This window comes from Coregonus lavaretus (genome assembly GCF_964263955.1).
Source record: "Coregonus lavaretus genome assembly, chromosome: 5".
Taxonomy (NCBI): Eukaryota; Metazoa; Chordata; class Actinopteri; order Salmoniformes; family Salmonidae; genus Coregonus; species Coregonus lavaretus.
Window position 1 is genome coordinate 20,615,439 of NC_139992.1, and position 72,089 is coordinate 20,687,527.

The window sequence follows — 72,089 nt, forward strand, 5'->3', positions numbered from 1 at the left end:
AGCTGCTTTTACCTGCGTTCGGCCTGAAGATGCTACACATCTCCCTATGTCCAATCAACTAATTTGAGGGAGTGAAACAGCTGATTCCTCTTACGGAACCAATTGAGCTCTGCTATAAAAATCAGAAAATTACAATACCCATACTGGTATCAGAACATACACCTATTGCATTGTTGGGAAGAGATGCATTGTGTAAGTTGAACTGTACATTAAGATGTACACCAGACGGCTGTCTGGTAGAAGTGCCAAAGGAAAAGGTTTACCAATTGTTGATGATGACAGAGATGGATTCGTCTTCAGTATTCTGGATTGGAAATCTCAGTGAAGATTTTTTGAAGCAGGCTAAGATATGGGAGAAATGTATTGTGGCAAATATGCCAGATTACGAGGCTTCCGGAATATCCATTTCATTGTACGCTCAAGTATTTCAAGAATGCTGCCCAATCGAACTCAGGGGAATGGTTGAGTCATCAACCAAAGAAAGTTCAACTCAGCTCATGTTGCATAATTTTAGGACCACAAGGAGCAGCTATGAAGATAAACACAGACGATTATCTGGATAAAGAATTTGAGATTGAGAAGAGTGTGCCACATGTGACCTTGTTGGTTTCTGAAGGCTATGAGCAGAAGCAAATAGGAGAAATGATGACAGAAGCAGAGAAAGCTGTTTTCGTACCGATGAAAGAGAATTTGGCGATTATTATTATTATTATTATTATTTTTCACCTTTATTTAACCAGGTAAGCCAGTTGAGAACAAGTTCTCATTTACAACTGCGACCTGGCCAAGATAAAGCAAAGTAGTGCGATAAAAACAACAACACAGAGTTACATATGGGGTAAAAAAACACATAAAGTCAAAAAAAAATACAACAGAAAATATATATACAGTGTGTGCAAATGTAGCAAGTTATGGAGGTAAGGCAATAAATAGGCTATAGTGCAAAAATAATTACAATTAGTATTAACACTGGAATGCTAGATGTGCAAGAGATGATGTGCAAATAGAGATACTGGGGTGCAAAAGAGCAAAATAAATAACAATATAGGGATGAGGTAGTTGGGTAGGCTAATTTCAGATGGGCTGTGTACAGGTGCAGTGATCGGTAAGGTGCTCTGACAACTGATGCTTAAAGTTAGTGAGGGAGATAAGAGTCTCCAGCTTCAGAGATTTTTGCAATTTGTTCCAGTCATTGGCAGCAGAGAACTGGAAGGAATGGCTGCCAAAGGAGGGGTTGGCTTTGGGGATGACCAGTGAGATATACCTGCTGGAGCGCAGACTACGGGTGGGTGCTGCTATGGTGACCAATGAGCTAAGATAAGGCGGGGATTTGCCTAGCAGTGATTTATAGATGGCCTGGAGCCAGTGGCTTTTGACGACGAACATGTAGTGAGGACCAGCCAACAAGAGCGTACAGGTCACAGTGGTGGGTAGTGTATGGGGCTTTGGAGACAAAACGGATGGCACTGTGATAGACTACATCCAATTTGCTGAGTAGAGTGTTGGAGGCTATTTTGTAAATGACATCGCCGAAGTCAAGGATCGGTAGGATAGTCAGTTTTACGAGGGCATGTTTGGCAGCATGAGTGAAGGAGGCTTTTTTTGTTGCGGAATAGGAAGCCGATTCTAGATTTAACTTTGGATTGGAGATTCTTAATGTGAGTCTGGAAGGAGAGTTTACAGTCTAACCAGACACCTAGGTATTTGTAGTTGTCCACATACTCTAGGTCAGACCCGTCGAGAGTAGTGATTCTAGTCGGGTGTGCGGGTGCCAGCAGCGTTCGATTGAAGAGCATGCATTTAGTTTTACTAGTGTTTAAGAGCAGTTGGAGGCTACTGAAGGAGTGTTGTATGGCATTGAAGCTCGTTTGGAGGTTTGTTAACACAGTGTCCAATGAAGGGCCAGATGTATCCAAAATGGTGTCGTCTGCGTAGAGGTGGATCTGAGAGTCACCAGCAGCAAGAGCGACATCATTGATATACACGGAGAAAAGAGTCGGCCCAAGAATTGAACCCTGTGGCACCCCCATAGAGACTGCCATAGGTCCAGACAACAGGCCCTCCGATTTGACACATTGAACTCTATCTGAGAAGTAGTTGGTGAACCAGGCGAGGCAGTCATTTGAGAAACCAAGGCTATTTAGTCTGCCAATAAGAATGAGTGAAGATCAGCGATTTCTCAGAATAATGATTTCGGCTCAAGGACAAGGAGAGCCACAAGCTCTACGGATGAGACATGAATCTATTTGCAGTGTGAAGATGAATTCAGACCCTATGAAAGAGAAGATGTTGCAACAAGTTCCAGAATGTTTGTGGTCTCAACACAGTACCGATATTGGACTTGTGAAATCAGCCCAATTGAGGTGAAAGTTGAACTTCAACGAGGAGGCAGACCTCCTTGGAAGAATCAGTATCCATTGAAAGATGAAGCAATCCAAGGGATTGAACCATAAATTGAAGGACTTTCGAAAGCAGGTGTTTTGAAGACAATAGAAAAAATCCTCAGAGTAAGAATGTTTGTTGTCTTTGGAGAAACCATGAGGGGTTGATAGTAGCGCCTCTAGACCTATTAGGTCTGATGATTTAGGAAGCTATGGGTTAGCTAATGTTGCAAGGGGGGAGGTTAGGAGAAAGATCATAAAGGAGTATGGTTTTTGGGCACCATATTTGCTTGAACAGGTTGACTATGTCATAGGCAGGTGCACAAGCTGTCTGAAAAATAATGTTTGCAGGGGTGTGACTGTTCTTCCTGGTTACATTCCTACACCAAGAGGTGCATAATATGTCCAACTAAGCTAAAAGATGCTCAGTCGTTTGCCAAGTTTTTGTGTAAAGAAGTCATAAGCAGGTGGGGATTACCCGATCGAATAGCCTCAGATAATGGGAAGGAATTTGTGGATAAATCAGTGAAATTGATGTTGTAAAAATTGGGAATTAAGCAACGTCTAACGGTGTCTTGAAAAATCGCATTGTCAAAATTTGTCAGCATACGGGTCTAAACTGGATAGCGGCGCTTCCTTTAGCATGAATGGTGTGTCGCTCAAGTGAGTTGCGTGATCTACGTATGACACCCCATGAATTGGTAACAGGAAGAAGGATGCCTACGCCTTGTTTGCGAACAAGCGGAAAGGGTCCAAGCTTGGCTCTTTTGGAAGATGAAATGAGAGCGTACGTTACATATATGGCCAATTTTCATAAAAAGTTGTCCACATATGTTTCTGACAGGCAAAGAAAAGAAGAGGTGCAGGAGGAGCTTGATGAGCAAAAAAGGAGTACAGTGCAACCTGGGGACAAGGTGTTCATGAAGGTATTTAGAAGGAAGTGGTATAACGAACGTCGTGAGGGACCATTTGAAGTTGTTCGTAGTACCCGTACAGCTGTCCAGGTTAAAGGGTCTCCAACGTGGTATCATTTGTCACATTGTGTTAAAGTGCCTGGAGAAGAGGTGCCACGCGCAGAGAGACAGGATGTTGAAGGCTCAAGAGAGCAGGATGGAGATAGGGGAGAACAGGAAGAAGGAGAGATGCATGACAATATTCAGAGTGAAAACCCAGAAAGAGAGATTGTCAATGTTGTGGATAACGTTGATGATAATGTTTACACTTCTGATGATGCCAGAGATGACTCTGCAATGGATGGAAAGGAAAGGAGATTTGGGGAAATTGATTTTCAATACGTCCCAGAAACAACAGGGAATATTTCAGTGGAATGTGAAGCAGCGGAGATCACCAAGGGCAACTCTGTTACAGGAGAAGCTGGTGATTCGGTTAGACAAAGTAGGCCCAGACCAGTTAGGAGAAAAGTCAGACCAAAACGTTATGAAAACTAGGGTTGAAGTAACTCTAGGAAAGTCAGCTCAGCTTCTATGTCAGTGTACAAGAGAGGGAACAGTGGTGAAGGGAAATTTAGAGTTAAGTGGAGAGATAATTATGGAGAAGAAGTGTTGTTATCAGGACCAGAAGTAGAAGCTGTGCCCCCTAGTCAAAGGAAGTACATTTTGTACAACGATATGAAGTGGAAGAGGGTTATGAGTGATTGCTCACTTATTTTGCGTAATGTTACATGGAAAGATCAGGGAGAATATATGTGTACTTATTTAGTGCAAGCATTAAAATTTGTTCCGGTTAAGAATTATTGGTTAAAAGGCTATGTAACTCGTAAGGTGACGCTTATGGTGGAAGATTTAAAGTCTGTTGAAGCTTCCACCGTCACCAAAGGAGTTCAGGAGCAGTATATTAGAGTAGCCACTCCAACAGTAAATAATACACAGAGGATATCTGTCACTTTCCCACTGGAAATAATTAAGTGTTAATACATCAACTAAAGCAACTATTTTAATAGTAACTTTGAAAGAGATTAATGTTACGACGGCAATAACAAATTTAGGAAATATGACACAGACACCAACAACAACTTTTCTGAAACTAAAGGATGTAGTAAGAGTGACTCAGGAGTTTATGATACGGATGGAGAGTGCTGTCAATGGTAGTAAGGATAGTGTTGAAATAGGAGAGCAGATGGTAGTAGAGAATGATGTAGATTCATCTGAGATAGTGCAGAATACTATCATGGAGGTACAGGATGAGTTCTTTGATTTTGATGGAAGACAAGAAGATATATCTGATCAATACCGCTCGTTAGGGAAGAGAGAAACTAAATGGAAGGCATATGGATTTGATTCTTCTGTTTTGCAAATTAAAGATGGATGGGCAGGTAGGAATCTTTGGTTCCAGCAGTTAACTCATTCTGTAAGATCAGTGAGGAATCTTGAGGGTCCATGTCTGTTGAGAATTCCAGCACCAGGCACATGGGGTTCAATCTTAGAGACGGTGGCTCAACCTCTATCAAGTATGTGTCAATCTTATGCTTTATCATGGCTGTTTTATCAGCAACAATCATTAACAGATACAATAATGTCATTGTCGAAGCATTTGTTTAGGCCTAGGTTTAAGTGTTCTTGGTTAAATGAATTACCCTATGTGAATTTGTTAGATCGGAAGGAAAATCAGTTAACAGCGCTTCCTGAAGCATTGGAGGTGAAACCAGTGAGGGCTAAAAGCTGTTTTTGTTCAAATAAAACATATGATGGAAAGGGTATGTTTATGGGAATATCAGATTGTGATGATTATATGATGACTTTGGGTAAGCATGAACATAAGGTTAGTAATGAGAACTTTGATGGTGAAAGATCAGCTTTTGCCTGGTAATGTGACTATTGGGAATTTTAGAGATATTTGGTGGGTTTGTGGTGATAAAGCATATATATTCTTACCCTATGTATGGACAGGATGTTGTTACATGTCGACGTTGAAGCTTCCATATAAGGTTTTTACCATTAAAAGAGGGGAAGCACCGGACACAGATAAATCTGATTCTAGGTTTGGAAATAGGGTGAAAAGGGACATGGCGAAATTTCATAGTCTGGAAGCCTACCATTGGAGGATAAGTCTAGGAGAGAAGTGGGGACATGGACTTTTTCCATGGTATGGTGTAACATTTTTGGCAGATCACATTGATAATATTACCTATACTTTGCAGGGTTTTGCAAATGAAACGATAAGAGGGTTTAACCTTCTGTAAATACTCAAAGGAGTGTTAATGGATAGATATCAATTTTGAATATCCGATCATTTTACACATGTTTTGAAAAATTAGTGTGATTTTAGTATTTTGTTATGAATCAAAGAGGGGAAATGGAATGTGATTCATTTTATAAATAATTTTTATTGATGTGTTAATTTGCATGGGTTGTTTTGCAAAAGATACTGTTTGGTCTTTTCTTTTCTTCCAGAAGCATATGGGGGAATATGTAGAAGGGATTCAAATACTCAAACATGGACAATATGAATGGACAATATGAATGGACTGGAGGAAGTGGAACAAGGAAGGTGTGGAAATGTTCAGATTCCATCATCGACGTTTCATTGGAAGTCGACACTGCTGAGGAGATGAAGTGTAGTGGACTACATTCCAGTGTCTGCAATGATATATAGACATATTTGCATGTGTAATACATAATTTGTGTCATATTTTTCTGTATTAATTTTTGAAGAATGATATTTGCTGTTATTGGGTACATGTGGGGATCTCAGATGTTTTTGTTTATTTCGTGGATGCTTAGGGATATTGGGTCTAGGCAGGGACAGAGAGAATCCACAGGAGGGTCCGATGGGTCGACCAGCCTGAATGTGGACATTTTTTATTGTATTTTGTTTGCTGAGGCTTTCATGTGTATTCAAATTGCATCATAGTTTAAAATGCATTGATAAAGATGTATGAATTGATCTGGAGTACTTAGGTGGTTGCCTGGGGCAGAGGGGCCGTGAGAGAATTTTACTGTCTTGATTGATTGATGAATATTTGGAAAGAAAGCTGACAGACAGGTTTTTCGCTCTCACACTCCATAAAGATTTGTTCATATTTCATAGAAATGTATTTACACTCCATAGAAAAATGTGTTTTTGGTTTATTGTTAAAGTTACTCAATAAGAGAAATTGTTATTTGTCATAATCCTATTCTTTTTGTTTTCGAGACTTAATTAGTCTCGAAGGGGGAAAATATGTGGTGTCTAAGCAATTTATGACTTTGCTAATGTTTGCAGATGGTGTTTTAGAGGATGTTGACTCAGCTTAGGGAGGCATCTGGAGAGCATTTCTATAGGGGCACCCTAAAACAGAGGAAGTCTGTTTTATGGCATCCTGGGATTGGTCTGTAGGGCAAACCACCCATATCATGTCACAGATTATAAATACCTTGGTTGGGACAAAGGAGGGGAGGAACAACATATTAGATTTGGGCCGTTGTCCTCCAGATCCCTGCAGAAGTCTGTAAATTGACGCTGAAATCTTTTGATATAATAAACCTTTATAATCAAAGTACAGCGTCAGCGGATTCCTTGTTCTCACAGCATAATTAGCATCATTATTTAGTTACCCCAGCTCCACATACAGCTGTGAATCAGGCTTCTCCACAATTAACTTTATTTTAAAAAAATCCCGCACCAGGCTCACCAGTGTCTCAGAGTTGCTTGCACACCATTTGTGCCAAATTTCAAAGTATTGGAAGGAGACAAAAAGTGTAATTTCTCTCATTGACGCAAGGGCAAGGCCCAGAGTAAATTACACATGAATATTGCATGGCCCACAGTGACTTTCTGTGCCTTCCGTTATTTATTTTTTAACTCTCCTTTGTTCTTGAGAAAACATGCACTTTCTTTTATTAAAATATGATTTAATAATTCAAGGCCCATGTATACAGTGGGGGAAAATGTATTTAGTCAGCCACCAATTGTGCAAGTTCTCCCACTTAAAAAGATGAGAGAGGCCTGTAATTTTCATCATAGGTACACGTCAACTATGACAGACAAATTGAGAATGTTTTTTCTAGAAAATCACATTGTAGGATTTTTTATGAATTTATTTGCAAATTATGGTGGAAAATAAGTATTTGGTCACCTACAAACAAGCAAGATTTCTGGCTCTCACAGACCTGTAACTTCTTCTTTAAGAGGCTCCTCTGTCCTCCACTCGTTACCTGTATTAATGGCACCTGTTTGAACTTGTTATCAGTATAAAAGACACCTGTCCACAACCTCAAACAGTCACACTCCAAACTCCACTATGGCCAAGACCAAAGAGCTGTCAAAGGACACCAGAAACAAAATTGTAGACCTGCACCAGGCTGGGAAGACTGAATCTGCAATAGGTAAGCAGCTTGGTTTGAAGAAATCAACTGTGGGAGCAATTATTAGGAAATGGAAGACATACAAGACCACTGATAATCTCCCTCGATCTGGGGCTCCACGCAAGATCTCACCCCGTGGGGTCAAAATGATCACAAGAACGGTGAGCAAAAATCCCAGAACCACACGGGGGGACCTAGTGAATGACCTGCAGAGAGCTGGGACCAAAGTAACAAAGCCTACCATCAGTAACACACTACGCCGCCAGGGACTCAAATCCTGCAGTGCAAGACGTGTCCCCCTGCTTAAGCCAGTACATGTCCAGGCCCGTCTGAAGTTTGCTAGAGTGCATTTGGATGATCCAGAAGAGGATTGGGAGAATGTCATATGGTCAGATGAAACCAAAATATAACTTTTTGGTAAAAACTCAACTCGTCGTGTTTGGAGGACAAAGAATGCTGAGTTGCATCCAAAGAACACCATACCTACTGTGAAGCATGGGGGTGGAAACATCATGCTTTGGGGCTGTTTTTCTGCAAAGGGACCAGGACGACTGATCCGTGTAAAGGAAAGAATGAATGGGGCCATGTATCGTGAGATTTTGAGTGAAAACCTCCTTCCATCAGCAAGGGCATTGAAGATGAAACGTGGCTGGGTCTTTCAGCATGACAATGATCCCAAACACACCGCCCGGGCAACGAAGGAGTGGCTTCGTAAGAAGCATTTCAAGGTCCTGGAGTGGCCTAGCCAGTCTCCAGATCTCAACCCCATAGAAAATCTTTGGAGGGAGTTGAAAGTCCGTGTTGCCCAGCGACAGCCCCAAAACATCACTGCTCTAGAGGAGATCTGCATGGAGGAATGGGCCAAAATACCAGCAACAGTGTGTGAAAACCTTGTGAAGACTTACAGAAAACGTTTGACCTGTGTCATTGCCAACAAAGGGTATATAACAAAGTATTGAGAAACTTTTGTTATTGACCAAATACTTATTTTCCACCATAATATGCAAATAAATTCATAAAAAATCCTACAATGCGATTTTCTGGATGTTTTTTCCTCATTTTGTCTGTCATAGTTGACGTGTACCTATGATGAAAATTACAGGCCTCTCTCATCTTTTTAAGTGGGAGAACTTGCACAATTGGTGGCTGACTAAATACTTTTTTCCCCCACTGTAATGGTCTCATTTGTCTCATTTAAGATATTTACCAGTATTCTTAAAAAATGCATTTATCAGCATACACTCTTTTAAAAAGTTTATTGAGGGGTTCTTTGTCAGGGGTGAGGGTGATATGTGTAATGTAGTGTATTAGGATTATGTCTTTGTTAATGTTTTTCATGAAGAAATGGAATGTTGTTTATGTTAGGTCAAAAGTAGCCAGTTGTAGGGTGACGCCCCAGGGGAGACAGGTGATTGGACCGCAGAGGGAGCAACCCATATTTTTACATTGTTTATAAGTATATGCTGGAGGCACAGGAAAGCAGAGCAGCCATTACAATTCGAGGACACTGCTCTCCGGGGGATCTTGACTCCTGTAACTCATGCTGAAAGCTTGTGATATGAATAAAACTTATGATCAAAGGTTCAGTATGAGCGGACTCCTTTGTTTATCAGCAATAATTGCCAGCATTTACTCGATACGACAGTAACCATTTCTTTTTTTGCATATCAGGAAGGGTTCTGTACTGCTGTGAATGTTATGAAGAACCATCCTGTTCTTTCCCTCTCCACCATGTTTCCTTTAATGGCATGAAATGCTACACTGTTAAAAATATAATTTATTGTATGGGACACTACAGGCTACTGGTTGCAGTAAAAGAAAGGTAAACAACAACAAGTTACTTACGCTTTACAACTGAATGAAGGTGTTATTGCTGTAAAAGGATGGTAGGCTGGTGATGACTTGAAACTATACCTCACTTGGGATTTGAACTCACAACCTTCTGGTCACTAATGACCTGAATGTCCTGCTATGCCACCAGGTCTGTGGGTATGATAGAGACTGGCCATAGATTTAATAGCAAGAATACACACAGTGCCTTCGGAAAGTATTTAGACCCCTTGACTTTTTCCACATTTTGATACGTTACAGCCTTATTCTAAAATTGTTAAATATTTGTTGATCCTCAGCAATCTACACACAATACCCCATAATGACAAAGCGAAAACAGGTTTTTAGAAATTTTGGTAAATGTATAAAAATAAAAAAACGAAATACCTTAATTACATAAGTATTCAGACCCTTTGCTACGAGATTCGAAATTGAGCTCAGATGAATCATGTCTCCATTGATCATCCTTGAGATGTTTCTACAACTTGATTGGATTCCACCTGTGGTAAATTCATGAGTGGCTTCGGAACAGGTGTCTGAATGTCCTTGAGTGGCCCAGCCAGAGCCCGGACTTGAACCCGATCGAACATCTCTGGAGATACTTGAAAACAGCTGTGCAGCGACGCTCCCCATCCAACCTGACAGAGCTTGAGAGGATCTGCAGAGAAGAATGGGAGAAACTCCCCAAATACAGGTGTGCCAAGCTTGTAGCGTCATACCCAAGAAGACTCGATGCTGTAATCGCTGCCAAAGGTGCTTCAAGAAAGTACTGAGTAAAGGGTCTGAATAATTATGTAAATGTGATATTTCAGTTTTGCAACAATTTCTTTGTCATTATGGGGTATTGTGTGTAGATTGATGAGGGGGAAAAACAATGTAATCAATGTTAGAATAAGGCTGTTATGTAACAAAATGTGGAAAACGTCAAGGAGTCTGAATACATTCTGAAGGCACTGTTTAGCCACACTCAAAATTAGGGTAAGGTTAGGGTACATGGTTGTTCCCTGGGGTACAAAAAGGTGAAAGGTACACATAAGGAACCTTCAGAGGTACACATAGGAACTCACATGGTAGTGGTTGGTTCCTTTTAGGGTACATGTGTGTATTATCTATAAATACAACAAATTATTTGAACAACAGAGCAGAAATTGTGGTTTCACATTAAACCATTTTTTAAATAGTGTGTTTTCAACAGGATTTGACCTCATACCCCTGAACGTTCCACAGTTCTCTACTCTACCTGCTAAGATACTATTCAGAAGAAAAATGTTGTACAAAAACCTACATATATTTGTAAGGACGGTGTCCGGTAGAGGTCAGTGTTTGAAAGCAGCTTTGAATTGAAGAAAGCACCGGAACCACATCAAAATCAGTGGGATCTCGCATTTTGCAATACACGGTTTGAAAAAGCATGTGATAAAACAAAGCTTTGGCCATCATTGATGACATACTTCTGATAAAATGATACATGCATAAGCACACTGCTTCGAAGTTAGCTGCTTAGCGATTTCGACGCATGCCTTGGAATTCCGGTATCAAACACAACATCACTAACGACAGCTGGTTGCCGATTCAGTAACGCAGAAGTCACAGCAAATTCCATGCAACTAACTTCCATTAAGTTACAGTGAAATACACAGTAAGCCCTTACCAGTGCAGCTCATTTACGTCACACACTTCTACAACGATTGTAACACTGACTGTATTAAAATATGTGCTCAACCTTTGACGACATAACCACCAACCACTTCAACTGGTACAACACTTTCACTTATGGTTGGCACATGGTCTAAAGCATTAAACCATGCCTCCATATATACTAATGAGCCCCGCCAGCACATTGCCTTCACCTACATTTCAAAGTGCAGTGATAGTAAGGTAAACAACAAGTCATTTTACAACAATAACACCTACATTTTGCTGTAACTCAGTAGCCGATAACTTAATGTGAAATTATAGGTAATTTTTAACAGTGTGTGCCATAAGCACATCTGAAGTATCCGATAAGTATAACAGTAGAACCTGTCATTGGTTCTGCCTGGAACCAGAGGGTTCTTCATGATAGGTTTCTAAATGGAACTCAAAAGGGTTCCGGTACATACAGCAACAAATCAAAGGGGTTTACATGGTACCCAAAACGGTTCCCCCATAGGGACAAATGACATAATGTCTATTGGTTCTAATCTTTCAAAAATCTTTATCACACCCCAAATCCAGTGGTGTAGCAGGAAATTCAGGTTGCTGGCAACTGAGAGGTTGTGAGTTCAAATCCCAAGTAATTTGAATTTTGCTGGTCTGCAAAACCACTCCCATCATTATCATATTTACCAGCTTGATCTACTGCAGTTTGATTTTTAGAATTGTTTGTTTCAACATCTGTGTTTTTGCATGTGTATTGAATTTTAAAAATCGAAACTAATCCAATCTGTTAGTTGAACGTTTTGCACCCGTTACTGAAATGGTTGTTCCAGATTAGATAGTCTCATTTATTCATCTTTCAAACTTTGGCAGTAATTCTGAATGCATATTGTAGGAATCCACACTGTCTGGATATGTGCTCCCGAGTGGTGCAGCGGTCTAAGGCACTGCATCTCTGTGCCTGAGGCGTCACTACAGACCCCCTGGTTCTCTGAAATGCTGTGTACAAATTTGCTTACATCCCTGTTAGTTAGCATTCCTCTTTTGCCAAAATAATCCATCCACCTGACAGGTGTGGCATATCAAGAAGCTGATTAAACAGCATGATCTTTACACAGGTGCACCTTGTGCTGGGGACAATAAAAGGCCACACTAAAATGTGCAGTTTTGTCACACAACGCCACAGATGTCTCAAGTTTTGAAGGGGTGTGCAATTGGCATGCTGACTGCAGTAATGTCCACCAGAGCTGTTGCCAGAGAATTGAATGTTCACTTCTCTACCATAAGCCGCCTCCAACGTCGTTTTGGAAGTACCATCTCAAGGAAGTTCATCTGCGTGCTCGTCGTCCTCACCATGGTCTTGACCTGACTGCAGTTCAGCGTCTTAACCGACAAATGCTGACCTTCGATGGCCACCGGCGTGCTGGAGAAGTGTGCACTTCACAGATCAATCACGGTTTCAACTTTACCAGGCAGATGGCGTCGTGTGGGCGAACGGTTTGCTGATGTCAACATTGTGAACAGAGTGCCACATGGTGGCGGTGGGGTTATGGTATGGGCAGGCATAAGCTACTGACAACCAACACAATTGCATTTTATCAATGGCAATTTGAATGCACAGAGATACCATGACGAGATACTGAGGCCCATTGTTGCGCCATTCATCCGCCATTATCACCTAGTGTCAGCGTGATAATGCACAGCCCCATGTCTCAAGAATCTGTACACAATTCCTGGAAGCTGAAAATGTCCCAGTTCTTCTGCATACTCACCAGACATTTCACTCATTGAGCATTTTTGGGATGCTCCGGATCGACGTGTACGACGGCGTGTTCCAGTTCCCTCCCGAGTGGCGCAGCGGTCTAAGGCACTGCATCTCAGTGCTTGAGGCGTCACTACAGACCCCCTGGTTCGATTCCAGGCTGTATCACAACCGGCCGTGATTGGGAGTCCCGTCTGGCGGCGCACAATTGGCCCAGCTTCGTCCGGGTTTGGCCGGTGTAGGCCGTCATTGTAAATAAGAATTTGTTCTTAACTGACTTGCCTAGTTAAATAAAGGTAAAATAAATAAATAGGAATAAACATCACTTTGCAAGTCAGCGTGATGTAAGTTGAGGCTGGTTTTGCTTTAGCTTATGCTGGTCACCAGTGTCCAAAACACTGCGAAGGCTGGTCACCAGCAAAAATACAATGAATGTTGGTCTGTCAGCGCAAACACAATGAAGGCTGGTCTGTCAGCGAAAACACAACAAAGGTTGGTCACTAGCATAAACACAAGAAAGGCTGGTTACCAGCAAAAACACAGTGAAGGCTGGTCTGCCATCACAACCAGCTAGACCATACTCGTCTGCCAGCACAACCTGCTAGAACATGCTGGTCAGCCAGCAGAACCAGCTAGACCATGCTGGTCAGACCAGCTTGACCAGCATCCGACTAGCACTGACCAGCATAGACAAGCATGGACCAGCTTAAAATGTATGCTGGTCTATGCTGGTTTTTTTCAGCAGGGTTACACGCACACAAACACACACAGTATCCAGTATCACCCGGTGAGAATCATACTGCACTACACAAAACCATTATTGTTTTACTACCCCTGGTAGTTTGAATAGACTTAGAATATGATGCTGTATGAATTATTCAATTTGATTCAATATAAGTCAATTCAATATGCGTGATTGTATGAGTCAACATAAGTGATTGGATTCAATATGAGTTAATTGAAGACAAGTGTATTCATTATGATTCTTTCTCCCCTCAGATCAACAATGCAGGGTGTATGGTAAACCAGAGTGAGCTGACAGAAAAAGATGTGGAGAAGAACCCAAGGGCAGTAGTCACATCTCATTGAGAACAATGCACAACACTTCCTTGCATAGGTTGATGTGTTTACACACAATGTTCTTCCTCATCATTACTCTTCACTTGGTTAGGTACATTCATCCTAACCACAGCGTTGATACCAGCCCTGAAACAGGCACAAGACCCACGAGTGATGAGTAATGTCATGCCTTATACAAATGACATTGGCCCAATACTGAACATAGCCACATCGATGAAACGCCTTGGAAATTAAAAAAGTTAGAAAAGTTGTTCTTGTATGGCCTTTCCCCCATTAGTTCTGTGTTATTGTGCTTGTATTAACACCTAATTCACCAGCAGAGGAACTAGTGTGTCTGAACAAATGCATCCAAGGAATCTATTACATATTACAAAAAAAACAAGAAAAGGACATGTCCCATCTGTCTATAACAGTCTAACAGCACAGATTGTCAAAGTTCATCTCACTCTGGGGAAGTAGATAAAGGGTCTCATTGCCAAAATCCCGAAGTATCCCTTTAAGTTCAAGGTCAGAATATGCATAGAGAGAAAAGTGCATGAAAAGGGAATTACGTTCCATTTATGCGCTTAACTTGGGTCGGAATTCCCCCCAGGTGAACCATGCCTTTGCGACATCATATTGTGTTGTGTGTTCATATGAGAAGGGTGACATATTGTTGTCTTGTTTATCTGGATTAAGTCTCCAATGATGCTGTACCATTGTCATGACAGCACTCATTCTGCTTTACCATTGGAGCCCTAGATCGAATCGCTCTGGCAACACACCCAGATGACCCAATACTATTATAGGTGTTTAACGAGCCGAACACCACATCCTCACCTCACCTTATTTTAGAGGTGCACATGGTCAACACATAGCCCTCTGTAATAGTTTAGTGTAAATGGTTGACTCAGTCTTTACAGGTTCATCTCACATCTACATTTCAGATGTAATGTATTATTCTGTTTGACTGGCTCTAGTTATTGACACAAAGAGGGAAATAGCCCACAAAAGTGTATGTTCAGAGGAGCTAGTGCCTCTCAAAACAGAAACTGCAGTCCGGCCCTCCGAAAAGACTCTTAACAACTGTACTCAAGAGTTTTATTTCATTTTAGGGAGGAAGGTTGCAAGTTAAAATTCTGTGTCTGAGATAATGAATCTAATGAGAAGTGAGCTGGCAACCGGAGGGTTACTTGTAGCAATGCCATTGCCTTCTGTTGTACCCTTGAGCAGAACACTTAACCCCCCAAAACAACTGCTCCACGGGTGCCCAGCGCAGCAACCCCCTGCTCCAATCACTTCCAGAGGGGTTGGGATAAACGCTTGTCTTTCTCAGGAATTCTGCATTGTTCACATCCACCCACACACCTCTGGTAGGTCTGGTCATCTGATTGGAAGTTACCTTTTAGAGTATGCTATTGGCCAACAACTCAACAAACAGTTCCTGCTCTCCTTAAGTGAGGTACACACTCTCTCTCTCTCTCCCTCTCTCTCCTCCCCATGGATTAGGCCATGGATTCTCTCTCACATATTATGTGTTTCTGTATAACAAATGGCACACCTGAAGTTCCCTTGGGGAAAATGCAGTGCATTCAATTGAATTGTTGCCCCACCAACATTTCTCCTATTTACTGAGTCACCTTATAATAGCAGTGGGACAATAGCAGTGGGATGAGTCATTCAAACAGATTGCTGAAAGTGTTATGAAAGGGCAATTTCTACAGTAGCTATTCCTTCAGGTCCTAGAATAAATACTTTGGTATTTGATGTTCATTTGGATGTAAAACTGAATTTACAGTTTCTGGTCAATATTGTAAGCAGTCACAGGAAGACACATCCACAATAACAGAAAACTCTCTCTCTCTCTTAACCCACATGGATAACCTACCCATAATAACCCTTGCCTTTGTGTGGGCTCAATGGAAATCCACTGACCTTTGTAATGTCTACAACACTGTACAGTACACTAATGGTAGGAAAAGGAAGTGGCATTCTCTCAACCGTAGTGACACACTATTAAAAAACAGATTATATTCGCTGAGGTTTTTATTTACACTTTCCTGAATAAAGCTGAACCTTATGGGCCGGTTTCTCAGCCACAGATTAAGCCTAGGCCCATTGACAAAAAAACATAAGTACAAATGGTGAATTTAAAATCTATTTTTAGAAGTCTCCCGAGTGGCACAGCGATCTAAGGTACTGCATCGCAGTGCTTGAGACGTCACTACGGGTTCGATCCCAGGCTGTGTCATAACTGGCTGTGACCAGGCGTCCAATAGGGTGGCGCACAATTGTCCGGGTTAGGGGAGGATTTGGCTGGCGGGGCTTTCCTTGGCTCATCGCGCTCTAGCAACTCCTTGTGGTGGGCCGGGTGCCTGCAGGCTGACTTCGCTCGTCAGTTGAACAGTGTTTCCTCTGACACATTGGTGCAGCTGGCTTCCTGGTTAGGTGGGCGGGTGTTAAGGAGTGCGGTTTGGCGAGTCATGTTTTGGAGGACGCATGACTCGACCTTCGCCTCTCCCAAGCCCATTAGGAGGTTGCAGCAATGGGACAAGATCACAATTGGGGAGAAAAAGGGTGTAAAAATATATATACAGTACCAGTCAAAAGTTTGGAAACACCTACTCATTCAAGGGTTTTTCTATATTTGTACTATTTTTTACATTGTAGAATAATAGTGAAGACATCAAAACTATGAAATAACACATATGGAATCATGCAGTAAGCAAAAAAGTGTTAAACAAATCAAAATATATTTTATATTTGAGATTCTTCAAAGTAGCCACCCTTTGCCTTGATGACAGCTTTGCACACTCTTGGCATTGTGCAAATGCTAACCTTTGATGACGACTGGTACGCTTGAGAAGTGTGCTTTTCACGGATGAATCCCGGTTACAACTGTACCGGGCAGATGGCAGACAGTGTGTATGTCATTGTGTGGGCAAGTGGTTTGCTGATGTCAACATTGTGAACAGAGTGTCCCATGGCGGGGTTATGGTATGGGCAGGCATAAGCTACGGACAATGAACACAATTGCATTTTATCGATGGCAATTTGAATGCACAGAGATACCATGACGAGATACTGAGGCCCATTGTTGCGCCATTCATCCGCCGTCATCACCTAGTGTCAGCATGATAATGCACAGCCCCATGTCGCAAGAATCTGTACACAATTCCTGGAAGCTGAAAATGTCCCAGTTCTTCCATGGCCTGCATACTCACCAGACATGTCACCCATTCAGCATGTTTGGAATGCTCTGGATCGACCTGTACGACAGTATGAAATCTCAAACCTTTAATGGTTGAGTGTTTAGCCATGTCCTTTTGATCTGTTTCACCCTGTAGTCACTGCCAGTTTAGAAGCCTTTGTTAAGGCCTCTACAAGTGCAAGTGATATAAAACACCAAATATTCATTGGTATGATGTAATATAAAATTACATATTCACTGTTAGCAATTGCTGTATTATTACTACCATACAATCTAACAATAAAGTACTGTTTTGCTGTATATTTACTGCAGCATCCTGTAATCTCAGCCAGTTTGGAAGCCTTTGTTTAGGCCTCTAGAAGTGCAAGTGATATAAAACATAAAATATTAATAAATATGCTGTAATATACAAAAACCTAGCAGCCAATATGCTTGCACTAATCCCATGCAATTACAGTAAAATTCCAACATGATTACAGTAGCATTTCCTTTCTTACAGTATAGTACACTAATTTTACAGTATTGTACTGTGTCATTGCTCCGCATTTTCTTGTAAATTACAGGAAGCTAGTGGCAAGTTACTGTGAAAATTACAGTTACGCGCTTTGCACTATCCAGAGATGGGCAAAGATTCATCCAAAAGTTATGTTGTTACAAATTGAGGATATTTTGAAGATCAATGTATCCTTAACTACAACAACATTCCCAGTAATGAGCTCCGCCCTCAAACTATTTGTATTTTGATCAAATGTGGCCTTGTTTGGGGGCAGAGGTAATTAAAATAATACCAAGCAGTGTACTTTGCAAGTGGAAATTTTACATTTACATTTGTCATTCAGCAGATGCTCTTATCCAGAGCAACTTACAGTCAGTGTATTAAAACAAAGGTAAACAAGATTATAAACTGGGTGGTTCGAGCCCTGAATGCTGATTGGGTGACAGCCGTGGTATATCAGACCGTATACCACAGGTATGACAAAACATTTATTTTTACTGCTCTAATTACGTTGATAACTGTTTATAATAGCAATAAGGCACCTCAGAGGTTTGTCGTATATGGCCAATATACCCTGGCTAAGGGCTGTATCCAGACACTCCGCGTTGCGTCGTGCTTAAGGACAGCCCTTAGCCGTGGAATATATTGGCCATATATCACACCTCCTCATGCATTATTGCTTAAATGTACCACAGTCATAGCAAGTAAAGAGATTATGTATTCTAATTAAACTGTTACAAAATAGGTAAGAAAGAAAATAAGAAATAGAATAAGTGTGATGAGGTGGTGTTGAAGGAGTCAGGCGCAGGAGGGTAAATCACAGAATAACAGGCTTTAATCCACAAAATACAGGTTTACGCAGAACTGCGTCAAACACACTCCAGGGCACAAAACCGGTGCACTGGAAAATACAAGGCACACCGGAAAATACTCCCGTCGAACAAAATACACGAGCTCCACCGAGCTTCACTAACCTTCACAATAAACAATCACCCACAAGGACAAGGGGGCAGAGGGAACACTTCTTCTTAGAGAAGAAGACACAGGGGCACAGGGGCGGAGCTTGGGTGGCGTACCCGAGCGTTGGGACAGGACAGCTCCTATCCCAACCTCGGACGCATCCACCTCCACTATGAACGGTAGTGATGAATCGGGGTGGGCCAGTACTGGGGCTGAGGTGAACAGACCCCGCAGTTTGCTGAAAGCCAGGTCAGCCTCAGCAGACCAGCGGAGCCGGGACGGCCCACCCTTCAACAGGGAGGTAATGGGAGCTGCGACCTTGCCAAAGCCCCGGATAAACCTCAGATAGTAGTTGGCAAAGCCAAGGAAGCGCTGCACCTCCTTAACCGTGGTTGGAGTCGGCCAATTACGCACGGCTGAAATACGATCTCCCTCCATCTCCACACCTGAGGTGGAAATGCGGTATCCAAGGAAGGAGACGGACTGCTGGAAAAACATACACTTCTCTGCCTTGGCATAAAGGTCATTTTCCAACAGTCGGGCCAGCACCTTGCGAACCAGGGACACATGCTCGGCGCGCGTAGTGGAATACACCAGGATGTCATCGATGTAGACCACTACACCGATGGGGGAGAGGATAACTAAATCTTATCGTCTCCCTGTTCAGTGGTCAATAATCAATGCACGGGCGCAGACCTCCGTCCTTCTTCTTCACAAAGAAGAAACTCGAGGAGGCGGGTGAAATGGAGGGATGTATATACCCCTGGCGCAGGGACTCGGTGACATAGGTTTCCATCGTTTGCCACCATTTCAGCCTGTGACAGAGAGTATATATGACTCCTGGGAGGTACAGCGTCTACCCGGAGGTTTATCGCGCAATCCCCCACCCGATGAGGTGGTAATTTAGTCAAATGCGTTTTAGAGAACGCTTCCGCCAGATCGAGGTATTCAGGGGGAATGCGCACGGTGGAGGTTCTCTCTGGACTTTCCACCGTGGTTGCACCAACGGAAACATCTAGACACCTACCCTGACACTCTCGCGACCACCCCGTGAGAGCCCTCTGCGGCTATGAGAAGATGGGGTTGTGGAGTGCTAGCCAAGGGATACTTAATACCACAGGGAAAGCAGGAGATTCAATAATCGAAAAAATAACCTGCTCAAAATGAGTCTCCTGGGTGATCATGGTGACTGGTATTGTGACTTCCGTAATAAAACCCGGACCCTATTGGTTGACTATCGAGTGCTCTGATGGGGAGTGGAATGGATAGGGGAACCAATGTTATGCCTTGACGGCGTGCGAATGCCCTATCCATAAAGTTCCCAGCTGCACCTGAATCGACTAGCGCCTTACACTGAGGAACTACCATGAGATCGGGAAAGTGGATAGGTAGGGTACAGTGCACAGCAGAGGGCTCTGAACAAATGTGGGTGTTCGATACCTGGGGTGATGTGTGAGTGCCCTGCCTGCCGCCTCCCGGCCCAAAAGAACGTTGACTACGACGTGTAGTGTATTGTCCCTTCGTGCCACCAGAGTGGCACTGTCACTGTCCTCCTCCGCTCTCTCGGCCGGCGGCTCCACCCAGCTCCATCGGCTCGGGATCCGAGTCGTCCGGGGTGGAAACGGGCAGACCCCTACCAGGACGTCCTCTGGCTGCCAGCAGGTTGTCCAAACGAATGGCCATGTCCACCAGTTTGTTGAAGGACAACATGGCGTCTCGGCAGGCTAACTCCCGTCGGACGTCCTCCCGCAGATGATCGATCAGGGCCCGCTCGTTCCACCCGGACCCCGCTGCCAGCATCCGAAACTCCAACGCAAAGTCCTGCGCGGTCCTCGTTCCCTGCCTCGGATGGACCACCCGCCTCTCTACCCTCGGGCGGGTTATCAAAGACCGCCCGAAAGAGGCGAGCGAACTCCCTGTAGTCCTCCAACGCGGCTCCTCCTTAATTTCACACCACATTGGCCCACTCCAGGGATTTCCCACAGAGGTAGGAAACGAGGACGGACACCTTCTCCCCTCCGATGGTTCCGGCCTGATGCTGGCGAAGTAAAGCTCCAATTGGAGGAGGAATCCCTGTCACAGCGCCGTTATCCCATCAAACGCCCGTGGTCGGGATATCTGGATCCCTCCGGGTGCTGGGGTGTAGGTGGCTGGATCCGGTTGGCCAGCTGGTCTCGACAGATCGGGTTCTCTCCTCTCCAGGCGTTGGACTACCTGAAGAACCAGATCCATCGCTTCCCCCAAGCTGGCCAGCATCGTGGAATGCTCCTGGACCCGTGCCACGACTCCATATTCAGGTGGGTGATTCTGTGATGAGGTGGTGTTGAAGGAGTCAGGCACAGGAGGGTAAATCACAGAATAACAGGCTTTAATCCGCAAAATACAGGTTTACGCAGAACTGCGTCAAACACACTCCAGGGCACAAAACAGGTGCACTGGTAAATACAAGGCACACAGGAAAATACTCCCGTCGAACAAAATACACGAGCTCCACCGAGCCAGCACCTTCACAATAAACAATCACCCACAAGGACAAGGGGGCAGAGGGAACACTTATACACAGACTAATTAGGGGATTAGAACCAGGTGTGTGTGATAACGAGACAAGACAATTGTGATGATGATTGGGGCGGCAGTGGTTAGTACTCCGGTGATGACGAACGCCGAAGCCTGCCCGAACAAGGAGGGGAGGTAGCCTCGGCCGAAGTCGTGACAATAAGAAATACTGCCCGTCGTTGGCACTAGTTACCTGTACTGTAAATCTGCAACAGTTTACTAACCACTGTGCTTCCAGTAATGCAGAGTACATTCTAGAAATACAGCATGTTACTGTAGAGTCAGGTGTTCCAGTAATGTGCTGTACATTTCTGTTACAGTAAAGGTCCTGTAAATCTACAGTAATAAACTGGCTTCTGTGCTGCCAGTAATTTACTGTAAATTTACAGGCCATTTTTTACAGTGTGTAGACAGAAATCCACGAGTACAATCATTATAATCGTTCATGCATTTCTTGAACGATTCTGTTAAGGAAAACGCACTACATCAGGGGTGTCAAATATACAGGCCGTGGGTGGTTTGAGATTAAAAAAATTATAACAAACTCAATATACTTTAAAAATGACTAAAACCAAATCGGAACAGTGTAGAAATGATAATGGACCTATATTCATACAGTTTCTTGACTGTCTAGCTAAAAATCACTAGACAGTCGGGGAGCATCGAAATTCCAAAAACTATGGCTAGAGGACAATTGTTTTAGCAAATCTTGATGGCAAGGAAATATAATAAATTTTCAGTGTGGCCCTCCGGACCTCGTTGACGACCATTTGCGGCCCCCGGGGCTAAATGAGTTTGACACCGCTGCCCTACATCTTTGTTGACAGTGTGTGTGTTTGTGTGTACCATGTAGCCATGCAGATGTCCAGGGTTTTTTCTTCTTCTTGGAAATGCCTCCTTGATAGACACATCCTGACTCTGTTCAAATACCTTCCTGACATCTCTTACATCTGATACAAATACACCTCATTAAGGATATGCACTGTATAATGCAGGCATAGAAGTAATATTTTAAAAATAAATGTCTATTTAAGCCTCATGATCTGTAAATACATGCAGAATTTTGAATGTGCTTTATGATTGATTGATTGCTATTGCTAAGATCAAAGTGTATCCACACAGTACATTCCAAAGGGTAATGTTTGCGGTCATCTGATGCTCCGTTACTTTTAACAAGATACTACTTCCTTCTCAAATTCTGCTAGAAAGGATATTCCGTTAGCTTGTATGTTGCATACTACATACAGTGACTTCGGAAAGTATTCAGAACCCTTGACTTTTTCCACATTTTGTTACGTTACAGCCTTATTCTAAAATTGATTAAATGAATAAAAATCTGCAGCAATCTACACACAATACCCCATAATGACAAAACGTTATTAAAAATAAAAAACGGAAATACCTTATTTACATAAGTATTCAGACTCTTCGCTACGAGACTCGAAATTGAGCTGAGGTGCATTCTGTTTCCATTGACCATCCTTGAGATGTTTCTACGACCTGATTGGAGTCCACCTATGATAAATGTAATTGATTGGACATGATTTGGAAAGGCACACACCTGTCTATATAAGGTCCCACAGTTGACAATGCATGTCAGAGCAAAAACCAAGCCATGAGGTCGAAGAAATTGTCTGTGCAGCTCCGAGACAGGATTGTGTCGTGACACAGATCGGTGGAAGGGTACCAAAACTTTTCGGCAGCATTGAAGGTCCACAAGAACACAGGGGACTCCATCATTCTTAAATGGAAGAAGTTTGGAACCACCAAGACTCTTCCTAGAAATGGTCGCCAGGCCAAACTGAGCAGTCAGGGGAGAAGGGCCTTGGTCAGGGAGGTGACCAAGAACCCGATGGTCACTCTGACAGAGCTTTAGAATTCCTCTGTGGAGATTGGAGAACCTTCCAGCAGGACAACCATCTCTGCAGCACTCCACCAATCAGGCCTTTATGGTAGAGTGGCCAGACGGAAACCACTCCTCAGTAAAAGACACATGACAGCCCGCTTGGAGTTTGCCCAAAGGCTCTCAGACCATTAGAAACAAGATTCTCTGGTCTGATGAAACCAAGATTGACCTGGCACCAAGCGTCTGAATGCCAAGCGTCACGTCTGGAGGAAACCTGGCACCATCCCTACGGTGTAGCATGGTGGTGGCAGCATCATGCTATGGGGATGTTTTTCAGCGGCAGGGACTGGGAGACTAGTCAGGATCGAGGCAAAGATAAACGGAGCAAAATACAGAGAGATCCTTGATGATAACCTGCTCCAGAGCGCTCAGGACCTCAGACTGGGGCGAAGGTTCACCTTGCAACAGGACAACGACCCTAAGCACAAAGCCAAGACAACGCAGGAGTGGCTTCGGGACAAGTACAGGTGTGCCAAGCTTGTGGCGTCATAACCAAGAAGACTCAAAGCTGTAATCGCTGACAAAGGTGCTTCAACAAAGTACTGAGTAAATGGCCTGAGTACTTATATAAATGTAATATCAGTTTATTTTTTTATAAATTAGCAGAAATGTCTTAAAATCAGTTTTTGCTTTGTCATTATGGGGTATTGTGTGTAGATTGATGAGGGAAAAAACTATTTAATAAATTTCAGAATAAGGCTGTAACGTAACAAAATGTGGAAAAAGTCAAAGGGTATGTATACTTTCTGAAGGCACTGTACATGTCAGTACCAATAGAGCACATACTGGCACTCAGAAATGTTATATGACATTGGACCTTCCGTTTTAGAATGTGCTCTAGGCACCTGGTTTAGGTTGTTGGATGAAGAAATCATGTTTTACTCAGATTCAGCAGTGTATAAAGTTTACCGCATTTCAACAAAGGTCTTCATCAGGGTTTAACAAGGGCCCATGTTCAAAGGTACTACTGGCTATAGTGTGATTACAACCATTTTGAACCACAGAATATTTTGGAGGTACATAAAGATACATGTCGACAATTTTTGTGTGTTGACTCTTGTTTTATGGGGGTTAGCTGATTTTTAAATGAACAAAGTACTTCAACATACTTTCTTCAGTTCATTTATTCAGTTAAATAATTATGTCAATTAAGTCAAACTGTGAACAGAAAAGTGTGAAATGGGTAAATTGTCGTGGAAATTCACCACTAAGGACTCAAACTCAATGAATCAATTTTTATTATCACGGCTGGAGAGGTTCGAACTAAAATCAAGCTTGATAAAAACTCTGAAAACGGCGTTCCCTCTCAGTCCTTATATACTGCCACACAAGTCATATAAGCATGATTTACATTATTCATTATCAACGTTGGTTCCTGCATGTGACTGACGAGACGTCTTCTCTCAAAGCTGAGACCTTGAAACTGAGATACTCCTTTTGGATCCCAGAACAATGTTCTGGGCATACTGTCAATTGGTCTGAGGAGGAGGTCACAGTCACCTGCACGAACCAAGATTGAGTGAGAGGAGATGCTGTGTACAATTCAATGCTATCTCTTCAGACAACAAAATGTTCCCTCACAGGTACACAAATAAAGCCAAGGGTAATTACAAACATCCCAACGTACTAAAACCTAGCACGTCTGGTGCAATAACAAAGGCACTCAATAGATAATATAGGCACCGCACATGTTTACATACGCACAGTATTCCGGATACTAGCTCATATCTCGCTTATGGTCTTATTCGGGATAAGCTGTTTACATGCACCTTTGATATCCAGCTCCCGAGTATCCCTGTGCCCATGAATAAAAATAATATTTCTCATTTAAATTCATTTGGGATAAATGAAATAGTAACTGAAATATGGACACTGACTGCAGGCCTATAACTGCTCATGTAGCGTAATATAATATTAACTCATGCAGAATTATCAATTTCTTGCAGTATAATAATACAAATGTACATTTTGTCTTGGGAACAGGATGTGGAGAAATATTTATTTCAGCATCTCTTGAGAAAATGTGAATGCGCTGTTATGACACTTAGGAAAAAAGACAGCATTTCAAATACATTAAATATGCAATCGAAGACGAAGTAAAGTCTTATCGGAAACATGTTTTATCATTTTCTCAAACTGATGACATTTGGACATTTCGCACAGGACCAATCTTTCCACTGTTTTGGAGTTATTGCGTTTTCTCCCCGTTCCCTAAACAAAACAGACAACTATACCGGTGTTAAATACATTCATAATGCATTCATTCTATCGATTAAGACATTATTCTGGTGAGCACTACTTTATTTGATCTTCTGGGGCAAAAAGGTATGACAGACCAGAAGCTGCATGTATCTAACTATAGTTCACAAACAAATGGCGTACCAAATCTCAGAAATTATAATATGGCCTACCAAATGTCAAAGATTATAAGCAGAAACTCATCTAAATTAGGAGTGAAAGTAGCCAGTAGACTATATGGTCCAGTACGGAGTATCAGCGAAATACATTATCATGGTGGAGTGAAATGCGCAGGTAGCCTACATTTTGAAGTGATTTGTTTGACAATCAGATGAAAACATCATCACACAACACCAATGATATGCGAAACTGAGCCTGTGCAAAACCATTTTTAAGCGTGCTTTCTAAAAGCTTTACTTCGTCATGATTATGTCACAAGCCGGGCTAGAACTCCGGTCTCAGATGTGTAGAGCTGGGGGAACTACCCCTTAGCCACAGAGGAGATGTTGTAGGACCCAAATGAAACACCCAAGGCAATACTCCAGGCAAGTAGATTTAATGTTCCAAAACAGGAGGCAAAACAAAACAACTCCACGAGGGGAGAAAAACAAACTAAAGATAACTTCGAACAACTTACTAGGACTGACACGGTGGGACAAAGCAGGAGACACATAGTCAGGACGCAATAACCAAGTGAGAAACAAGGGGAAAACACACAGCTAAAATACTAAAGGGAAAACAAGGCACAGGTGACCTGGATCAAACTAATGAGGACACATGAGGAAGAACAAAGGCAGAGGGGAACACAGCTGACCTCTAGAGGCCAGGAGACAAACAGGAGAAGCAGGAAGCTGACAGGACCCCCTCCTCTAGGAACGACTCCTGACGTTCCTTCCAGAACACCCTGGCCTCAGGGTGCGAAAATCTCGGACCAACCCTGGATCCAGGATGTCCCTGGCTGGAACCCAGGAGCGCTCCTCTGGCCCGTAGCCCTCCCAGTCCACCAGATACTGCAGAGAGTTCTGGACCCTCCGGGAGTCCAGTATCCGGCGGACTGTGTAGGCTGGCTGGCCGTCAATAATCCTGGGAGGTGGCGGGGGTCTGCGTGGGGGGGCAAAGGGAGAAGACAAGACAGGTTTAATAAGTGAAACATGGAAAGTGGGGTTAATACGAAGGGAGCGAGGGAGAACCAAACGATAAGACACAGGGTTAACCTTTCTAGCAATGCGGAAAGGGCCGATGTATCTCTGGGAAAGCTTCTTGGATTCGACCCGGAGGGGCAGGTTCTTAGTGGCCAACCAAACTCTCTGACCAGCTCGGAAACTAGGGGCCGTCCGGCGGTGGCGATTAGCCTGACTTTGGTATCTCTGGGAGGTCCGAAGGAGGGCACGCCTGGCCTTCTTCCAGGTCCGCCTACAGCGTTGGACAAAGCGCTGGGCCGAGGGAACACCAACCTGCGCCTCCTCCTCTGGAAATAATGGAGGGTTGTAACCGAACTGGCATTCGAATGGGGACAATCCGGTGGCTGAGGACTGGAGGGTGTTGTGGGCATATTCAGCCCAAATGATATAGGTGGCCCAAGACGTGGGATTACTGGCCGCCATACACCGCAGGGTGGTCTCCAGATCCTGATTAATCCGTTCCGTTTGGCCATTAGACTCTGGATGGAACCCCGACGATAGGCTGGCTGTGGCCCCAACAAGCCTGCAGAAGGCCCCCCAAAACCGGGACGAGAATTGGGGACCTCGGTCAGAGACCACGTCCAGGGGAATACCAAATATCCGGAAGACATGGTTCATGAGGAGCTCAGCAGTCTCCTTAGCCGAGGGCAGCTTGGGCAGGGGGATAAACCGGGCAGCCTTAGAGAACCGGTCTACCACCACTAGGATGACGGTGTTGCCCTGGGATAGAGGAAGTCCCATAACAAAGTCCAGAGAAAGGTGTGACCATGGCCTTCGAGGAACAGGTAAGGGATGGAGCAGTCCCTGGGGTCGCTGGCGTGTCGACTTTCCCTGGTTGCACACAGGGCAGGCCTCAACATAGACCTGCACGTCCTTCTTGATGGACGGCCACCAAAACCGCCGTCGGAGGAACTCCAGTGTGCGAGCACTGCCTGGATGGCATGTCAAGGGCGACTCATGACCCCACTGCAAGACGCGGGCCCGAACAGAGAGAGGAACGTACAGGCGACCGGCAGGACCACCGCCTGGATCGGGCTCCTGGACAAGAGCTTCTCGTACCCCTCTTTCTAGTTCCCACTGAAGAGGTGCGACGATCCTAGACCTCGGAATAATCGATGCCAAGGGCTTCTCTTGTACCTCGGGAGAGTAGACTCGAGACAGAGCATCCGGCTTGACGTTCTTGGTGCCAGGTCGGTAAGTCAGGAGGAACTGGAATCGATTAAAGAAAAGAGACCATCGTGCTTGCCGAGGGTTCATCCGCTTAGCCTGTTGGAGATATTCCAGGTTCTTGTGGTCTGTGAGAACCTGGAAAGGGTGCTGAGCCCCCTCAAGCCAATGGCGCCACTCCTCCAAGGCCAGTTTTACCGCAAGCAACTCTAGATCCCCCACGTGGTAGTTGCGCTCGGCCTCAGACAGGCGGCGAGACATGAAGGCACAAGGGTGTAATCTCCCATCCGCACCCCTCTGTGACAGGACGGCTCCTACCCCCACTTCTGAGGCGTCCACCTCCACCACGAAAGGTCTTTCTGGGTCAGGGGTCACCAGAATCGGAGCAGAAGTGAAGCGGCGCTTGAGATCCTCGAAGGCCCCTGCTGCTTCCGGACCCCAGTGAATCTTGGTCCCTCCTCCCTTGGTAAGCGTCGTCAAGGGGGCTACCACCGAGCTGAAATTCTTGATGAACTTCCGATAGAAGTTAGAAAAGCCAATGAACCGTTGAACCTCCTTGACCGTGGCAGGTGTGGGCCAATCGTGGACCGCCTTGACCTTCTTGGGATCCATCTCTAGGTGCCCGGGAGTGACAATAAACCCGAGAAACTGAGTCTGAGAAACATGAAATTCACACTTCTCAGGCTTAACGTAGAGGTGATTGTCAAGGAGCCTCTGGAGAACCCGGCTAACATGCCCCTCATGCTCCTTCAGTGACCTCGAGAAGATGAGGATATCGTCCAGGTACACGAAGACGAACAGATTAAGCATATCCCGGAGAACATCATTAATCAGGTCTTGGAATACTGCGGGGGCATTGGTGAGCCCGAACGGCATCACCCGATATTCATAGTGCCCCGTGGGCGTGTTGAACGCCGTCTTCCATTCGTCTCCTGGCCGGATCCGCACGAGATGGTAAGCATTGCGGAGATCCAGCTTAGTAAAAATGGAAGCCCCTTGAAGCAGCTCAAAAGCAGTGGCCATGAGAGGAAGGGGGTATCGATTCCGAACCGTGATCTTGTTGAGTCCCCGGTAATCAATACAAGGCCTAAGACCCCCGTCTTTCTTTTCAACAAAAAAGAAGCCCGCCCCAGCCGGGGAAGTAGAGGCATAGATGAGGCCGGCTGCCAAGGACTCCTTAATGTAGGTGTCCATAGCTGCGTGCTCGGGGGAGGACAAGGAAAAGATCCGACCTCTAGGAGGGCAGCACCCAGGGAGTAGATCAATGGCACAGTCATACGTGCGATGAGGCGGTAAGGCAGTAGCCCGGGCCTTGCTGAACACTGCCTTGAACCGATGGTAAACACTGGGGACTCGGGAGACGTCAACAGACTCTTGAAACTGGGTACTAGGGGCTGAGGGACTCTGAAGCATGCAGGTGAGTTGGCAAGTGGGACCCCAGCTTAGAATGGTGCCAGTAGGCCAGTCGATCTGGGGATTATGTCTGCATAACCAAGGGTGACCCAGGATAATAGGATACTCGGGAGAGTCAATGAGATAGAAGGTCTCCTCCTGCTGGTGTTGAGAGATGGTAAGTCGCAGGGACTGAGTCGCCTCAGTAACCTTTCCTGGTTCCAGAGGTCTGCCATCTAAGGCAGTAACTGCCTGGGGTTGAGGAAGTAGTTGGGTAGGGATCTTAAGTTCCTTAGCCAAGGTTACATCCATAAAATCACCTGCGGCACCGGAATCGATCATAGCCTGGACCCGATGCTGGTGGCCCTCCCAGGACAGAGTGGCTGGAATAGCTAGGACCGCGTTAGTAGGAGGAGCTCTAATTTTCCCCATCACAACCCTCCTGTAGCTGGGCGGGGACAGGCGTTTCCCGAAAGCTCGGGGCAAGTGGAGCGGAAGTGGCCGGCAACCCCGCAGTAGAGGCACCGACGCTCCCTCATGCGACGTTCCCTTTCGTTGGGAGAAAGCCTGGAACGGCCTAACTGCATGCTCTCCGGGGAATCCTGGGGCAGTTCAGGAGCCGGGGCAGCTCTGAATGACGGAGTCCAAACAGGAGAAACAGAGCTGCTCAGAGGAACTTGGGACTGAGACACCTGACGGCGAGCCGTTCTCCGCTCTCTTAGACGATTGTCCAGGCGGATGGCCAAGGCTATGAGGGACTCGAGATCTCCAGCTGGTTCTCGGGTGGCTAACTCATCTTGAAGGGGCTCAGATAACCCTCCCTGAAAGCAGACCCTCAGCGCTTCATCATTCCATCCGCTCCTTGCTGCTATGGTCCGGAAATCAATGGCAAAATCTGCCGTGCTTCGGGGGCCCTGACGGAGAGACAGTAGGCGCTTGGAAGCCTCCCGCCCACTGACAGGATGATCGAACACCCGCTTGAACTCTTCTATAAATGCAGCGTGGGAGTCACAACAGGCCTCCTGGGACTGCCACACCGCAGAAGCCCAGGCGAGCGCCTTTTCTGAAAGAAGGGTAATGATGTAGGCAATCTTGGAACGGTCTGTGGGAAAACTTGAGGGTTGGAGCTCGAAGGTGAGGGAGCATTGGGTGAGGAAACCCTGGCAAGAGCTTGGATCCCCAGAAAAGGGCTTGGGAGGTGGTAGTCGGGGCTCCGCCAACCGAGAAGGCCTGTCGTCACTGGGGGGTGACCTGGGGGAAGGGAGAGGACCAGGGAGGCGTTCAAAGAGCTGGCGAAGGGCACTCATCATTTCGGCCAAGAGTTGAGAATGACTAGCCATCAGCTCCTCTTGTCGGCTGAGAACGGCTTCATGGCGCTGGAAAGAAGCCTCATGTCGAGTGATCACCGCCAACAGGTCCTGGGAACTGAGTGTTTCTGGGTCCATGATTGACTTGGTTATTCTGTCACAAGCCGGGCTAGAACTCCGGTCTCAGATGTGTAGAGCTGGGGGAACTACCCCTTAGCCACAGAGGAGATGTTGTAGGACCCAAATGAAACACCCAAGGCAATACTCCAGGCAAGTAGATTTAATGTTCCAAAACAGGAGGCAAAACAAAACAACTCCACGAGGGGAGAAAAACAAACTAAAGATAACTTCGAACAACTTACTAGGACTGACACGGTGGGACAAAGCAGGAGACACATAGTCAGGACGCAATAACCAAGTGAGAAACAAGGGGAAAACACACAGCTAAAATACTAAAGGGAAAACAAGGCACAGGTGACCTGGATCAAACTAATGAGGACACATGAGGAAGAACAAAGGCAGAGGGGAACACAGCTGACCTCTAGAGGCCAGGAGACAAACAGGAGAAGCAGGAAGCTGACAGATTAGGCATGCAAATTATTTATGAAAATGAAAAACCTTGACTGAGTACTTAACCTAAATCAATGAATCAACTATCAATAAATACCAATTCAGTCAATCCACATGTCTATAAGAATAACAGCTCATCATCCTCCTCGAGCACCAACATCAGAACCACTTTGACAACCATTTCACAGCCATTCCTCCTACTTTGGGAATTATTCCTGGAAGGAACAAGGTAGCTGCAGTCCCAACAGTATCCAGAGCTGTGCTCATAAATGAGGGGGTTTTCTGTTCCTCTTCTGCCTTCGCACCCTTAAGGGCATCTATCTCTCTTTGCATTTGGTGTGCTCGGTCATCAAACCCTTGCTGGAGAAGGTCGTTCTGCTCCTGAAATTACAAGGTTTGTTTTTACACATCACAGACAGTGTCACTAAAACAAAACAAATATACACATTTAATCTTACCCCTACAGTTACTGTAGTTTTAAAGTGTACTTTTCAATGTTTGTGTTTTTTTTATTCCTACCCTGAGTCTGGCCTGCAGAACTCTATCATGCTCTGCGACTGCATTTCTACTGTCTCTCTTCATCCTCTCCATCAGCTGGTTCACATTCTCCTCATATGTCCTCTGCTGGTCCACTCTCAACTTCTCCTGGACTTCCAGCTGCTCTTCCATGGCGCGATTCTCCCGTTCAGATGCTTCCCTTTTCGCTTTCTCCGCTGCAGAGAAAGATAGACAGAGTATGTGTGTGAGAGAGAGAGAGAAATATCAAAGAGAGCGAGAGGTAAGCCTCCATTTGGTGGTCATTAGAATGTTGTTGCCAGGTCATGGTGTGCATTTTCATGGTGACTGTATATCACCTTCTGCTCTCTGCTCAGCTTCACTGAGGGACTGGTCTGCTGACAGGATGGCCTGACCAATGCTGGCCTTCCTTTCCAAGTACTCCTTCAGTACCTCTTCAGCCTGGAACCACCACACATAATGTTTAACTTTCAACATCACATCAGTGCATTCATACCTCCTTTGAACAGCATCCACAAAACATGATAATTGCATACTGTCCTAAAATAGCTGAAGCATCACCTCCCCAACATACCTTCACTCCCCTGCCTCCCTCAGATCTGTATTCGCTGGTGGCCAGTTTCAGATCATTGCAGTACATTTTGTATCCTCCAGAGGTCATGTAGGAGCCATCCCTTATTTGCTCCTCCAGAGGGGCAAAGATCCATTCAATTTTGGACTTGCATGCCTTCTGGGACTCCTTGTAGTTCCTCTCACAGATCTTCTCGTACTCCTCCTGAAGCACTTTCTACAGAAAGGATAAGGCTGGTTCAGAATGTACCAGAACAAACCAGAATGTCTTGGTTCAGTTGAGGTAATAAACGGTGAGAAATCTGTCGATGTGCCCTTGAGCAAGGCACTTAACCCTAATTGCTTCTGTAAGTCGCTCTGGATAAGTGCGTCTGCTGAATGACTAAAATGTACATGTAAGTGTAGCATGAAGGGATAGCTCACCCAAATGACAAATTATCCTCCTCTTGTTAAATACATGCATCACTGAATTGACTTGACTCATTGAATTGAATTGACTCATTGAATATAGAATTTACACTCCCATACCATGAGCTCCAACTGGTACTTCTGGTCCTCGTCTTTAAAGGAGCTGTTGATGAATATGGCCACAGCCTCCTTCTCCATGACAGCATGCACTTCAGACAGCTCCTCTTGGGTCTCTGTGGGGTAGGCCACCCAGTCAGCCATGCCTCTCTGGTAGTGGGCCCTGGCCCTCTCGATGGCACTGGAGTTCTCAATCTGGGCCAGCGCCAACACAGCGTTGTCCAGGCAGGGGATCTGCCCACTCCGGATGGCAGACACATAAGTCTCTGCCAGGTTCCCCAGCACTGCAGGAGAGGGCAGGGAATCAGCATATCTGGTAGTTGTGGTACTAATGGTGGTAGTGCTGTAGTGGTCCTTGTATAGATGTAATGTAAGTATTAGAATTAGTAGTAATTTAAGTACTAATGGTGTTGGTAGTTGTACTGGTCATGGTGGTAGTAGTAGTAGTAGTAGTAGTAGTAGTAGTAGTAGTAGTAGTAGTAAAAATAGAGGAAATGGTTATACTAGCAGCAGTAGTGTAGTTATATTAGTGTAGTTGTTATCCTGGCTGTGTGGTGCCAATATAACAACCTCTCCCTCAACATGATCAAGACAAAGGAGATGATTGTGGACTACAGGAAGAAAAAAAAGAGGACTGAGCACGTTGAGGGAGAGGTTGTGGAACAGGTTGAGAGCTTCAAGTTGCTTCGTGTCCACATCACCAACAAACTATCATGGTCCAAACACACCAAGACAGCCGTGAAGAGGGCACGACAAAGCCTATTCCCCCTCAGGAGACTGAAAAGATTTGGCATGGGTCCTCAGATCCTCAAAAAGTTATACAGCTGCACCATTGAGAGCATCCTGACTGGTTGCATCACTGCTTGGTACGGCAACTGCTCGGCCTCCGACCGCAAGGCACTACAGAGGGTAGTGCGTACAGCCCAGTACATCACTGGGGTCAAGCTTCCTGCCATCCAGGACCTCTATACCAGGTGGTGTCAGAGGAAGGCCCTAAAAATTGTCAAAGACTCCAGACACCCTAGTCATAGACTGTTCTCTCTGCTACCGCACGGCAAGCGGTACCGGAGCGCCAAGTCTAGGTCCAAAAGGCTTCTTAACAGCTTCTACCTCCAAGCCATAGGACTCCTGAACAGCTAATCACGGCTACCCGGACTATTTGCATTGTCCCCCCACCCCACCCCCTTTCACGCTGCTGCTACTCTCTGTTTAATATCTATGCATAGTCAATTTAACTCTACCCACATGTACATATTACCTCAATTACCTCAACTAACCTGTGCCCCCGCACATTGACTGTACCGGTACCCCCTGATGCAGCTCAGTTGGTAGAGCATGGCGTTTGCAACACCAGGGTTGTGGGTTAGATTCCCACGGGGGGCCAGTATGAAAAACATAATGTAGGCACTAATTAACTGTAAGTCGCTCTGGATAAGAGCATCTGCTAAATGACTAAAATGTCAATGTAAATGTATAGCCTCCCTACTGTTATTTTATTTTACTGCTGCTCTTATTTTTTACTTAACACTTATTTTTCTTAAAACTGCATTGTTGGTTAAGGGCTTGTAAGAATTTCACTGTAAGGTCTACACCTGTTGTATTTGCCGCGTGTGACAAATAAAAAATTGGATTTGATTATTAAAAATCATTACCTACTTTCATAAGTGCTTTCCATCCTCAATATCAGTGTTTTAATACTCACGTCTGCCAGTAACTTTCAGGCCCTGTTTCAGGGTCTTGGTCTTGGCCTCCTTGAAGACATGGTCACAGAACTCCTTGGCTTGCTCCACAAAGGAGGGCTCCAGGTCAGCATCGGTCAGCTCCTCCATACGTCTCATTTTGTCTCTGCTGGCTGGCCTCTCAAACACAAAGCACCAGCGAGGAGAGAAATAGTTCCGCAGGCAGCTACGAGGCAGGTTGTATGTCTGATCTTTCTTACTATGACCTTTGTAAATTAAAGGAAAAGTACATCAATCAACAAATAAAATATGATTAACCATCACATTTTTTGTGGAAGAAATGCATTTAATATTTATTTATATCAAACGTGTCTTTTATAAAGGCATTGTCAACCTTGGTAAATTCAATCTAACCATGGTTTAGATTAAGAGATTAAGTTAGCTGCGCTAGCTGGTGTTCCCTTCACCTGTTTTCAGTTTAAGAGCGTTCTCCAGGTACTCATTGGCTGTGATGGGTATTCCATCAACCTCCAGGGTCAGGGTGAAATCTCTGACTGTCCACACAAAGGAAGGAAAGTAACGCAGGTACTCTGAAGATTCCTCCCCGTCTCGCTGGTTGGACTTCACCTTGATGTGCTCTGTCAGTTCTGTCACATAGCTGAAAAGGGTGGTGTTGAGGACTAAATGAAACCAGATATACTAACATACAGTATAGTGCTGAGCAATTAGCGCTTTTTGAGGTCGGTTCGGATGTTGAGGAGGAAATTAACCTAGACATACAACACTACACAGTAAACTGGTGTCTGGTTCAAAGAGTACGATAGAGTTCCTCGAACCAAATTAGACTACATCAATCTATATTTCTTTATAGGCCTGCTGAAGGATACTGTAGTTTCTCCAGGGCGTTGTTGTCGATGGTTCCCAGGCTGTTGTACACCAGAGTACTGCTGAGCAGGACAGCCAGGGAAAAGATCCAGTTGTCATTCTTCTCATCACCCTGCAGACACAACAGAAGGAACACATTGGTACTCTGTTCATACTAGAGTGGATTGGAATAAAGTCAGTAACGAAATGTCTACTCCATATGCCGTTTTATGGGCTCCCTACCTAAATAAAGGTCAAAGCTAGAATTCTTAATTGAAACATTAACAAAGCTTACAACCTGCCTCAGTTTTGGAGAAATGTAACCACTCAACTTCATAGACTGAGCTATGGATGCAATAACTCACCATCCATGATATCATAATTGTATTTTTTTAAATGATGTTTATTTACATTTACAAACATTGAAGTAAAACAAGCTTATATGTTGGGTTCTGATGGGGTACGACAGTTGAACTAAGCTCATGGGGCCTCATATATAAGTTATGTTCTTCAGAATCAATGGGTATATATCATTAATTTATAAGTCAGACATTATATACAGTTTACATTTTTAGTCATTTAGCAGACGCACTTATCCAGAGCAATTAGGGTTAAGTGCCTTGCTCAAGGGCACATCGACAAATTTTTCACCTAGTCGGCTCGGGGATTAGAACCAGCGACCTTTCGGTTACTGGCACAACGCAACGCAATGCTCTTAACCACTAAGCTACCTGCCGAAGACATCAGCCATCAGTACTAGACACAGTCCACTGAGATAACATGGGACTTTACCCATAGCAATGCTATCTGTCATCTAAACAATCTGAGCCATAAAAGGTTTTTGACAGAGAGTGAACTTTGACCTCCCACCTTCTCCACATCCCCCAGCCCCTCTGTATCCAGCAGCACCAGGGTGTGGTCTCTTTTTTCAGGATGAGGCACACACCACATCCAGATGCCCTTAGTTTTGGACTGGATGGTGGCTCCAAGGGCAAAACCTTGAGGACAGAGGATAAAAACTGTTCTTAGGACATTAAAATAAGGAATCTGTAAAGAGGCAGCTGGATGTAAATTGTTTACTCAAGGCAGCTGGTTTTCAGATTAACATTTTTGTCTAGTTATACTGTATATCATACTGACAGACTGAAAGTGAAACTAGCAGCCAGTGCAATACGCCACCATTTATCTACAGAACCCACCTTGAACAAATGGGGTCAGAACAAAATGTTTTTTTGATGTTTGCTCTGCTGTTTGGTTGTACTTTATGGTGTAAAACTGAAAGAGAAACTAACTGAGTTCCAGTTCAAATAAGGAAATCAGACAATTTAAATAAATTAATTACACCCTAATCTATGGATTTCACATGACTGGGAATACAGATATGCATCTGTTGGACACAGATACCTTAAAACAAAACAAAAGTAGGGGCGTGGATCAGAAAACTAGTCAGTATCTGGTGTGACCATCATTTGCCTCATGCAGCGCAACACATCTCCTTCGCATAGAGTTGATCAGGCTGTTGATTGTGGCCTGTGGAATGTTGTCCCACTCCTCTTCAATGGCTCTGCGAAGTTGCTGGATATATTTTATTTGATTTCACCTTTATTTAACTAGGCAAGTCAGTTAAGAACAAATTCTTATTTACAATGACGGCCTAAACCGGCCAAACCCGGACGACTGAGATGCAGTGCCTTAGACCGCTGCGCCACTCGGGAGGGAACTGGAACACGCCGTCGTACACGTCGATCCGGAGCATCCCAAAAATGCTCAATGAGTGACATGTCTGGTGAGTATGCAGAAGAACTGGGACATTTTCAGCTTCCAGGAATTGTGTACAGATTATTGCGACATGGGGCTGTGCATTATCATGCTGACACTAGGTGATGGCGGCGGATGAATGGCGCAACAATGGGCCTCAGTATCTCGTCATGGTATCTCTGTGCATTCAAATTGCCATTGATAAAATGCAATTGTGTTGGTTGTCAGTAGCTTATGCCTGCCCATACCATAACCCCACCGCCACCATGTGGCACTCTGTTCACAACGTTGACATCATCAAACCGCTCGCACACACGACACCATCTGCCTGATAAAGTTGAAACCGTGATTCATCTGTGAAGTGCACACTTCTCCAGCACGCCAGTGGCATTGTGTTGTGTGACAAAACTGCACATTTTAGTGTGGCCTTTTATTGTCCCCAGCACAAGGTGCACCTGTGTAATGATCATATGGTTGAATCAGCTTCTTGATATGCCACACCTGTCAGGTGGATGGATTATCTTGGCAAAAGAGGAATGCTAACTAACAGGGATGTAAGCAAATTTGTGCATTTCAGAGAAATAAGCTTTTTGTGCGTATGGACCATTTCTGGTATATTTTATTTAGGCTCATGAAACATGGGACCAACACTTTACATGTTGTGTTTATATGTTGGGGGGAACTTTGGTCGGACCATAGATTAAAAAATGCTTAGTGGATGTGCTCACCTTTCCTCTCCCCAGCCAGCTTGTTCATGAGGTAGGACTTGCCGGTGCGGTACAGCCCGACCACCGCCACCACTACCACATGCTGGTCAATCTGGTCCAGGATGTCCAGTGCACTGCGGACCACACGCAGCTTCCCATCACTGTCGTTCTCAATCAGACATACTGGTTCCTTCATGGATACTGTCTGGCCTGCCATGATGATGTCCTATAGAAACACTGGCAAAGAAACACATAAGAACTTTTGGTTAAGTAGGGCACTGTGTGTGTGTATCATAAGTCCCTCAACTTTGTTATTGCAATTAAATGTAAAGTGATTTAAGTGCCACAGGGGCTGGTGATATGACGTGAATCAAGGCTTATCATAACAGATTGGGTTGACAGTGACACAAAATAATTAAATTAATCTTAAAAATATACATATTTTAAATTGTTTCTCGGTTTCTTTCCACACGAGACTAGCCTAACGTTATATCACATTTTCTAGTTTACAAGAAACGGATACAATGTTGATCCATGAATTGTCTAAACATCAGACTGTTACCATGGTTAATCCATGGATAATCATTCCGACCGAAGTCGCCCTAAAAAAGGCGCAATAGTATTTTAACGGCATGTTGGTCCTTTTGGCGGTAGGAGGTGGAGATAGGGTATCCATACACTTAGGTTTACCCGACTTTGAGGCACCAGTTGGTTGTGTCACTTGTATTTTCAATCTCTTCACGCATTGCGGGGCGGACGGGTTTAGGGTCACTAAATATTGTGTGGCTTAAGGGCGGGTGTGTTGCGGCCGGGTTGAATAAAGAGACAATACCTTTAAAAAATCCATAAATGTTTAATTATTGTGCAATTTATATTAGGCTACATTTACGTTTTTCTTTCATTATTTTAGGCTATCTGGTATTAGTGCATAAGCCTAAACTTTAGGGTTTAATTGTACGTGTGCCAAATAGCCTACACAGCCAATCGCCAAATAATGCTTTTTGGAACGGGCAGAAAAAGTTAACGTCAATACAAGAAGGCAAAATGGACATGTTCAAAGTTTAATTCAATAAGACAAAAGCTGCGAAAGGAGACTTGAAAATAAAGAGATGGGAGGGACAGAAAGATAATGTTTGGAAAATATTTGGTGAAGTGGTAAAAGAGGATGATAGCAGTGCCGGCTATGCAGTTGCGATTTTAGCATGTAAATCTTGGTGGGGCAAACTCAAAGATTTTTTTTAGATGCATGCCAGCAAAGTGCCAACCGGTGCCCACAAACTGTTAGGGCCTACATAAAGCTTTCTTTTCAGCACCATGGAGTGAATCCTTACCGCTGCTACATCTGGCTATCAGCGGAGCCTAGTCTGGCAGCGAAACAGTTCATTCAGCCTCATTTAAAAAAACAAGGTTAAATCATGACGTTAGTGATCTTCTGGTCGTAGCTCTAGAAAGAGGCCCGAGTTCCCGACTTGGATTCCGAGTTAGATCACTGTTAGAAACTTATTTTCCCAGTCTAAACTTGTTTATTTCTGAGTTCCCAGTTGTCTTGAACTCACTGAAGTCTGAGATTTCCAGTTTCGAGTTTCCAGAGGTTTTGAACGCGGCAGAAGTCATGCTGGATTAACAGCATGGCCAATGTATTCAACCTTTTTTGGCCCATGGTGTGTTGCGAGTGAATGTTTATCCTTTTAAACTTGGAAAAGAGACCCTTAAACCCAGACTTGGACCACACACCCTCTCCACTGGATAGCAGGCTAGGGATTGCTTTGCAAAGCTTGCAGTCAGCCACTGATTCCTTCCAAACCACTCATTGTTGAATTTGCGATTTCCAACCTGCCGTTTTACGGGCTACTAACCAATTCTGCTATTTTGTGTGTTGTTTCACATTGTTTGTATCTTATTTTGTACATAATGTTGTTGCTACCGTCTCCCTATGGCCGAAAAGAGTTTCTGGATATCAGAACAGCGATTACTCACCTCGAACTGGATGAAGATATTTTCTTTAATGAGTCGGACGCGAAGGATATAGCGTTGCTCCCAGAGAATGCCTAAATCCCCGTCATTCGCATGAAGAAAATATGGAAATACACTACCGTTCAAAAGTTTGGGGTCACTTAGAAATGTCCTTGTTTTCGAAAGAAAAGCAATTTTTTGGTCCATTAAAATAACATCAAATTGAACAGAAATACAGTGTAGACATTGTTAATGTTGTAAATGGCTATTGTAGCTGGAAAGCTGATTTTTAATGGAATATCTACATAGGCGTACAGAGGCCCATTATCAGCAACCATCAGTCCTGTGTTCCAATGGCACGTTGTGTTTGCTAATCCAAGTTGATCATTTTAAAAGGCTAATTGATCTTTAGAAAACCCTTTTGCAATTATGTTAGCACAGCTGAAAACTGTTGTGCTGATTAAAGAAGCAATACAACTGGCCTTCTTGAGACTAGTTGAGTATCTGGAGCATCAGCAATTGTGGGTTAGATTACAGAATCAAAATGGCCAGAAACAAAGAACTTTCTTCTGAAACTCGTCAGTCTATTCTTGTTCTGAGAAATGAAGGCTATTCCATGCGAGAAATTGCCAAGAAATTGAAGATCTTGTACAACGCTGTGTACTACTCCCTTCACAGAACAGTGCAAACTGGCTCTAACCAGAATAGAAAGAGGAGTGGGAGGCACCGGTGCACAACTGAGCAAGAGGACAAATACATTAGAGTGTCCTCAACTGGCAGCTTCATTAAATAGTACCCGCAAAACACCAGTCTCAACGTCAACAGTGAAGAGGCGACTCCGGGATGCTGACCTTCTAGGCAGAGTTGCAAAGAAAAAGCCATATCTCAGACTGGCCAATAAAAACAAAATATTAAGATTGGCAAAAGAACACAGACACTGGACAGAGGAAGATTGGAAAAAAGTGTTACGGACAGACTAATCGAAGTTTGAGGTGTTCAGATCACAAAGAATAACATTTGTGAGACGCAGATCAAATGAAAAGATGCTGGAGGAGTGCTTGATGCCATCTGTCAAGCATGGTGGAGGCATTGTGATGGTCTGGGGGTGCTTTGGTGGTGGTAAAGTGGGAGATTTGTACAGAGTAAAAGGGATCTTGAAGAAGGAAGGCTATCACTCCATTTCCCAACGCCATGCCATACCCTGTGGACGGCGCTTGATTGGAGCCAATTTCCTCCTACAACAGGACAATGACCCAAAGCACAGCTCCAAACCATGCAAGAACTATTTAGGGAAGAAGCAGTCAGTGGGTATTCTGTCTATAATGGAGTGGCCAGCACAGTCACCGGATCTCAACCCTATTGAGCTGTTGTGGGAGCAGCTTGACCATATGGTACGTAAGAAGTGCCCATCAAGCCAATCCAACTTGTGGGAGGTGCTTCAGGAAGCATGGGGTGAAATCTCTTCAGATTACCTCAACAAATTGACAACAAGAATGCCAAAGGTCTGCAAGGCTGTTATTGCTGCAAATGTAGGATTCTTTGACGAATGCTAAGTTTGAAGGACACAATTATTATTTATATTAAAAATATTTATTTCTAACCTAATGCAGTTTGCTATATTTCCTATTCAAACTAATTTCATGAATGTTTTCATGGAAAACAAGGACATTTCTAAGTGACCCCAAACTTTTGAATGGTAGTGTACATGGGGCGGAGATTAGGTTGCCTTGTGAGAATTCGTTGGCAAGTGGGTAACCCGCCTCTACCATCTATTCTATTAGCCAACGCGCAATCACTGGAGAATAAACTGGATGAGCTCCATTCGAGACGATCCTACCAACGGGACATTAAAAACGATAATATCGTATGTTTCACCGAGTCGTGGCTGAACGACAACACAGATAATTTACAGTTGGCTGGGTTTTCTTTGCATCGGCAGGACAGAACAGCTACGTCCGGTAATACGAAGGGTGGAGGTGTGTGTCTATTTGTCAATAACAGCTGGTGCGCGATGTCTAATATTAAGATAGTCTCGAGGTATTGCTCGCCTGAAGTAGAGTACCCCGTGATAAGCTGTAGACCACATTAGCTTGAATTTTCGAGCTCTCCCAGTAGATTTTGTGATGACATAGTGTCCCCATGCGTGACAGAACACTGAGCCAATCACGGCACAACTAGAGAACATTACCAACCCCTACCATCTGAATTTTCCGCTAGCTGGCCCACCACCACAGAAAGCACTGAGCTAGGTTGAAACACCTGCATTTTGGAGCTGCCTTACTCAAGAAAGCAAAAAAGAGACCATGTTTGCATGTGCTGTATTAAATAACTCTATAATTTTTTTAAACATTATTTGCAAACTGATATGTGACACGTCATAACGCCAAAATAACATGCAAAACCGGCATATATACATATATATATATATACACAGTTGAAGTCGGAAGTTTACATATACTTAGGTTGGAGTCAATAAAATTTGTTTTTCAACCACTCCACAAGTTTCTCGTTAACAAACTATAGTTTTGGCAAGTCGGTTAGGACATCTACTTTGTGCATGACACAAGTAATTTTTCCAACAATTGTTTACAGACAGATTATTTCACTTATAATTCACTGTATCACAATTCCAGTGGGTCAGAAGTTTACATACACTCAGTTAACTGTGCCTTTAACGGCTTGTAAAATTCCAGAAAATGATGTCATGGCTTTAGAAGCTTCTGATAGACTAATTGACATCATTTGAGTCAATTAGAGGTGTACCTGTGGATGTATTTCAAGGCCTACCTTCAAACTCAGTGCCTCTTTGCTTGATATCATGAGAAAATCAAAAGAAATCAGCCGACCTCAAAAAAAAAATGGTAGACCTCCACAAGTCGGGTTCATCCTTGGGAGCAATTTCCAAACGCCTGAAGGTACCACGTCATCTGTATGAACAATAGTACGCAAGTATAAACACCATGGGACCATGCAGCCGCCATACCGCTCAGGAAGGAGACACGTTCTGTCTCCTAGAGATTAATGTACTTTGGTGCAAATCAATCCCAGAACAACAGCAAAGGACCTTGTGAAGATGATGGAGGAAACAGGTACAAAAGTATCTATATCCACAGTAAAACAAGATCTATATCGACATAACCTGAAAGTCCGCTGAGCAAGGAAGAAGCCACTGCTCCAAAACCGCCATAAAAAAGCCAGACTACGGTTTGCAACTGCACATGGGGACAAAGATTGTACTTTTTGGAGAAATGTCCTCTGGTCTGATGAAACAAAAATAGAACTGTTTGGCCATAATGACCATCGTTATGTTTGGAGGAAAAAGGGGCAGGCTTGCAAGCCGAAGAACACCATCCCAACCGTGAAGCACGGTGAGGAAGGAAAATGATGTGGATATATTGAAGCAACATCTCAAGACATCAGTCAGGAAGTTAAAGCTTAGTCGCAAATGGGTTTTTCAAATGGACAATGACCCCAAGCATACTTCCAAAGTTGTGGCAAAATGGCTTAAGGACAACAAAGTCAAGGTATTGGAGTGGCCATCACAAAGCCCTGACCTCAATCCTATAGAAAATATGTGGGAAGACCTGAAAAAGCGTGTGCGAGCAAGGAGGCCAACAAACCTGACTCAGTTACACCAGCTCTGTCAGGAGGAATGGGCCAAACTTCACCCAACTTATTGTGGGAAGCTTGTGGAAGGCTACCCGAAACGATTGACCCAAGTTAAACAATTTAAAGGCAATGCTACAAAATACTAATTGAGTGTATGTAAACTTCTGACCCACTGGGAATGTGATGAAAGAAATAAAAGCTGAAATAAATCACTCTCTACTATTATTCTGACATTTCACATTCTTAAAATAAAGTGGTGATCCTAAGTGACCTAAGACAATAGGAATATTTACTAGGATTAAATGTCAGGAATTGTGAAAAACTGAGTTTAAAATGTATTTGTCTAAGGTGTATGTAAACTTCCGACTTCAACTGTATACAGTACCAGTCAAAAGTTTGGACACACCTACTAATTCAAGGGTTTTTCTTTATTTTTACTATTTTCTTCATTGTAGAATAATAGTGAAGACATCAAAACTATGAAATAACACATATATAGTAACCAAAAAAGTGTTAAACAAATCAAAATATATTTGAGATTCTTCAAATAACCACCCTTTTGCCTTGATGACAGCTTTGCACACTCTTGGCATTCTCTCAACCAGCTTCACCTGGAATGCTTTTCCAACAGTCTTGAAGGAGTTCCCACATATGCTGAGCACTTGTTGGCTGCTTTTCCTTCACTCTGCTATCCGACTCATCCCAAACCATCTCAATTGGGTTGAGGTCGGGGGATTTAGGCCTGATTTACACAATCCCCTCTGAACAGTTGATGTTGAGATGTGTCTGTGACTTGAACTCTGTGAAGCTTTTATTTGGGCTGCAATTTCTGAGGCTGGTAACTCTAATGAACTTATCCTCTGCAGCAGAGGTAACTCTGGGTCTTCCATTCCTGTGGCGGTCCTCATGAGAGCCAGTTTCATCATAGCGCTTGATGGTTTTTGCGATTGCACTTGAAGAAACATTCAAAGTTCTTGACATTTTCCGTTTTGACCTTCATGTCTTAAAGTAATGATGGACTGTCGTTTCTCTTTGCTTATTTGAGCTGTTCTTGCCATAATATGGACTTGGTCTTTTACCAAATACGGCTTTCTTCTGTATAACTTGCCACAACACAACTGATTGGCTCAAACTCATTAAGAAGGAAAGAAATTCCAGAAATTAACTTTTAAGAAGGCCCACCTGTTAATTGAAATGCATTCCAGGTGACTACCTCATGAAGTTGGTTGAGAGAATGCCAAGAGTGTGCAAAGCTGTCATAATATATATTTTGATTTGTTTAACACTTTTTGGGTTACTACATGATTCCATATGTGGTATTTCATAGTTGTGATGTCTTCACTTTTATTCTACAATGTAGAAAATAGTAAAAATAAAGAAAAACCCTTGAATGACTAGGTGTGTCCAAAACGTTTGACTGGTAGTGTATATACATATATTTTTGTTTGTTTCCTAAACAGGTGGGGCTGAAAACAGGTGCCCCACCTGCGCATGAAGCACACCAACTCAACAGTAGCCGAATGTAGACATTTACATTTTAGTCATTTAGCAGACGCTCTTATCCAGAGCGACTTACAGTTTAGTGAATACATATTTATTTTTTATTTATTTTTTATACTGGCCCCCCGTGGGAATCGAACCCACAACCCTGGCGTTGCAAACGCCATGCTCTATCAACTGAGCTACATCCCTGGCGGCCATTCCCTCCCCTACCCTGGACGAGGCTCGGCCATATTGTACAAGTTTTTGTCATGTGCGAATTGCATCAGTATTGAAAATTAAAACAGATATCAACCATGTAGGCCTACAGACCAGCGTACTGAAATCAGGCTAATAAAACGTCCCTGTGGATATTCTCTCAGATTACCTCCTACATAAGGACAAAACCAGCAGACAACAGGTAAAGTACGTTCAAATGAAGTTAATTCAACAGTCTGACTTGTGATGGAACTGTTCACAAAAAGTGAGCCTACATGAGAGTGACGAGAGAGGAGTCTTCCACTGCCGGATTCGTAGAGGCTACCCCATGAATAGTTCATGAATAGTTCTGAATGTGCTTGCACGCAGACGCGTGGTTATCCAATCAATTACTTAAACGCAAATGTTTTGTTGTAAAAAATATTATTTCACCAGCCTACAGTACAACATGCACATCAATACGTATGTATCATATAGTAAAAAAGCTCAAATTCAGCCGTGCAAGAGAGTTTAGGCTTACCTCCGCAACGCTGTACAGTGCGGTTGTTGTTCAGTCTGTGGTCTGCGTTGGAAGGCAAAACAGATCCGCGATTATATTGAAACTGAAAGTGTTTCTCTTATGTTTAAAATTGAGTTTCCGGGAAAGCACGACGTTTATTACAAACAGTCCCTGCTCTGCTGCAGTGATCCGTTATCTGACCTATGCCGCATTCAAGTGCTGGTAGGTACTAGGAACTCAGAAATGTTCGACTTACAAACGGGTTGAACGCGGAATATGTATAACCAACACGTATGGCGCGTTCAAGTGCTGGTAGGTACTAGGAACTCAGAAATGTTCGACTTACTAACGTGTTGAACGCGGAATATGTATAACCAACACGTATAACTACAACCAGTTAGCAAGTCGAACATTTCCGAGTTTCCTAGTTCCAACTAGCACTTGAACGCAGCACTATTCCTACCTAGAACAATAGCCCGATAATTGCCTCGATAACGCCATTCACACAATTTAACATTTTGTTGATTCATTAAAAAGTCGGATATGTCAGTTCCATCCCTTATTTGACTGGTGAAAATAAGTGAAGAAAAATAATATTAGTGGCAACTTTCACTTTCTGTATCTGCAGCCAAATGGGTGCCACTAGTTACCACAGCCACAAAGTCATAATCCTCGCCTATTTTTTATAATTTCACTTCTTAAAATGTGATTTTAAACCTAACCTTAACCACACTGCTAACATTATGCCTAAACCTAAATTAAGACCAAAAGGCACATTTTTGTTTTCATGAAATTGTATGATTATAGACTATTTAGACTTTGTGGCTGTGGTAACTAGTGGAAACCCCCTTAAATAGATACTCTAAAGTGCGGCGTCCGTTTTGTCATTTTACAGTTGGTTTGAAGCGGGCTTTTGGAGAAGTCGTTTATGTGAGTAGGCTACGATCGACGAATGCTTTTCCATAGCAGGAAACAATTAAATGTTTGAAGACGAATTTCGTAATGAAATTGAAGCTGACATTGGACAATATTTTTACTTCATTAACAATATTTTCTATGCATATGGCCAGGCTGTTTAATTGTGCAGACCTTCTTAATAATATTTTTTACATAGGACTACTGCATAGGCTAGGCTATATTCACATTGTGAGCTTAATTTATAGAAGGAATCGATAATTATATCAATCATTCACCTGAACTATATTTAATTAATCATTTTATTATAGATTGAATATTTCTGGGAGCTGTAGGGTAATCATCCTGTGAAGCCACTTGACCATGGATTCCCCAATGTGCCTGGTCGAAAACGCCGACGGCGAGCTTCATGTAGTTCCTGGGGCCATCAAGTACCTGATGGGACTGAACCAGCAAGTCGTAGTGGTGGCGGTGGTGGGGCTGTACCGCACCTGCAAGTCCTACCTCATGAACAAGCTGGCTGGAAAGAGAAAAGGTGAGACAGAGAGACTGACTGATGCTGAGAGACATATCTGAATTCATAAACTGGTTTGGGCGTCATCTGTGCCTCAATATTCAATTCCCAATTCATTGAAAATATGTTTTGCATCAGTGCATTTGTTTAAAAAGAAAAAATGTATTCAATTTTGTTCTTTTTAAAATGGTCTTTGAAATGTTGATTTAGGTTTTGCCCTGGGAGCCACCATCCAATCCAAGACTAAGGGAATCTGGATGTGGTGTGTGCCTCATCCTGAAAAAAGAGATCACACCCTAGTGCTGCTGGATACAGAGGGGCTGGGAGACGTGGAGAAGGTAAGAGGTCAAAGTTCAGTCTCTTTACAATCCACATTAATAATCCAGCACAGTGAACAAATTTCTAAACACACATACACTACATGACCAGAGTATGTGGACACCTGCTCGTCGAACATCTCATTCCAAAATCATGGGCATTAATATGGAGTTGGTCCCCCTTTGCTGCTTTAACAGCTTCCACTCTTCTGGGAAGGCTTTCCACTAGATGTTGGAACATTGCTGCGGTGACTTGCTTCTATTCAGCCACAAGAGCATTAGTGAGGTCGGGCACTGATGTTGGGCGATTAGGCCTGGCTCGCAGTCAGCGTTCCAATTCATTCCAAAGGTGTGTGATGGGGTTGAGGTCAGGGCTCTGTGCAGGCCAGTCAAGTTCTTCCACACCTATCTCGACAAAACATTTCTGTATGGACCTCGCTTTGTGCACGGGGGCATTGTCATGCTGAAACAGGAAAGGGCCTTCCCCAAACTGTTGCCACAAAGTTGGAAGCACAGAATCGTCTAGAATGTAATTGTATTCTGTAACGTTAAGATTTCCCTTCACTGGAATTAAGGGGCCTAGCCCACACCATGAAAAACAGCCCCAGACCATTATTCCTCCTCCACCAAACTTTCCAGTTGGCACTATGCATTCGGGCAGGTAGCGTTCTCCTGGCATCCGCCAAACCCAGATTCGTCTGTCGGACTGCCAGATTCATCACTCCAGAGAACGCATTTCCACTGCTCCAGAGTCCAATGGCGGCGAGCTTTAAACCACTTCAGCCAACGCTTGGCATTGCGCATGTTGATCTTAGGCTTGTGTGCGACTGCTTGGCCATTGAAACCCATTTCATGAACCTCCCGATGAACAGTGCTTTTGCTGTCATTACTTCCAGAGGTAGTTTGGAACTCTGTAGTGAGTGTTGCAACTGAGGACAGGCAATTTTTATGCGCTATGCGCTTCAGCACGCGGTGGTCCCGTTCTGTGAGCTTGTGTGGCCTACCATTGCGCGGCTGAACCGTTGTGTTGTTGCTCCTAGACGTTTCCACTTCAAAATAACAACACTTACAGTTCACCTGAGCAGCTCTAGCAGGGCAGAAATTTGGAAGTCCCTCTCATATTGAAAGTGAAAGTGCTGTATGTTTGTATATTTATTTGACGCTGAGCAATATGTCCTTATAGACCCAAAGCAATACATTGTGTTACTGACAGCGTTAATTACGTGTTTGCAGAATGTTGGAACACACTGTACTTTGTTGGATCCATTCCCTTAGGGGTCACTCAGTGCATGTGGACACAGTCCATTCAAAAAGAAACGGAAACTTCTTTGCTATAACTGTTGTACAGCAAGTCCTTGTACAACTGTAGCAGGCAATGCTGACACACATTGTTTTGTTTAGACCTTTTGTAGCTTTCATCAGTCAATCCTCAACCGGCCCTATAGATATGTGAGTGAGCTAACAGAGCGGATCAAGGTGAATTCTTCCAGTGCAGCTTCATCCTCTCACAATGAGGAGGAAGGAGGGGACACCCAGTTTGTGCAGTTCTTTCCTCATTTTGTGTGGGCAATCAGAGATTTCACTCTACTACTCGAGATCGATGGCAGAAACGTCACCGAAGATGGGTATCTGGAGCATTCCCTGGAACTCAGAAAAGGTGATATTAGCACTAGCCACCACCCCAATGATCAACTGTGCACAATGTCTCTCCATAGAATAGTGCACCATGAACAGTTATACAGTTGGAATAAACATTATCTCACAAAGAACATAGGGGTTGAAAAACAAGATGATTGATATTGGCTCTGACTGTGTCTAAATGACCTATTATTAAATAATTCCTATGAAAATGTATTGTCGGATTACACTCATAATCAAACAGACTAATAAAGTTAATGACATTATTTTATCCGGTTTGTTTATTGGTCATAAAGTATTCTACATTATGTTAATTGAAGCATATCTCTTGATATGCTTGTCTGTTAATGATTGTGTTTTTGGATGGTGAACTTTAAGGGCCTGCCTCCCAGCCACAGATTAGGCCTCCCAGACGAGATTCTCCATTGAACACACTTTTTTGTCCAGCCCAGGATAAGGCCTAATCTGTATCTGGGAAACCAGCCCTAAAAATTGTGTAATGTCTACTATAATGGTGAATGCTGACTATCATTCAGGTGGGGGTAGAAAGAACCTGATGTACAACCTCCCACGAGAGTGCATCCGGAACTACTTCCCCTCGCGCAAGTGCTTTGTATTCCCCACCCCTACAACTCCTGCCAACATGCCCCGCCTGGATTCCATGGATGAGGTTGACCTCTGTGGAAGCTTCCGAACGGTTGCAGATACTTTCTGCCGTTTCATTTCCCAGGAGAGCTGTACAAAAACTGTGAAAGGGGGCCACAAAGTTACCGGAAGAAGTAAGTCAAATATCTGCAGATTCTGCACAGATGCATTGAATGTAGCCTATGTTATTGTCCCACCAAATGTATACACTTATATTTTTCTTCCCGCCTCTAACTGATTGCAGTGCTTGGCTACTTGGTTAACACCTATGTGGAGACCATAGCCAAAGGCCCTGTGCCCTGTCTGGAGAATGCGGTGCTGGCCATGGCTCAAATTGAGAACCAGGCTGCTGTGGATGAGGGCCTGGCGGTGTACCAGAGGGGCATGGAGGTGGTAAAGGCCTTATTCCCAGTGGACATGGGTCAGATTTCAACTCATCACCTCCGCTCAGACCACCAGGCCATACAGGCGTTCATGAACCGATCTTTCAAAGACAAAAATTGGGATTTCTTGAAAGCGTTAGCGGTAAGCGTCATCATTTGAGATCTGTGCCTGGGACAAACACTGACTTAGTTCTTAACTCTGTCAAGGACCACTTTTTACAAATGCTTCCCTAAACAAGTCTCAACTCTTACAGGTGGCCATTGCAAAGCACTACGCTGACCTTCTCCTCCAGAACGAGGATGCCTCAGAGAAGAAGTGTGCGGCCCTTCTGGAGAAACGGTCTACTCCGATGGCCCAGAAGATTAAGGAGGGGATTTACGCCACACCTGGAGGATATGAGCTTTACTGCAATCACTATGACAACATGGTGGCACAGTACCGGGCTGAGCCCGAAAAAGGAGTTAGGGTAAGAGCTTCGAACTGAATCCTTGCTAGGGCTGAAACATACATCAAAAAATCCATATTGAACACTGGAGCTGTTCTCATCTTTCAGGCTGATCCACTCAGTTTCAATGTCGTAGATGACTTGCTGTTCTTTCTATCAACCTCTAATGTTACTGTTATGTTATGATTTACAGTAGCTTCCATCATGTATTTTTAGGCATTCTACAACATCATACCAGAAACATCAAACAATGATAAACATGTAGCCTTTGGGGGTGTTTTCTGCAGACTGGGGATATTCTGGAGCAATTCCTGAGGGAGAAGAGTCTAGAGAAGAGTTCCATTCTGCAAGCTGACAAAAAACTGACCGAAAATGAGAAAAAGATCCACAGTAAGTCCAAAATATAGCATGGGATGTTATTTTCTGGTTGAATTCAGGTTTTTGGTTGGAGTGACTTCTCACAATAAATTGGTGATAATCTTGCACATGCACTAAGTCAACATAGATCTGGGATGTTTGAAAGAGTACGTATGCGGGCTAAAGTTTAACCTAAAACGTATGGCCTACTCCAGAACTTGGAAAAGATCAGGGGCTGTCTGTTGCCTCCATATGAGAGAGAACATGAGTAGTCTAGAAGCTAGAATATTTTCCTACCTCAACTCTTCCTTTGGACCTTGCAGAGGAGAAGGAGAGATCAGCTGTGCTGGAGCAGGAGAAGAAGGCTGCTGAAGAGAAACGGGCGGAGATGGATTTACCATGACTGGGAATACAGATATGCATCTGTTGGTCACAGATACCTTAAAAAAAAGGTAGGGGCATGGATCAGAAAACCAGTCAGTATCTTGTGTGACCACCATTTGCCTGATGCAGCCTTACACATCTCCTTTGCATAGAGTTGATCAGGCCGTTGAGTGTGGCCTGTGGAATGTTGTCCCACTCCTCTTCAATGGCTGTGCGAAGTTGCTGTATATTGGCGGGAACTGGAACAAGCTGTCGTACACGTCGATCCAGAGCATCCCAAACATGCTCAATGGGTGACATGTCTGGTGAGTACGCAGGCCATGGAAGAACAGGGACATTTTCAGCTTCCAAGAAATGTGTACAGATCCTTGCGACATGGGGTCGTGCATTATCATGCTGAAACATGAGGTGATGGCGGCGGATTAATGGCACGAAAATGGTCCTCAGGATCTCGTAACAGTATCTCTGTGCATTCAAATTGTCAGTAGCTTATGCCGGACCATACCATAACCCCACCGCCACCATGGGGCACTCTGTTCACAACGTTGACATCAGCAAACTGCTCGCCGACACGACACCATACATGCTGTCTCCCTGTACAGTTGAAACTGGGATTCATCCGTGAAGAGCACACTTCTCCAGCGTGCCAGTGGCCATCGAAGGTGAACATTTGCTCACTGAAGAAGGTTACGACGCCAAACTGCAGTCAGGTCAAGACCCTGTTGAGGACGACGAGCACGCAGATGAGCTTCCCTGAGACAGTTTGTGAAGAAATTATTCTGTTGTGCAAACCCACAGTTTCATCAGCTGTCCGGGTGGCTGGTCTTAGACGATCCCGCAGGTGAAGAAGCCAGATGTGGAGATCCTAGGCTGGTATGGTTACACGTGGTCTGCAGTGTTGAGGCCAATTAGACGTACTGCCAAATTCTCTAAAACGACGTTTGAGGCGGCTTATGGTAGAGAAATTAACATTTAGTTACAGTGGGGAGAACAAGTATTTGATACACTGCCGATTTTGCAGGTTTTCCTACTTACAAAGCATGTAGAGGTCTGTCATTTTTATCATAGGTACACTTCAACTGTGAGAGACGGAATTTAAAACAAAAATCCAGAAAATCACATTGTATGATTTTTAAGTAATTAATTTGCATTTTATTGCATGACATAAGTATTTGATCACCTACCAACCAGTAAGAATTCCAGCTCTCACAGACCTGTTAGTTTTTCTTTAAGAAGCCCTCCTGTTCTCCACTCATTACCTGTATTAACTGCACCTGTTTGAACTCATTACCTGTATAAAAGACACCTGTCCACACACTCAATCAAACAGACTCCAACCTCTCCACAATGGCCAAGACCAGAGAGCTGTGTAAGGACACCAGGGATAAAATTGTAGACCTGCACAAGGCTGGGATGTGCTACAGGACAATAGGCAAGCAGCTTGGTGAGAAGGCAACACGTGTTGGCGCAATTATTAGAAAATGGAAGAAGTTCAAGATGACGGTCAATCACCCTCGGTCTGGGGCTCCATGCAAGATCTCACCTCGTGGGGCATCAATGATCATGAGGAAGGTGTGGGATCAGCCCAGAACTACACGGCAGGACCTGGTCAATGACCTGAAGAGAGCTGGGACCACAGTCTCAAAGAAAACCATTAGTAACACATTACGCCATCATGGATTAAAATCCTGCAGCGCACGCAAGGTCCCCCTGCTCAAGCCAGCGCATGTCCAGGCCTTCTGAAGTTTGCCAATTACCACCTGGATGATCCAGAGGAGGAATGGGAGAAGGTCATGTGATCTGATGAGACAAAAATATAGCTTTTTGGTGTAAACTCCACTCGCCGTGTTTGGAGGAAGAAGAAGGATGAGTACAACCCCAAGAACACAATCCCAACCTTGAAGCATGGAGTTAGAAACATCATTCTTTGGGGATGCTTTTCTGTAAAGGGGACAGGACGACTGCACCGTATTGAGGGGAGGATGGATGGGGCCATGTATCGCGAGATCTTGGCCAACAACCTCCTTCCCTCAGTAAGAGCATTGAAGATGGGTCGTGGCTGGTCTTCCAGCATGACAACGACCTGAAACACACAGCCAGGGCAATTAAGGAGTGGCTCCGTAAGAAGCATCTCAAGGTCCTGGAGTGGCCTAGCCAGTCTCCAGATCTGAACCCAATAGAAAATCTTTGGAGGGAGCTGAAAGTCCGTATTGTCCATTGACAGCCCCGAAACCTGAAGGATCTGGAGAAGGTCTGTATGGAGGAGTGGGCCAAAATCCCTGCTGCAGTGTGTGCAAACCTGGTCAAGACCTACAGGAAACGTATGATCTCTGTAATTGCAAACAAAGGTTTATGTACCAAATATTAAGTTCTGCTTTTCTGATGTATCAAATACTTATGTCATGCAATAAAATGCAAATTAATTACTTAAAAATCATACAATGTGATTTTCTGGATTTTTGTTTTAGATTCCGTCTCTCACAGTTGAAGTTTACCTATGATAAAAATTACAGACCTCTACATACTTTGTACGTAGGAAAACCTGCAAAATCGAAAGTGTATCAAATACTTGTTCTCCCCACTGTATCTGGCTACAGCTCTGGTGGACATTCCTGCAGTCAGCATGCCAATTGCACGCTCCCTCAAAACTTGAGACATCTGTGGCATTGTGTTGTGTGACAAAACTGCACATTTTAGAGTGGCCTTTTATTGTCCCCTGCACAAGGTGCATCTCTGTAATGATCAGGCTGTTTAATCAGCTTCTTGATATGCCACACCTGTCAGGTGGATGGACTATCTTGGCAAAGAAGAAATGCTCACTAACAGGGAAGTAAACAAATTTGTGCACACAATTTGAGAGAAATAAGCTTTTTGTGCGTGTGGAAAATTTCTGGGATCTTTTAATTCAGCTCATGAAATATGGGACCAACACTTTACATGTTGCGTTCATATTTTTGATCAGTATACTATTTATGTCTTATATTCTTTGAGAACGTTGTCTATTGAAGCAAAATATAATTCATATGGATATTATTTCATTTGAAAACATAACCAATCTCTGAAGTTGTATATAAAATGCATATGAGTTTATATATAAATACATTGTTTTGAATTCACTTTGAATCTGTTAGTGTTTATGTAAGTAGTAGTAGTCTGTTACTGACTCGCATCTGGAAAACCCCATTTATGCCTTCGTTGCCTGACGCTTATCTTTTTGTTATTTTTGTTATTTATTTTATTGAATATTAAAACATACAATCTACCTGCAGTGAAGCCACTCAACATTTACATTACATTCAGTCATCTAAAAGACTCCCATCCACAGCGACCCACAAAATCAACCAGGGTCAACGCCCTGCCCAAGGGCACGTCGACAGATCTCCCACCAAGTCAAAATGGGGACCCGAACCAGCGACCTATCGGCCACCGGCCCAAGCTCCCAACCGCCAGGCCAACAACCCTCCAAGATCCCCCGACAGCTGCCCCTCAACCATCCAAGACGCCCCCCCCCCCCGCCCCAAAAAAACCTCTCCCTCCAACCCACCAGAGAGCGATAGATAGCAAGCTCCATGAGCAGGAAAAGCTGATGGCTAAGGGCTTCACAGAGAAAGAGGCAGCCAAGAAGGAGGAGATACAGAGCCTGAGAGAGAAGGAGGAGGCCAAGCGCGAGGAGAAGGAAGGGCAGTCTTGTAACTTCAGAGCCATAGCACAGGGTGTCATAGAGAGTGTCAGCAATGGCTTAGGTCACTACTTTAACTATAGGAAAGCCTGTGAGAAACGCAAAGCAGTTGTGATAAAGGAGCGAGTCAGATCCACTCTCAAACTCAAATCAGGTAATGTTGGCAGTATCCCTGATATGGAGCGCATGACACTCAAGCAAGACAAGACGACCACGCCCAAACTCAAAATGGGAGCAGTTAGCAACTCTAAAGACAATAAAACTCTGCCCAAAGTCAACACAGGTACAACTGGCAAAAGCCCTGGCTCAGAGTTCTAAAGGATGCGCCAGAGAATGGTCAATGGTCCAGATCAGCAGCCACACCTTTCTCCAGTCTCATCATTAACCAGAAGAGCCCAGTAAACTACTAGGAAATAGTGCAACAGAAACACTGCTGTGCAACAATGGTACAATGGGGCCAAACCAGCTGTCTCTTCACAGAAGTCAGTTCCTCAGTTTATAACCATTAATTTCTCATTCTGATAACCTTTAAATATTATTAAATGTTATTATAGATCAGTCTTAGAATTGGAGAGTTAAGATGTGTGCTTTCTTTTGTTCTTGGATGTAGGGTAAAATAAATGAGCTTGCTGAACTTGTCTAGAGGTCAAATGTGTTCTATATTACACGTAAGGCTAGAATGGAACTGCTCATATTCAACGCGCTTTTCACTTAAGGGTTGACCATTATCATCTTTTGAGATTGTTGTTTGAATAAACCTTGCTTCATCTCTATTCGATAACTTTTCATATTTTCTCTGATAGTGAAAATGGATAAAGCTAAGCTTGTTTTAATAGAGATATTGATCAATGGGGAGAACTGATGAGCTGAACACCCCCAGCTGAATCTCTACATGGAAACATAAGCACAGGCATTCACATGAAAAAGAGACATATCCTGTTTTTCAGTCACCTTATATCAATTTAATCAAATACAAACAAGAGTACATCAGCAGCAGGACAACAAGAGGAACTGTAAATATGTAATGTAATGAATACATATCTCTACTCAGATGACCTGTACCAAGATCAGCTTTAGGGCCAGGACGAGACATGTAGGAATGATTTTCATATAGACTACTGATCTTCATTAGTCTGCTGCTTGGACACACCACGCACATGAAGGAGTTAGCCACTTACTTTGACAAACAGATATACTATACTGTAACCTGCTGAAAAAAACAGCATAGACCAGCATAGGCTAGTGACCAGCCTTCGTTGTGTTTTCTCTGGTGGTCAGCCTTTGTTGTCGTTTTGCTGGTGACCAGTCTTTGTTGTGTTTTGGACACTGGTCACCCGCACAACCTGCATCATTTTACATTATGCTGGCTTGCAAAGTGATGTCTACTTCCTATTAGAATCCAGCCTGAGTGGGGCTAGCCAACAATTGGGACTTTTATTCACCCACAATCTACATTCAGAATGACTGTCAGGATCAGAAGGATGACTAAATGGGACTACCTAAACCAACTAAATGGGAACAACCATTTCAATAACGGTGCAATAAATCCAACTAACAGATTGGTTTAGTTTAGAAAAAAGTATGTTATTTATCTTTGTGTAGCATAAAATTAATTAATTAATTAATCAATCAATGTACATGCAAAAACACAGATATTGAAACAAAATGTTTTAAGATATCAGGCGGTCAGAGGAAGGCCCTCAAAATTGTCAAAGACTCCAGCCACCCTAGTCATAGACAGTTCTCTCTGCTACCGCACGGCAAGCGGTACCGGAGCGCCAAGTCTAGGTCCAAAAAGCTTTTCAACAGCTTCTACCCCCAAGCCATAAGACTCCTGAACAGCTAATCATGGCTACCCGGACTATTTGCACCCCCACCCCATCTTTTTACGCTACTGCTACTCTGTTAATTATTTATACATAGTCACTTTAACTCTACCCACATGTACATATTACATCAACTACCTCAACTAGCCGGTGCCCCCCGCACATTGACTCTGCACCGTTACCCCCCTGTATATATAGCCTCCCTACTGTTATTTTATTTTACTTCTGCTCTTTTTTTCTCAACACTTTTTTGTTGTTGTTGTTGTTTTATTTTACTTTTTTATTAAGAAATAAATGGATTGTTGGTTAAGGGCTGTAAGTAAGCATTTCACGGTAATGTCTACACCTGTTGTATTCGATGCATGTGGCAAATAAAATTTGATTTCATTTGATATCAAACTGCAATAGAGCATGCTGGAAAATATGATAATGATGGGTGTGGTTTTGTCAACCTGCTTGACCAGCTAGATAAACAAAACTCAACTGGCGGACCGCGGTCCGGGTCCGGACATAGAGAAGGGTCAATACGGACCGAACAACATCGCATTTAGTTATATCAAAGTGAATACATTATTTTTAAGACAGCTTTCAAAAATCAACTGGGCGCCGCAGCCTCTCTAACTCAGCAACCTCTCTTTCTCTCTCTCTCTCTCTCTCTCGAAGCAAACCCCACCTCTACTAGTTCACCGTCTAATCCAATCGTGTGGTTATATGCAAATACACGAGGCCGCGTTTTACCCAATCACATAAATGCAAATATCCTCTGCGGAACCTCGGGACAAGCAGGCAGAAAGAAACAAAGATTTGACCGCGGTTCAAGTGTTAATATCATAGATAGAAGAAAGAGCTCAGTTACCAGTGTCTTTGTTAATATGGCTTGTTCAAAAAAAGACAAGTTGACGCTGAAAACCATAGATTCAAAGACGAGTGGACGGAAAAGTATGCATTCAAAACCAATGTGCCTGATATGCAGCAAGTCCGTAGTCCTTGTGAAAAGTGGCAATATTAAGTGCCATTATGACACCAATCATAGTAATTTGGATCAGACGTATCCCCTTGAGGGGAGGCAAAACAAGATTAACCAAGTCAAATCCCAGATCCACCAAAGTCCTTGTCAATTCCCTGACAGCCAAATAACGTGCAATGGAGTGTTCACTGCGGATAGCTTGGGTTTTGGGAAAACGCTCAACTTTTTCTGACGCTGAGATGGTAAATGAATGCATGTGTGGAGTTCCTGACACCTTGCTTGAAGGGAAAATATCAAACTGATCCCGCTGTTAGATTCCACAGCAATGAGAACTGAAATATTAGCTGATTTTTTTACTTTACAACTTGATGAGGCCACTCAAAATGCACCATGCATTTCATTTGCTGTGGATGATTCAAAAGATAACACTGATAATGCCCATCTTGATGACTTCACTGTTGGAAGAGAACTGCTGCTGCTCATCCAGAACCTTCTTGGTCATAAATGTGACAAAGTTGTCAGAGGAAGAAAAACAGATCTTCAGATGGATAGATGTCGCATCACTGCAAATGGAGTTGATTGAGCTGCAAGAAAATGTGGCTTTGAAGGAGCAGGCTGATGATTGAGACCCTGTCACTTTCTGGGGAAAGATGGTGCCAGCAGCTGATGTCCCTGTCCTCAAGAAACTGGCACTACACATCCTGACCATGTTTGGCTCTGTGGTGTCTAAGCAATTTATGACTTTGCTAATGTTTGCAGATGGTGTTTTAGAGGATGTTGACTCAGCTTAGGGAGGCATCTGGAGAGCATTTCTATAGGGGCACCCTAAAACAGAGGAAGTCTGTTTTATGGCGTCCTGGGATTGGTCTGTAGGGGAAACCACCCATATCATGTCACAGATTCCAAATACCTTGGTTGGGACAAAGGAGGGGAGGAACAACATATTAGATTTGGGCCTTTGTCCTCCAGATGCCTTCAGAAGTCTGTAAATTGACGCTGAAATCTTTTGATATAATAAACCTTTATAATCAAAGTACAGCGTCAGCGGATTCCTTGTTCTCACAGCATAATTAGCATCATTATTTAGTTACCACAGAATGGCGACGAGGACCTTTGGGACGTGTTGCGTCTCTCCAGCTTTCCATTCATGAGCTACGAAGTGACTCCCGCTCAAGACGCCGGCACATAAGGTGAGATTTCTCACAATTTTGTGCGCTGGTCGGTTCGTTTGCTTATGTGGTTGTGTGCGCTGGGGAGATGTACCGTTTGAAAGACGTGTGCATTTTGCTGTTATTTGCTGTGGGATAAGAGTCCATTCTAAATTTCTAAATTTGTTTGCGTTGAAAGCAACGCAAACAGGGGGGAGTGTCTATAAGTATTGATAATACTGGACACAGGGATATTTTGCTTGAGGAAAATTGAAAAAGAATAGAATGAAGGAATAAGGCCAAGGAAAATGTATACAAATTAGGACATCGCGAATCTATGGCAAGCCCTCAAACGAGGCGATCATTAGGATGGGCCGAAAATCCTGAAAGCTCATTAGGTTGGTTTTAGGTCAGTCCCGGGGACTGGAGTTTGTGGTAGATACATTCGGTTGCAAGTTACCGCTCGACTTATAGTTGACGAGGTATATGTTTGATGTAACCGCTCATTGGATATCTGCAAACTCGAGGTAGCAGAAATTTAGGAACAATGAAAAAACGGCGCGATGGAGGTAAAATGCTGCCTTAGAGGTCCATAGGAACGGAAATAAGCCTCTTAAACTGTGTATGTGTGTGTATGTGGGGGAGAAAAAAATAATAAAATAAAGACGTCTCTGTTGTGTTTAAACTGTGTGTCGACTCATGTTAGGATAAGATTTATGTTAGAGATATATACATATATATGTTTTGGTTGAGAACAGGGGTTTTTGTTTTTTATAAGGAAATATGTAAGTTAAGGTTAAAAATCTTATGAGTCTCCGTTGGTGAGAACGTTAATAATTGTTAACTATATATGAGCCACCTGTAAGGACGTTAAGGTTAAAAATCTTAGGAGTCTCTATAAAAAGAGAACGTTTACTAACTATTCGAAAATCATGAGCCTACAGGGAGGAGTTTTTAAGAGTGTATAGAGATGTTTTGTAATGGATAAGAAAATAACTATAAATCTGCAGATTAGGATAAGTGAAGTTAAGAAACTTCAGAGTAGGATTTGTGTTCTATGTTTTGTGTTGGTTTGTGAGTTCTGTTAAGTGTTACAGTTTGTCTGTTGGGGGAAATAATGGAGGGACAGCTGGTCTGTCTACTTTCTGTTGGTTAGCTTGGAGAGAGCTGCTTGGGAGCTCTTCTCACTCTGAAACCGCACTGGTGAATGGACTACGCATGCGTGGGATTTTATGAGTTTAGAGTTACGTAGAGCAAATATGCCACTCCCCTGCCTGCACTGAGCTGCTGGGAGATGCAGACTCAGAGCAGACAGAGAGGGAGGGGGAGACTTACACGGACTTACACATGGAGTATTCTGTTTGTTAAATCGGCTGTTGCTTAACGATGAAACTATTTGATTGAGATCTATTGAATTGATAAATGAGAGATATGTTGACGGATTAAAAATAAATAAAATAAAATGTTATTGAGCTATCTATAATATTCCTGAGTTAAGTTGTTTGCTTATTTCTTATCGCGAATGTGAACAGAGGAGTATTGCATGGTTGAAATAACCCAGTGAGTGCATAAAATACTACATTCTTGTCTGTTCCTTTGTTCTTCTGTCATATGAGAGACGAGAAGGAGGAGACAGAGAGAGAGAGGAGGTTCTGACAAGTACATCATGCGACAGGGTGTGCTGCAACGGATCCAGTCAAATTAAGGCCAGTACTGTTCTGTTTACAAAACTTACCTTCCCATACAGGATATTTTGTGTGCCTAGCATATTTCATGTTGTGACAATTTGACACGGACTTGGCAACAGACTGATCAATTGATGTAATTGCATATTGGAGTTTTTGTGCATGAGTGGGTTTGATTAGAGTTGTGTTGGAAATCGAGCACTGACATTATTCTGTAAAATTAAGGTCATTGGGTGCTTATTAAGCAATTGGTTTGTGAGTGCTGTAGTGTTGCTGGATTACAGGTCTTTCTTTTTTGGATTGCTCTGAAGTTTACTACTTTCCTTTACTTTTCCTGATCAGATGTGGTAAGATTGCCACTAATTAATAAATTGGTAAAATAAATAGATAAAAAAACAAAACATTATATATATATATAGATTGATTAATTAATTAATTAATTGTTTAATTTAAAAAAAGCTACATAGTCTAAAATAATAAAATAATTCACAATAAAGGAATATAGAAGAGTTGTTACAATGGGGAAAAATGACATCAAAACTATGAAAGTAATTACTCCTGTTGATGTAGTACAAAATAGTAATCCTCTAGTTAATGGTATTGCAAGGTTATCTGGAAAATGGAATAAACGTTGGCCTGACATTGAACAACCATGGCCAGTGGAAGGGACTCTTAACCCTGACGTCATCAACATAATAAAAGTCCTTGTATCAATTTATAAGGCAGATCAAAAGAAGGGGGAAAAAAAGGGGACAACGTAAAGAAAAGAGACAAAGAGAGCTGGGTGTTCTTAAGCTGTTTGAAAATGAAGGACAAAAACTGATGAAAGATACCAACGATAAAAGAAACAGAGGTATAGAGAAAATTGTAAAAGAGGTGAAGGTGATAGAAAAACTAATGGCAGAAGTCAATACACCTTTCTCACATACGGATTCAGCAAAAATACCCCCACCTTATGAGAAAGAAGTAGAGTTTAAGGATGTCTATCCTCAGCTTCCAGTGATCATTCAGGAGGGTGATTATTGCATCAGAGATGAAGATGAACGAATAATAGAGAGAGGACAAGCAGAAACGACCATAAAGATGAATCCAAACTCCAAAAGTAAGAAGAAAACGAGATGTCTGGAAACTAAGGGTGGAGTGAGGTTCAGGGGGATGGAACTTGAAGATGATGATGATGATGATGATGATCAGAGTGATTCAGAAGAGATCATGGGTGGATATGACACTGTGATCAGACGGAGGTTGGCCAGAGCGGAAAGAAGGGGTGATGGATGTTTGAAGAAGAAGAATACAAGATATTCTAGTTCTGATGAAAGTGAAGATGAAGACAGCGATAAAGATTTGGAGATTAAAGGTGCTTCATATTCAAGAGGATTTTATCCTACAATGACTAGCACAGAAGAAATAGAAAGAGATATAGGCCGATGCGTATCATACCTGGATAAGCGACTAATTTAGAAGAAGTAAGAGAACTGGAACAACAACTCAAGAAGCTGAAGATACAGAAGAAAAAACTGCTGAGAAAAGGATCCCAAGAATTGGAGAAGAAGTATACATTGAGGCCAAGGAAAGCGGGCACAAGTAAGAAGATGATGCCAGTGATAATTCGAGGACAAAACCTAGAATATAAGCCTTTGCAAAATACCGATATGTCAGATATACTTGAGAAGCTGCCTACTCTTCAAGATGGAGCATATCCTTGAATTTCAAAATTGGAATAAATTACGGTGGGAACACAGTCTGCCATAGGAGACATTAAGAGACTTTTGGCTAATCTCCTTGGGATTCCAGATATGGAAGACATTTTTCAGAGAGCTGGACTTAATAGATATGTGGGGACTGCAGTGAATGACTCTGAATTGTTGGCTGCAAGTAGAAATCGGCTGTGGAGAGCACTGAAAGATATGTTTCCAACAAATGTGCATCCTGACAACATTCTGATTGACCCACTAGGACAACAAGAAAATCCGAGAGCCTATGTGTCAAGAGTTCATCAAGTGTGGAGAAATATTACCGGAAATGATCCAGATGTGAGTCAAATTGAGCAGTCAATTTTGAGAGCTAAACTGCAGATGGGACTGCCCTCACCGGTAAGGAGCAAACTGGCAGAGGTGGTTGGACTTGGAAGCATGACAAAAGGCGTCTATACAGATCATATAGCCCATCAAGTGGATCTGTACAGGAAAAAGGAACACAACCAGAAAGAACAGGACCAAGAAACTCTCAGAAAACTCAATCAAATACAACTGGTGGAGAATAAGATGGAGAAGAAACAAGCTTTGGTTATGCAGAATCAGTGTGCACCAAATCAACAATCACTGCCACAGCTTCAACCGGACCAGTTCCAACCGCAATTTTACCAGCCACCAATAGCGGTACCAGTTGTTTCATATCCACAGCCAGTCTCTGGACAGACACAGAATTGGAGAGGAAGAGGACGAAAAGGCTTAGAAAGAGGAAGAGGAGGAAGATTTAAGCCATACTTCCAGCAATCTTCAGAAGTGTGTTATAATTGTGGACAGGTTGGTCACTTTGCCCGTGAGTGTAATGGGCCAGGAGGAAACATCAGAGGGAATTTCAGAGGAAGATACAGGGGCCAGTCAAGATCATCTGGAGGACCGGTGAACCCCTATAGGGGCCCGGAGCAAGGATTCTAAGGGTGCCCAGAAGATCCGAAAGGGGGGTGTCAGCTGGTAGCATCAGGACCGGAAAAAGATCCAACAATTGAGGTGAAAATAAACAACCGACCATTGGAAGTGATGGGGGATAGCGGAGCTGCTTTTACCTGCGTTCGGCCTGAAGATGCTACACATCTCCCTATGTCCAATCAACTAATTTGAGGGAGTGAAACAGCTGATTCCTCTTACGGAACCAATTGAGCTCTGCTATAAAAATCAGAAAATTACAATACCCATACTGGTATCAGAACATACACCTATTGCATTGTTGGGAAGAGATGCATTGTGTAAGTTGAACTGTACATTAAGATGTACACCAGACGGCTGTCTGGTAGAAGTGCCAAAGGAAAAGGTTTACCAATTGTTGATGATGACAGAGATGGATTCGTCTTCAGTATTCTGGATTGGAAATCTCAGTGAAGATTTTTTGAAGCAGGCTAAGATATGGGAGAAATGTATTGTGGCAAATATGCCAGATTACGAGGCTTCCGGAATATCCATTTCATTGTACGCTCAAGTATTTCAAGAATGCTGCCCAATCGAACTCAGGGGAATGGTTGAGTCATCAACCAAAGAAAGTTCAACTCAGCTCATGTTGCATAATTTTAGGACCACAAGGAGCAGCTATGAAGATAAACACAGACGAGTGTGCCACATGTGACCTTGTTGGTTTCTGAAGGCTATGAGCAGAAGCAAATAGGAGAAATGATGACAGAAGCAGAGAAAGCTGTTTTGGAGGAGTTTATTTATTTATATTTTATTTTATTTTTTTCACCTTTATTTAACCAGGTAAGCCAGTTGAGAACAAGTTCTCATTTACAACTGCGACCTGGCCAAGATAAAGCAAAGTAGTGCGATAAAAACAACAACACAGAGTTACATATGGGGTAAAAAAAAACATAAAGTCAAAAAAAAATACAACAGAAAATATATACAGTGGGGGAAAAAAGTATTTAGTCGGCCACCAATTGTGCAAGTTCTCCCACTTAAAAAGTTGAGAGAGGCCTGTAATTTTCATCATAGGTACAGGTCAACTATGACAGACAAATTGAGAAAAAAAAATCCAGAAAATCCCATTGTAGGATTTTTAATGAATTTATTTGCAAATTATGGTGGAAAATAAGTATTTGGTCACCTACAAACAAGCAAGATTTCTGGCTCTCACAGACCTGTAACTTCTTCTTTAAGAGGCTCCTCTGTCCTCCACTCGTTACCTGTATTAATGGCACCTGTTTGAACTTGTTATCAGTATAAAAGACACCTGTCCACAACCTCAAACAGTCACACTCCAAACTCCACAATGGCCAAGACCAAAGAGCTGTCAAAGGACACCAAAAACAAAATTGTAGACCTGCACCAGGCTGGGAAGACTGAATCTGCAATAGGTAAGCAGCTTGGTTTGAAGAAATCAACTGTGGGAGCAATTATTAGGAAATGGAAGACATACAAGACCACTGATAATCTCCCTCGATCTGGGGCTCCACGCAAGATCTCACCCCGTGGGGTCAAAATGATCACAAGAACGGTGAGCAAAAATTCCAGAACCACACGGGGGGACCTAGTGAATGACCTGCAGAGAGCTGGGACCAAAGTAACAAAGCCTACCATCAGTAACACACTACGCCGCCAGGGACTCAAATCCTGCAGTGCGAGACGTGTCCCCCTGCTTAAGCCAGTACATGTCCAGGCCCGTCTGAAGTGCATTTGGATGATCCAGAAGAGGATTGGGAGAATGTCATACGGTCAGATGAAACCAAAATATAACTTTTTGGTAAAAACTCAACTCGTCATGTTTGGAGGACAAAGAATGCTGAGTTGCATCCAAAGAACACCATACCTACTGTGAAGCATGGCGTTGGAAACATCATGCTTTGGGGCTGTTTTTCTGCAAAGGGACCAGGACGACTAATCCGTGTAAAGGAAAGAATGAATGGGGCCATGTATCGTGAGATTTTGAGTGAAATCCTCCTTCCATCAGCAAGGGCATTGAAGATGAAACGTGGCTGGGTCTTTCAGCATGACAATGATCCCAAACACACCGCCCGGGCAACGAAGGAGTGGCTTCGTAAGAAGCATTTCAAGGTCCTGGAGTGGCCTAGCCAGTCTCCAGATCTCAACCCCATAGAAAATCTTTGGAGGGAGTTGAAAGTCTGTGTTGCCCAGCGACAGCCCCAAAACATCACTGCTCTAGAGGAGATCTGCATGGAGGAATGGGCCAAAATACCAGCAACAGTGTGTGAAAACCTTGTGAAGACTTATTGACCAAATACTTATTTTCCACCATCATATGCCAATAAATCCATAAAAAATCCTACAATGTGATTTTCTGGATTTTTTTTCCTCATTTTGTCTGTCATAGTTGACGTGTACCTATGATGAAAATTACAGGCCTCTCTCATCTTTTTTAAGTGGGAGAACTTGCACAATTGGTGGCTGACTAAATACTTTTTTACCCCACTGTATACAGTGTGTGCAAATGTAGCAAGTTATGGAGGTAAGGCAATAAATAGGCTATAGTGCAAAAATAATTACAATTAGTAATAACACTGGAATGCTAGATGTGCAAGAGATGATGTGCAAATAGAGATACTGGGGTGCAAAAGAGCAAAATAAATAACAATATAGGGATGAGGTAGTTGGGTAGGCTAATTTCAGATGGGCTGTGTACAGGTGCAGTGATCGGTAAGGTGCTCTGACAACTGATGCTTAAAGTTAGTGAGGGAGATAAGAGTCTCCAGCTTCAGAGATTTTTGCAATTCGTTCCAGTCATTGGCAGCAGAGAACTGGAAGGAATGGCGGCCAAAGGAGGTGTTGGCTTTGGGGATGACCAGTGAGATATACCTGCTGGAGCGCAGACTACGGGTGGGTGCTGCTATGGTGACCAATGAGCTAAGATAAGGCGGGGATTTGCCTAGCAGTGATTTATAGATGGCCTGGAGCCAGTGGGTTTGACGACGAACATGTAGTGAGGACCAGCCAACAAGAGCGTACAGGTCACAGTGGTGGGTAGTGTATGGGGCTTTGGAGACAAAACGGATGGCACTGTGATAGACTACATCCAATTTGCTGAGTAGAGTGTTGGAGGCTATTTTGTAAATGACATCGCCGAAGTCAAGGATCGGTAGGATAGTCAGTTTTACGAGGGCATGTTTGGCAGCATGAGTGAAGGAGGCTTTTTTTGTTGCGGAATAGGAAGCCGATTCTAGATTTAACTTTGGATTGGAGATTCTTAATGTGAGTCTGGAAGGAGAGTTTACAGTCTAACCAGACACCTAGGTATTATTTGTAGTTGTCCACATACTCTAGGTCAGACCCGTCGAGAGTAGTGATTCTAGTAGGGTGGGCGGGTGCCAGCAGCGTTCGATTGAAGAGCATGCATTTAGTTTTACTAGTGTTTAAGAGCAGTTGGAGGCTACTGAAGGAGTGTTGTATGGCATTGAAGCTCGTTTGGAGGTTTGTTAACACAGTGTCCAATGAAGGGCCAGATGTATCCAAAATGGTGTCGTCTGCGTAGAGGTGGATCTGAGAGTCACCAGCAGCAAGAGCGACATCATTGATATACACGGAGAAAAGAGTCGGCCCAAGAATTGAACCCTGTGGCACCCCCATAGACACTTCCATAGGTCCAGACAACAGGCCCTCCGATTTGACACATTGAACTCTATCTGAGAAGTAGTTGGTGAACTAGGCGAGGCAGTCATTTGAGAAACCAAGGCTATTTAGTCTGCCAATAAGAATGAGTGAAGATCAGCGATTTCTCAAAATAATGATTTCGGCTCAAGGACAAGGAGAGCCACAAGCTCTACGGGTGAGACATGAATATATTTGCAGTGTGAAGATGAATTCAGACCCTATGAAAGAGAAGATGTTGCAACAAGTTCCAGAATGTTTGTGGTCTCAACACAGTATCGATATTGGATTTGTGAAATCAGCCCAATTGAGGTGAAAGTTGAACTTCAACGAGGAGGCAGACCTCCTTGGAAGAATCAGTATCCATTGAAAGATGAAGCAATCCAAGGGATTGAACCATAAATTGAAGGACTTTCGAAAGCAGGTGTTTTGAAGACAATAGAAAAAATCCTCAGAGTAAGAATGTTTGTTGTCTTTGGAGAAACCATGAGGGGTTGATAGTAGCGCCTCTAGACCTATTAGGTCTGATGATTTAGGAAGCTATGGGTTAGCTAATGTTGCAAGGGGAGAGGTTAGGAGAAAGATCATAAAGGAGTATGGTTTTTGGGCACCATATTTGCTTGAACAGGTTGACTATGTCATAGGCAGGTGCACAATCTGTCTGAAAAATAATGTTCGCAGGGGTGTGACTGTTCTTCCTGGTTACATTCCTACACCAAGAGGTGCATAATATGTCCAACTAAGCTAAAATATGCTCAGTCGTTTGCCAAGTTTTTGTGTGAAGTATTCATAAACAGGTGGGGATTACCCGATCGAATAGCCTCAGATAATGGGAAGGAATTTGTGGATAAATCAGTGAAATTGATGTTGCAAAAATTGGGAATTAAGCAACGTCTTGGAGCAGTTCAACACCCACAAAGTCAAGGGATTTGTGAAAAAAATGAACGGTGTCTTGAAAAATCGCATTGTCAAAATTTGTCAGCATACGGGTCTTAACTGGATAGCGGCGCTTCCTTTAGCATGAATGGTGTGTCGCTCAAGTGAGTTGCGTGATCTACGTATGACACCCCATGAATTGGTAACAGGAAGAAGGACGCCTACGCCTTGTTTGCGAACAAGCGGAAAGGGTCCAAGCTTGGCTCTTTTGGAAGATGAAATGAGAGCGTACGTTTTCATATATGGCCAATTTTCATAAAAAGTTGTCCACATATGTTTCTGACAGGCAAAGAAAAGAAGAGGTGCAGGAGGAGCTTGATGAGCAAAAAAGGAGTACAGTGCAACCTGGGGACAAGGTGTTCGTGAAGGTATTTAGAAGGAAGTGGTATAACGAACGTCGTGAGGGACCATTTGAAGTTGTTCGTAGTACTGGAAGAGCTGTCCAGGTTAAAGGGTCTCCAACGTGGTATCATTTGTCACATTGTGTTAAAGTGCCTGGAGAAGAGGTGCCACGCGCAGAGAGACAGGATGTTGAAGGCTCAAGAGAGCAGGAGGGAGATAGGGGAGAACAGGAAGAAGGAGAGATGCATGACAATATTCAGAGTGAAAACCCAGAAAGAGAGATTGTCAATGTTGTGGATAACGTTGATGATAATGTTTACACTTCTGATGATGCCAGAGATGACTCTGCAATGGATGGAAAGGAAAGGAGATTTGGGGAAATTGATTTTCAATACGTCCCAGAAACAACAGGGAATATTTCAGTGGAATGTGAAGCAGCGGAGATCACCAAGGGCAACTCTGTTACAGGAGAAGCTGGTGATTCGGTTAGATAAAGTAGGCCCAGACCAGTTAGGAGAAAAGTCAGACCAAAACGTTATGAAAACTAGGGTTGAAGTAACTCTAGGAAAGTCAGCTCAGCTTCTATGTCAGTGTACAAGAGAGGGAACAGTGGTGAAGGGAAATTTAGAGTTAAGTGGAGAGATAATTATGGAGAAGAAGTGTTGTTATCAGGACCAGAAGTAGAAGCTGTGCCCCCTAGTCAAAGGAAGTACATTTTGTACAACGATATGAAGTGGAAGAGGGTTATGAGTGATTGCTCACTTATTTTGCGTAATGTTACATGCAAAGATCAGGGAGAATATATGTGTACTTATTTAGTGCAAGCATTAAAATTTGTTCCGGTTAAGAATTATTGGTTAAAAGGCTATGTAACTCGTAAGGTGACGCTTATGATGGAAGATTTAAAGTCTGTTGAAGCTTCCACAGTCACCAAAGGAGTTCAGGAGCAGTATATTACAGTAGCCACTCCAACAGTAAATAATCCACAGAGGATATCTGTCACTTTCCCACTGGAAATAATTAAGAGTGTTAATACATCAACTAAAGCAACTATTTTAATAGTAACTTTGAAAGAGATTAATGTTACGACGGCAATAACAAATTTAGGAAATATGACACAGACACCAACAACAACTTTTCTGAAACTAAAGGATGTAGTAAGAGTGACTCATGAGTTTATGATACGGATGGAGAGTGCTGTCAATGGTAGTAAGGATAGTGTTGAAATAGGAGAGCAGATGGTAGTAGAGAATGATGTAGATTCATCTGAGATAGTGCAGAATACTATCATGGAGGTACAGGATGAGTTCTTTGATTTTGATGGAAGACAATACGATATATCTGATCAATACCGCTCGTTAGGGAAGAGAGGAACTAAATGGAAGGCATATGGATTTGATTCTTCTGTTTTGCAAATTAAAGATGGATGGGCAGGTAGGAATCTTTGGTTCCAGCAGTTAACTCATTCTGTAAGATCAGTGAGGAATCTTGAGGGTCCATGTCTGTTGAGAATTCCAGCACCAGGCACATGGGGTTCAATCTTAGAGACGGTGGCTCAACCTCTATCAAGTATGTGTCAATCTTATGCTTTATCGTGGCTGTTTTATCAGCAACAATCATTAACAGATACAATAATGTCATTGTCGAAGCATTTGTTTAGGCCTAGGTTTAAGTGTTCTTGGTTAAATGAATTACCCTATGTGAATTTGTTAGATCGGAAGGAAAATCAGTTAACAGTGCTTCCTGAAGCATTGGAGGTGAAACCAGTGAGGGCTAAAAGCTGTTTTTGTTCAAATAAAACATATGATGGAAAGGGTATGTTTATGGGAATATCAGATTGTGATGATTATATGATGACTTTGGGTAAGCATGAACATAAGGTTAGTAATGAGAAATATAATGTAACTTTTTATGTTCCAGTTAGTAAGAAGAGCAGGACTTCGATGGTGAAAGATCAGCTTTTGCCTGGTAATGTGACTATTGGGAATTTTAGAGATATTTGGTGGGTTTGTGGTGATAAAGCATATATATTCTTACCCTATGGATGGACAGGATGTTGTTACATGTCGACGTTGAATCTTCCATATGAGGTTTTTACCATTAAAAGAGGGGAAGCACCGGACACAGATAAATCTGATTCTAGGTTTGGAAATAGGGTGAAAAGGGACATGGCGAAATTTCATAGTCTGGAAGCCTACCATTGGAGGATAAGTCTAGGAGAGAAATGGGGACTTGGACTTTTTCCATGGTATGGTGTAACATTTTTGGCAGATCACATTGATAATATTACCTATACTTTGCAGGGTTTTGCAAATGAAATGATAAGAGGGTTTAACCTTCTGTAAATACTCAAAGGAGTGTTAATGGATAGATATCAATTTTGAATATCCGATCATTTTACACATGTTTTGAAAAATTAGTGTGATTTTAGTATTTTGTTATGAATCAAAGAGGGGAAATGGAATGTGATTCATTTTATATATCATTTTTATTGATGTGTTAATTTGCATGGGTTGTTTTGCAAAAGATACTGTTTGGTCTTTTCTTTTCTTCCAGAAGCATATGGGGGAATATGTAGAAGGGATTCAAATACTCAAACATGGACAATATGAATGGACAATATGAATGGACTGGAGGAAGTGGAACGAGGAAGGTGTGGAAATGTTCAGATTCCATCATCAACGTTTCATTGGAAGTCGACACTGCTGAGGAGATGAAGTGTGGTGGACTACATTCCAGTGTCTGCAATGATATATAGACATATTTGCATGTGTAATACATAATTTGTGTCATATTTTTCTGTATTAATTTTTGAAGAATGATATTTGCTGTTATTGGGTACATGTGGGGATCTCAGATGTTTTTGTTTATTTCGTGGATGCTTAGGGATATTGGGTCTAGGCAGGGACAGAGAGAATCCACAGGAGGGTCCGATGGGTCGACCAGCCTGAATGTGGACATTTTTGATTGTATTTTGTTTGCTGAGGCTTTCGTGTGTATTCAAATTGCATCATAGTTTAAAATGCATTGATAAAGATGTATGAATTGATCTGGAGTACTTAGGTGGTTGCCTGGGGCAGAGGGGCCGTGAGAGAATTTTACTGTCTTGATTGATTGATGGATATTTGGAAAGAAAGCTGCCAGACAGGTTTTTCGCTCTCACACTCCATAAAGATTTGTTCATATTTCATAGAAATGTATTTACACTCCATAGAAAAATGTGTTTTTGGTTTATTGTTAAAGTTACTCAATAAGAGAAATTGTTATTTGTCATAATCCTATTCTTTTTGTTTTCGAGACTTAATTAGTCTCGAGGGGGGGGAAATATGTGGTGTCTAAGCAATTTATGACTTTGCTAATGTTTGCAGATGGTGTTTTAGAGGATGTTGACTCAGCTTAGGGAGGCATCTGGAGAGCATTTCTATAGGGGCACCCTAAAACAGAGGAAGTCTGTTTTATGGCGTCCTGGGATTGGTCTGTAGGGGAAACCACCCATATCATGTCACAGATTATAAATACCTTGGTTGGGACAAAGGAGGGGAGGAACAACATATTAGATTTTTTGCCGTTGTCCTCCAGATGCCTGCAGAAGTCTGTAAATTGACGCTGAAATCTTTTGATATAATAAACCTTTATAATCAAAGTACAGCGTCAGCGGATTCCTTGTTCTCACAGCATAATTAGCATCATTATTTAGTTACCACAGCTCCACATACAGCTGTGAATCAGGCTTCTCCACAATTAACTAAATTTTTTTTAAATCCCGCACCAGGCTCACCAGTGTCTCAGAGTTGCTTGCACACCATTTGTGCCAAATTTCAAAGTATTGGAAGGAGACAAAAAGTGTAATTTCTCTCATTGACGCAAGGGCAAGGCCCAGAGTAAATGACACATGAATATTGCATGGCCCACAGTGACTTTCTGTGCCTTCCGTTATTTATTTTTTAACTCTCCTTTGTTCTTGAGAAAACATGCACTTTCTTTTATTAAAATATGATTTAATAATTCAAGGCCCATGTATAATGGTCTCATTTGTCTCATTTAAGATATTTACCAGTATTCTTAAAAAATGCATTTATCAGCATACACTCTTTTAAAAAGTTTATTGAGGGGTTCTTTGTCAGGGGTGAGGGTGATATGTGTAATGTAGTGTATTAGGATTATGTCTTTGTTAATGTTTTTCATGAAGAAATTGAATGTTGTTTATGTTAGGTCAAAAGTAACCAGTTGTAGGGTGACGCCCCAGGGGAGACAGGTGATT

General features: G+C 43.1%; 2 protein-coding genes across 2 annotated transcripts; one reads left to right on the plus strand and one right to left on the minus strand.

The window, feature by feature from the left end:
- Window positions 1-31,026: 31,026 nt before the first annotated feature.
- On the minus strand, window positions 31,027-45,521 carry LOC311129593 (guanylate-binding protein 2-like). Its single transcript, XM_084161934.1, has 11 exons — window positions 45,357-45,521; window positions 37,598-37,813; window positions 35,982-36,109; window positions 35,135-35,244; window positions 34,715-34,905; window positions 34,271-34,513; window positions 32,572-32,852; window positions 32,048-32,260; window positions 31,812-31,914; window positions 31,477-31,670; window positions 31,027-31,338 (listed from the first exon to the last, which is right to left on the minus strand). Exons 2-11 carry the CDS (start codon window positions 37,791-37,793, stop codon window positions 31,117-31,119), a joined length of 1,881 nt encoding a protein of 626 aa, XP_084018060.1. The 5' UTR covers window positions 37,794-37,813; window positions 45,357-45,521; the 3' UTR covers window positions 31,027-31,116.
- LOC311129595 (guanylate-binding protein 1-like) lies at window positions 44,931-50,964 on the plus strand. Its single transcript, XM_084161936.1, has 9 exons — window positions 44,931-45,038; window positions 46,562-46,785; window positions 46,975-47,102; window positions 48,483-48,738; window positions 49,256-49,498; window positions 49,609-49,889; window positions 50,002-50,214; window positions 50,481-50,583; window positions 50,874-50,964. Exons 2-9 carry the CDS (start codon window positions 46,614-46,616, stop codon window positions 50,951-50,953), a joined length of 1,476 nt encoding a protein of 491 aa, XP_084018062.1. The 5' UTR covers window positions 44,931-45,038; window positions 46,562-46,613; the 3' UTR covers window positions 50,954-50,964.
- The last annotated feature ends 21,125 nt before the right edge of the window (window positions 50,965-72,089 follow it).

Bases quoted from the DNA above. Each gene is read 5' to 3' on its own strand.
- LOC311129593 (XM_084161934.1), bottom strand. From the start codon at position 37,793: ATGGCAGGCCAGACAGTATCCATGAAGGAACCAGTATGTCTGATTGAG. The intron at 34,906-35,134 runs GTATCCTTCAGC...CACCCTTTTCAG, and splicing joins AACGCCCTGGAGAAACTACA to CTATGTGACAGAACTGACAG. The intron at 32,853-34,270 runs GTGAGTATTAAA...CCTCTCCTGCAG, and splicing joins CCTGAAAGTTACTGGCAGAC to TGCTGGGGAACCTGGCAGAG.
- LOC311129595 (XM_084161936.1), top strand. From the start codon at position 46,614: ATGGATTCCCCAATGTGCCTGGTCGAAAACGCCGACGGCGAGCTTCAT. The intron at 46,786-46,974 runs GTGAGACAGAGA...ATGTTGATTTAG, and splicing joins GCTGGCTGGAAAGAGAAAAG to GTTTTGCCCTGGGAGCCACC. The intron at 50,584-50,873 runs GTAAGTCCAAAA...TGGACCTTGCAG, and splicing joins AAATGAGAAAAAGATCCACA to AGGAGAAGGAGAGATCAGCT.